This window comes from Apus apus, chromosome 2 (genome assembly GCF_020740795.1).
Source record: "Apus apus isolate bApuApu2 chromosome 2, bApuApu2.pri.cur, whole genome shotgun sequence".
Classification (NCBI taxonomy): domain Eukaryota; kingdom Metazoa; phylum Chordata; class Aves; order Apodiformes; family Apodidae; genus Apus; species Apus apus.
This window is the reverse complement of record NC_067283.1, coordinates 32,149,541-32,221,629: the sequence shown is the minus strand read 5'-3', so window position 1 is coordinate 32,221,629 and position 72,089 is coordinate 32,149,541. Positions and strand designations below refer to the sequence as shown.

Below are 72,089 nucleotides of genomic sequence, written 5' to 3'. Positions count from 1 at the left end.
TTAGAAACTCTTACCTGAAGCCAAAAACATTAAAGCAGAACATAGTTCACTGTTCATTAAGTGGTCAACAAAATACCATTAAAAAATTAATGTCCATGTGGAATTATTATTATAGCCAGAAGCAGAAGCACTGTTTGCTATTGATATGCTTCCCATAACAAGACTGTAAAAACCCAAACATTTAAAAATGTAACAGGTGCTAGAACAGACAGCAGAGTGTGCCTGAATGACCCTCTATGTTTAAAGACTGCAGGTACTAGAAGAGACGTGCTGGACCACTGGGTTCAGTCACAGTAAATCACCTTATGGCATTATTTTCCATAAACATCTTGGAGGTATTGTAAAATTACTTCACAGAAAACTCCTCTTTTCTCATCATGCAGAGTGTGAATTTAAGGTGAACCTTCTCCAGGAACTGTGTTGTGAATGAAGCTGTTGTTAATCAGAGCTTTGCCTTGCATGTTGAAAAAGCTGGAAAAGGCATACTGGAGAGACAAGAGTGGAGGAAGGACAAGGTCAGAGTCATGGCTAAGAAAGTTACTGCTGAAGAACAGTATTTTTTCTGTGATGTTGTTCAAGTTTCAGAAATCAACATCACCTTTTGGACAATGTCTGGAGAACCTAAGAATTAGTTCCATTTATTAGCTTTCGTTATGCCATCTACAAAACACTGTTCTACAGCTGTAAAGTTGAGCTTGTCTTTGGGATTTCCTGCTCTCCAAAGAGTGTATTGCACCAAACACTAAATTTCTGTAGGACTAGTGGAACTTTACTGCCCAGCAGCCATAAAATGTGTTGTTGCATGTGCAGTTTCACTCCAGAGAAGTTATGAGTATCTACCATTTTAAAAAATCCAATTATTTGAAAATCCAGATAAAATTGGTGCTAGTTTCAATAAGCTAAATTTCACTAGCTTTCACAGACATTATTTCCATTCCTTTCCTCTTGTACATGCTGCTCTATGTTGTTTCTCACCTGCTTTTCCTAGGGTCAAAAAAATATAGTAACAAGAAGACAGAAAACTTGCTGGATTACTTGATTCTCAGGAGACTTGTTATATGTATTTGCTACAGCTTTACAGCCCAGAATGGAAAATCTTCATTTATGAGATCTAAGAAAACCTCCCCTCCTGCCAGTTTGGATCCCCATCCCAAGTGCACTGAAATTAATGGAACAAGACCTGTTGATTTCAAACCAGATTTGAGTAGGGGATCTTGCTGTTTGTTTATTGTCTGGGTTTTTTTCTGGTTTTCTGTGTTGTATTCCTAAATAACGCCTTGGAAAAGTATGAGCAATTTTTACCATTTCACTGCTCTCAACATTTCCTCAAATTCTAATGCAGTGGGATGGATAGAAACGCAGATATATATTTTTAGCTTCATTTAATGTTTTCCCTCTGTATTTGAAAGGACCATTTTGTCGAGTCAGTGAATTTGGTACAACAAGGAGACAATTTGTTACCTCCTTCTGGGGTCCCCAAAGACATCAATTAACTCAAAGCACGAGTTCTGACAGCACAAACAGGAAGAGTTAACCCCCCACAGTTATTCTTTCTATTAGTCAATCCACCCTCCTCATTCCCTCCGTCCCTCTTCATTTTCCTTTCTAATGAACAGGGACAGATACCTCTTTCTACTGAGATACTTCCACTACAATGACAATTCGTTGGCTCTCCCCAGGTGATTTACTTTTCAAGCAGTGCCCACTTATTGATCTCTCCAGTGACAAATTTCAACACATGCACAGTCCTGGCAAACATTTCTGGAGATGAATCCTTCCTGCTGTTCAAAGAGGAGGATTATTTTTGTGTCATGTATTTCAATAAACCTTTTCTGGTATGGAGTCACTTTCAATAAACTGTGTAAGAATTCAGCTACCAAAGAGTTATTAAGAAGCACAGCTGAAATTCTTAGCTTTACTACTCCTTAAATGCATTTCTGAAGTTTGTTGACATTCTACCAAAATTTTGCTCTGGAGAAATCTGTTTTTGTTCTTTTTAAAAAAAAATGTATTGCTGTCTGACAGAGTATCTAATGCTTTAGAACTATTTCAGTTAAAAAACTGACAGCAAATATGAAGCACAAAATCACAGAATGCCAGGTTGGAAGGGACCCCAAGGATCATTTGGTCCAGCCTTTCTAGGAACTATTACAGTTCATATGCAGCAACCGAGCAGGTTACCTTGTTGTAGAAGGCAACCAGGTTTTTCAAGCATGATTTGCTCCTGGTAAATCCATGTTGGCTTTTCCTGTTCACGTGCTTCAATTGACGTGTTGCTCCATGACTTTCCCAGGGACTGAAGCGAGACTAATGGGTCTATAATTACCTGGGTCCTCCTTGGAACATTAGCCTTCCTCCAATCCTCAGGGACATCTCCCAGCCTCCATGACTTCTCAAAGAACATGGAGAGCAGCTTTGCAACAACATCAGCCAGCTCTCTCAGCACCCTAGGGTGTGTGGCATCCAGACCCATTGATTTGTACAGGTCAAGCTCCTGTGATAGTTGACACACCAACTCTTCCTTCACTGAATGAATGGCACATCAGTGTCTGCATTAACCTGGACTTTTGTTCCTATGACCTGAGACCCAGCAGCACTGGTAAAGACAGAGGTGAAAAAGGTGTTGAGGATTTCTGCCTTTTCAGCATTGTTGGTGACTAGCTCACCTCTCCTGTTTAATAGTGACCAATATTATCCTTCTGTTTCTGCTTGTTGTTAACATATCTGAAGAACTCTTTCTTGAAGTTTTTGACATTTGACAATGTCAGCTCAAGCTGAGCTTTTGGCTTCCTAACTGCATCTTTGCATACCCTGGCAATGCCCTTGTAATTTTCAACAGGTAATGTTTCACTTTTCCACGTCTGGTACATTTCCCTTTTGGTTCTGAGCAGAACCAGAAGGTCACAGTTAAGCCAGGGGGGTCTCTTGTTCCACCTGCTTCCCTTGCCTTTAGAGGGGGTGAACTGGTTTTGCTTATCTAGAAGAGTATTCTTGAAAAAACCCCAGCACTCACTAGCTCCTAGTTCACAACTAAATGGCAGGTAAGAATCACTTTACAAGGAACCCGTCTGTGATAAAACATTTATCAAAAAAGTCACATTTGATCCCTTCGTTTACATACAGTAAAAGTTCTTGCCAGTTCACTCTAACAAAGTTGCCAAAAAGAGTGCCCTGGGAAGCACATTACTGCAGTTTTAGTAATGATAACTATTAGGACCATGCACTGAAAATACAGTTGAAAATAAAATGTTATTTAGCCTCAGGAAAATATCACCAGTCACATTTTATCTTTTTTCTTTATAATACAGTGGCTAATGATTTTACATAATCAGACACCACAAGCCCTGATAGATACCTTTGTCTCCAGAATGGCACTGAATGCTGCTAATCCCCAATCTCTGTTGCAAATATGTAACCTGAAATACATCCTTTTTCAAAATAGCTGATACACAGCTCTGGGTTTTTTTTAATCAATAAGAAATCTTACACAAATTGTATCTGAAATGTTACTGATGGCATCAGCTCCTCCTTCTCTCAGGAAATCCCAAGCCTATGTTTGATAGCCAGAACCTGCTTCATGGTAACAGCTGCCAGAATGAGGAGTAACCCTGGAATCAAATTATGCAAACTGGATGCAATATATTTTTTTCCTGCTGCTTTCTGCATTATTGTATCTTGTGTTTCCACTGACTGATCATAAGCCATGACCTTCCTAAAACCAAAATTGTTCTTCCCTAGTCAAAAGTATTTAGAAAGTGATGTCTTCTACTGCATCAGCACTTCATGGTATCTGATTCTTAAGAGTCAAATGCTCCTCTCATCTTACTCTTCAGTAGCCTTTTCTGTTCATGCTTGCCCCTTGCTTCAATTCACAGGCTGACCTTCCCCATCATTCCCCCCTGGCATTGGCTCACGACAGGTTCAAAGCTTAGTTTTCATTTTAATTCTCAATACCTAATCTTAAGAGTGACCAGAAACTGTAAAGTCTTCAGCCACAGCATTCCTTAAGTTCATAAAATACAAAAGTTTTATAGCATAAGGGAAACTTGCACAATTCTCCCCACCTATGTAACAGAGCCACTTGGTTTCTATTGCCATGCAGGGCTATTTTAGGAGAAAGGCAATCAGGAGGCTTTCAAAAGACCAAAGGTTTCCACCCAGCGTGTGCCACAGTGGGAGCAGAAAGTCTAAGTGGAGCTGCACTTTCTCCCAAACATATTTTACAACCTGAGCCTCTGCAAATGACACGTGTCCTTTCACACACCCCTTGTCATTACAGCCTGCAAACAGCAGTGGCCACAGCTCACTCCAAATTTCACGTTTTCCAATGAACCAAGTGATAAAATTTCCAAGCTGGGGCCACAATCCATCCAAATGTGATGCCATCCTTGTCCAGAAGCACACATGCCAACCTACCCAGGCCATTCATAAGCAACCACAGGCAACAATCACTGCAAGTAACAGTCACTGAAGTAATTAAAGCAAGCAGGTGAAAAGCACTCAGAGGGGGGAATTGCCTATATTGGAATGTAGTTGGATCCCAAGAAATTCAGTTTGGACACATCTGCGTCTGAATTTTACATGACCTTTGTGGTCTATATCCTTTAGGTGGGAAGGTTCAAGAAGAGATGGAGAGATTGTACTTTCTTCTTCCTGTCACTCCAGGAGCAATGCATGGTTCTTTTCTCTGGTGTTTCATCTTCAGTCCTTCTGACCTCCACTGCAACTAAATGCTGGAAGAATTCAGCAAGCTTCACTGAACTTTAAAATGTTTAACATTTGGATATAGGTTCAGGAGAATTCTGTATTCATCCAGACCCTTTAAATGTACACGGAACACTCTGCCAGCACACATACAGCCAGGTAAGCTTTGCATTGCAACAGTCAAAGTAAATCACAACTACGGAGCTGAGTGAAAACTTCCCTGGAGTGTCCTAGGTAAACAAAGCAAACATTTTATATATTGTCTCTCCTTGTTTAAACAGAATAATGTTTTGGGGTGAAAAACATCCATACATCAAACCATAACAGGCTGTAAGCACTTCCCAGCAACTGAGAGATGTAACACTCAGGAGGATGTGGATAAACAGGAGCAGCACCACAGTGCCTTGTGTGGCTTTCCCCACTGTCTCATGATGACAAATGTTCCCCTGGACCTGCAGTTCAGCTTGTGCCTACAGGAAAAGCACAGGAACAGAGCAGCGGCAGTGCTGTGGGAGAGAGACAAAAATGTAGGAATGGGGAGAGAGTGGGAGGGTGATGGCAAAGGCCCAAGGGATGGTGGGAGAGGGAATGGAAATGGAAATGAGGGAGGGAAGAAAGCAATAGCCAGGAGGTCCACATAAAGCAGGTTGTGAATTACAGGGCTATGCATGGTAAGCCATCTGTCACTTCTCCTCAGGCAAGGATACTGTTTTGGTAGTGAGATGGATAATACTTGGCTGTACTTTTGTTTCCACAGTAAGTGTTTCCCTACTCCAAGAGTGACCAAATTTTAGCTGGGACAAGCCACACTGCCTTTAAATATGCATGGGAGGGTCATATGCTTTGATCAAAGCCATCTACACTACCTAAGCCACAAAGAAGATGTCAAATCACATCACAAGACATCCAAACTGCCTGTCACAGTCCAGTCAGCACATTTATTCTCTGTCCCCAGCCGTCACAGACTCATCACATGGTTGGCCAAGTCTCTGAAAAAGTAATATCTTTTGGTTTGTCAGTCTACCTCCCCCTCCATCTAAGGGCATGACTTTGGTGGAATCTCTGTTCTCATTATCAGATATCTCATGGCTTAGACATTTTTAAACATTTCTCTTCCTTATTTTTTTCTTATTGTTAAGCCAGCTTTCTTTTCTGGTATTTGTATTGCTACAGCTCAGAAGACCCTTAGCCAAGGATGAGAATCCCATTGCTACTGATGTCCTCCAGACCCAACTGAAAAGTAAATTCCTGTCCCCAAAAGCATACAGTGTAGGTATGAAGGTATCCCCTTTTTGGGGAGCATTTGACTGACCATGCAAAGGGCTCTGTACTTGCTTTATTTTTTATGTTGGAAGGAACCTCAGGAGGCCATTTGGTCCAATCACTGCTCAAAGCAAGGCTAATTTTAATGCTAGATGGGGTTTCCTAAAGTTTTGTCTAGCTGAGTTTTTAGTATCTCTTGGAGATATTGGATGGAGATTGCAAAGCCTTTCTGGCTATTCCAGTGCTAAAACAACCTCTCTATGAAGAACTCATATTTCTCAGAGGAATCTCCCTGTTTTAACTTCAGTCCACTGTCTCTTGCCCTTCTGTTGTGCACCTCCAAGAAGAGTCTGGCTTCATTTATTCTGTAACTAACCACAGGAGATGAAGACAGAAAATTAACATCTCCTTAGCCATCTCTTCTCTAGGCTGAAGAACTCAGCTCCCTCAGCCTCCACTTAAATGTCATCTTCTCAATCCAAATGTTTGTTAGTTCCTCAGCTGTCAAATCTTAACGGGATATTTGCACCATTTGCAATTAGGGGGTTCAGTGGATGGCTCATGGGGAGTAACCCTGCCAGAGAGGCAGCAGGCAATCAAACCCTGGGAAGGCCTTAAGAAGCCCACTCTCTGGTGAGGCCAGGGTTTCACTCTTGATGGCTATCACACAGTTTGTTTTAAGAGGAAGGACAATACCTAAGCCTTTTTTTGTTTCTGGCACAATTTTTTTTCCCAGACCTATCTATCACCAAAGTCTATCTTGATTTCCCAGGAAGGGCACTGATTTAAAATCTCTGCATAAAAAATCCAGTTTCACTTGTACTCCTGCTATCCCTACTGTATTTGCAATGGCTTATTCCTCAACACTATTTCATTATTTGATCTTACCCTCAAAATATGCAATACTGCATATAGACAAGTACCTTGGAAAAAATCAATTACTACACATGCATGCACAAACTCAGTAGTTCTTTTGATGATATGCCACGCTGCAGATTATATATACGAGGGCAGATTGAGCTTTTAAGATACAAGAACATAAAAGCACTTAGAGTTCTTCACTGTTTAGCAGACACAGACTAATCTCTTCGTCTCTGACAGTCAGGCTTCAGAGTTCACTGTGTGTGCATACAGATATAGGGTAATGAACAGATATTTATTCTGCACAGAATTCAAAAGCAGAGTGGAAATATCTCCCATTTCTACCATCTGAAATTCCAGGTATCTTGCTGCAGTAGAATAAATTGTTACCCTGTACAACACGGCAGCTATTCTAACTAATATCCTTTGCCAAAAGTGGACTGTGCTGCTTTCATTACATGCCACTTACTGTCTTGGTTATGAAACATGTGCCCTTACCAAGTCCTCTCTTTCTTTAAAGATAATGCAATAGTGCAACAAAATGTTACACCATTCACTGCCTATCTTTGCACCGAGATTGGAAGCTGCTGCTTAGAATTTGAAATATTTCTCTAGCACAATGACTAATTTTGGTCTCCTAATCAAACAAGAGAGTGCATTTTATTATTTAATTTATTCTCACTACTTGAAATGAGCCAGCTGCATAATGTGAACTTTGTTGACTTCCATCTAAATTCTTATCTTTATTAGATCACTAGTATTATTATAACAAATAAACAACTTAATAAATACACAAAACGCTTATCTAAATGTAGTTACTGAGAATTATTGAATCAGATAATTTACCCTTAATTTTCTGAAAAAGATAAAACTATCTCACTTAGGTCACCAGGGAAATTAACTCCTCCACTATCAAATTTTTTGCAAAGCCCACCCCACTGAATGAGTACTTGTACTACCCTTGCTTATCTCCTTGCTATAATTACCTAGAGCAATCATTCAATGACCTTTCTATTAATTCTACTTTCAAAATATAAGATATTTAGAGCATTCATTTTTTCTGTTCACTTTCAGTTGTCCTTTACACAGAAAAAATAACTTAAAATCATATAAATATTTTAGGTTTTCTCAGAACTTTGCTTTCACTACTGCCAATCATAGAGAAGCAAATATGTCTCCTTTACACAGCATAGACAGGCCTAGGGTTTCAGAGTCAGCAGCTCTGACTGCTCCATCTCAGACAGATGAGTCCCATAAAGGTCCCAGAGAGGCTGTTGAGTGACCCTGGTGATGCAAAGCACTGCTGTTCTGCAGGAGGGCTGCATGTCCCCTTCTGAAACCTCCCAACCACATGATATATCTTCTCATAAAGACTTTCAACATCTGCCAAAGTCATTCCCACTTGCATTGCAATGTTCTGGTCTCCGTTTAAAGGGCTTTAGGTTCCTTAAATAATTTGTTTTGGTTTTGAGAACAAAATATCTGCCAAGCCAGCCTGATGTTCACCTTCAGAGTCAGCCCACAAATCAGCAAGACTAAGCTGGCAGCAGTTGTCTCCAGAAATAGTTGTAATTCTCACTACTCAGGAAAGACATTTGAAACTTTTCATGTTGCTGAATAATTGCCTTTAGATATTAGTGCATTTAACTAAATCCTGAAACTACTACACAGCAAATATATTCCTTCGCTCTGGTATATTAAAAATAGAATGATCGTGCACTGATTGCCTAATCAAAGGTATTTCCAAATTTGCATTTCATTTAAAAAAGTTTATAATTCCTAAAGACAATTGATTTTTTTCCAGGAACAAATTAATGCAAATGCAACTATTTGTAAACAAACATGCTTTTACACCAGCCAAGAATGATGAAAGGAAAAGCAGCTGCCACTGAAAGGGGAACAACCACAGACCAGGTAATGTGTGTTTGATTAAAAAATTGGAACCCAATATCTATCAGAGTATGACTTAGGCTTTTTCACCACTTATCAATTCTCACTAATTCACTTTCTACATAATGAAACATAAATAAAATCGAGGAACTCTGAAAGTATATCTAGTTCACCTGCAGCAATATTCAGCTACTATATATATAAACTCCTCAGAGCTCACTTGCAAATCAGATGCTTCCACACTGAGGGTAAACTTCCCTGGAGGTGCTGTTAGCCTAAGCATCTGAAGCACACAGACTTGCCTTCTTTTAAAGACAATGTTAGTATTAATGGTCTTTTAGATTAAAATTAAACAGCAGTTCTCTGCTCAGATTTCTAAGCATTAACCACAGTTAAAACATTCTGATGATCCACCTTAAAACATTAGCACTCAAAATGTCTTTGAGAATGTGAGAAAGGCTTTTCTGGTGTTGCTGTCTTTTCTGTGAGTCACCTCTCACCTTTTGGTTCATCCTGTCAGTGAGTCAATGGAGTTTAATGCCGAAATGGCTGCATTGGCCTGCACAGGAGGGAAGAATCAAGCTCTGTTCCTGAAATCATCTAAAGAATGTATTTTGCTTGAAATTCTGTGTTGTTTAACAAAAGCAGAGTTGTAGTATTCTGGCTTTTAACTGTAGTGAGATTAGTCACAGGTTTGAAGTTAAATTCTTCAGTGAAATTGTGGCCTTAACTAGCTTTACTGATGTGTACATAATTAATTCACTTTGAACTGTCCCATCTTGTTTTATCTACCCTATAAATTAAAATAACAGTAGCAAGAAGAGAAGCTAGTCTTTATATTTGACATCTTCCTCACACCACATATTACAAAACATTCTGCTCAATATCAACAAGTGCAATGTCTCATTTATATGAAGCCCACCTCTCTGAGTATGATCTTCTTTCTGACTATGGCACATGCCTCCTGATGCAACAGGTACCCACAGGTTACCTGCACAGATTGTCACAGCAAATTTTTAATCTATAATGAAAAGAAGTTTTCACTAACTGAAAAGTAATGAAACTTTCTTGCAAGACAAATTTTACACATTAAATCTGTTTCAGGTTTAGATCAATGCTGACAGAGCCACATAAAACAAAAAACTACAAGGGAAGATTCACAAAAATTGATTAGGGCCAAAATCCACCCCAGCACTGTTAAGAGGTTTACTTCAGTAATGTCTTTGGTCATTGACTAGATCAATGAAACTCATTCTTTCAACAGCATCCAATTATCAGTTTACTGTGGAGTGAGCTTTCTAATAAATCAGCATACTTTACATAAAAGTAGACAAAACTGCAGTGAAACTCAATAGCAATATGTGAAAACATTTTGGTTCCAAGGAGTGGAGTCTTGTATCAGACCCAAGGAAAAAAGCATGAACGATTATTTTCTTTTTCAAGTAATGTTTTGAGGCAGTAACTTTCTGTGAGCTACTTTATGGTTAGCAGGATAATAGAGTTTGATTAAGCACTTAGGACAGGTGATCAATATGATTCTGTCATATTTACACAATAAAAAATTGGCATGTACAGTAGGTTCCAAACAACATAAATTCAGGCACAGTATCAGAAAGTCAATGAAGAATCACTTTCCGCAAAGCACAATCCAGAATGTTTTCTTACCAATATTAAATATCTCAGATATATGTTTCTCCATACTCTTGGTAAGTAGGCAGGCAGCAAGCATTTGAGCTTTATGAAGTGCTGTGCATGGTGGCAGGCTTCAGCTCCTCTGTGAGTACTCTTCTTTCTCCTCTGCAAGACTAAGTGTGTGGTGAGGCCCCAAGACTGCTTGCTGTCAGGAATAGACTAGAGACACAGATAAACTAGAGCATTTCACAGCCTGTAATGTTTTTATGTCACAGCACTTCTGTACAGCAAAAGTTTCCTGACTATTTCAGAGTTGGGAAATCAAAACAATTGAAGGACTAGATCCTAGAAGGATCTTATGCAGAGTATTTTTGAAGTCCCAGGTATCTGTCACATAGCTTGAAGGTAATTACAGAAGAGACATCTACAGAAAGCATGCAGCACTGACAGCCAAAGAGCTTATCATCCAGTCTTGGAAGATCAGGATACATCCTGATAAGCTATTGAGAATGTGGGTCACTTAATATTAGATGTTATTTAAAAAAATGTACCAGTGATTCTACCTCAGTCAACGCTGAATGAACATCTCGATAGTGATTACTGGCACACCGGGGTCAGGAATAGGGCAGCTGTGTTCAAATCCACCCCACCAAGACTGAGGAGAGATTTGTGGACTGCAAAAGGCCATTAAGGCCTCCTCTGCTTTTTGCAGAATACATTTGTGCATATCCAGGACTCCTTGGTCCATATTTTTACATCAATAAAGTATATTCCACAGTTATAATCTCCTTGTTCCCTCTGGTGCTCTTAGCCCTTTATTGTGCTCTGAAAGATTCTACAAAAATATAGATAGTGTAAGATAAACTATAGTGCCATTGTAAGTATTTTAGACCACTGCACTCATACCAGGCCTGGTGCTGCAGCTTGGCTGAGTTCATTACAGTGCTTGCATTAAGTAGGAGCATGAACATTGCTATGCACTGAGCAGAGCTCTTCTAAAACACACCCTGCTGCTGCATTGCACTGTTCCTACCTCTCTGAGTTTCATTTGTAGCACAGAGATATGTGGTGAGCTGTGCTGCACACCCCGGGGGCATCTCCTGCAGCATCACAGGAGCTGCAGCACCCGCTTGGAAAGAAAGCTGGAAAATGCCAAACCTGAAACACTTATTTTGTCGAGAGACTGGAGTGAATGCCAATTATTTAAAAACCTAACTGATCAATTAAAATCGATTCTGCTTTGCCTCCTATTGATTACCAGGCTCAATGCAAGGGAGGAAAAATAAATTATTCTCTTCTATCCTTGATTCTGAGGTAAAGTTGTAGAGCTGTAGTATATAGCAGTTCTTTATAAAATCTACACTGGATACAAATTCCCATTGACAGTAGCATGAGCAAAGGTGTGACAACTCCTTCATCCCAAATTTGATTGCACTGAAAAACTCCTCACTAAGTGTACTTTGTTATATAACTACCAGACATGTATATTTGAGCAAAACAAAATCTATGGCTGTAGTAAGTATAAAATAGTTGACTAAAAGTTCTTAGTAAATTCAGATACTGGAGTCAGTGAGTCACTTGTACCTAAGGCTGGTATTTGTGGAGATATGATTTTTATTTTGTGGGTAAATTGAACTTACTTGTTAAGACAGGAATGGTGCACATTCTCTTCAAAAAGCAATAAACTCAGCAAGGTTCCCATCCCCTTTAAGCAGCAGGTGTTTGTGCCCCCATGCATCCCTGTGACAAAACCATTGTTTTAAAGGAAAAAAAGAAATAGTGTGTTAACACAGCGAGGCATAATTCCCAAAAACATGAGAGGGCTCATAAAAGTTCAAAACCCACTTAATAGTTTATCAAAGACAATGCAGTGAGGCCTATTGTGATCAATGACACTACAGTTTTGTTTAAAGACTATAAGGGCAGATGAGTTTCCAGCCTGGGAAATTTCTCACATAAGTTGAAAACCTCTGAACTTGAGCTTGTGGTTACAGGAACAACCCAATAAATGCTCTGAGCCTAGTGTTTCCATTGTGCTCTTAAACACCCAACAGCTGCTGATGCATTTTATCCCTGTGCTACCTCTGAGCCTACAAGTTGCCTTTGGTGCCTCTGATTTGCCAGGTTACTCCAAGAAGAAACCAAGTAGGACTGTCAGATTCCAGCTCTGCTGGCTGCACATGCCACAGCACCTTTAAACAAAGCCCAAATCACATTGTTGGACCCTTCTTGCAGACACATAGAACTTTGCTGAGTTCTAGTGCTTGTGGGACCTGTCTCATAAAACAGCGAAAATAAAAACCTGTCCATAAAGATGCCTTAGCATGGAGGTGAGAAGTAAAGAGGCACCTATGCTCAGAAACAAAGGAAGCTGTGGCTGTGCTGTGCCTCCCCCAGGACACTCTGCAGCTCCTGGAAAGCTGCAGCCCTTGTTCTCAGCTGCCGCAGCATGTCCTGGAAAGGGAGAGATCCATCTCCACCCTGACATTCCAGCCAGCTAAGGTTTAGATGAAAGCTAATACCTTGAGTCCCATCCAGGAATATACTGAAAATCAGAGCAAATATAGAGCACTTTGTCTAAGAATTAGGTTGTCGATGGCACAGTGTTTTTGAAAACTCAGGACATTTATTTTAAATGCCTAAATATAAGCTTGCCTGATTAATTTGGAAAATAATCTTAAAAAATCCTTAGTCTATATTATATTCATACCCAAAATAACAAATTATGGATTTAGGTACTCTCACACACCAGTTTTTTCACATTTTAGCCCTAAACTCTTCCTTCACCTTCAGCTTAAAATGCTTACTAACTCATCTTTTCATATTACAGTCTACATCTTCGTATCTTTTTTTCCTCACAGCTTCAGTTTCTTCATTAAGAAAGTCATTATTTAAAATGCAATATCCTTCTCTCAATTTTGAAGCACAGCTCTGAGATATCCTCAAAACCATACTGTTCTATTGCCTCTCTATACAAGATCCATTTATATACAGATAATTAGATTCCAACACTAAACCATCTTTTACCTTGCCTGTTAGAAGTAAATTTATAACAGACTGATTAAATCTCCCCTACAAGGTACATACAAGCAAACTCAATTGAAATTGATTTGATTTAGTTTAAAACCACCATCAAGATAAAAAAAAAACCAGGAAGATAGAAAATAATGATTTCTGCTGTGTTCTTACAGCTTACTATCTATGAGAAAAGAATTCACAAAAGTTATGAATGTGTATCTAAAGATATACAGACACACAGATATTTAGCTCTCAACTGAAAGAAGTAGAGTCACTTGTTTTTTGTGTTTCGATCACTTACCAGTATGTCTGCCTTATGCAGAACATCATTCACCTGAGACTTCTGCTAACAATCACTTTAACGGATTTCTTGTTAAAAGGTGTAAGAAAATAGCCAGCTGTCACAACTGCCTTATTACTGTATAACTTACAATTCATAATTGCTACTAACAACTTACTGTTATTGCTCATATTTGCATGTATATGGGGGATATTTATGCACTACAGCAGTTTTTATCCAAGCATCCTAAGTAATTTACAAAGTTTAATTAAAAATCACAGTGGCAACATCAAGCACAGGTTTTGTGGGATACAAATTGTTATGTACAGATCTCAAGATGGGAAAACCCTGAAAATAAATAACAATTTTAGCTATTAAGTAATTTGGTAAAAAATAGTTAGTAATAGATATTTGCAATGACCTATTCAGGACATAGTTAGGTGATTGTTAGATGCTAGTTGTAGTATCAATGCCCTGGATTTTTCTGAATTACTACCAGAGGTGACCACAGTTCAAATATTCCTAGTCAAACTGTCTTCATTCTGTGAAGTATTTGGTAGGTTATTTTGCAAATCTTGACCAGTTATCACCTGCTGAAACTCTTCCTGCAGTGAGAGCCTGAAGAATAATTTGAAGAAGCAAAAAGCAGTGGTCATTGAGGGAGGATGTTCTTTGTGCTGTCAGAATAATAACAGTAGCAATTATAATCAGTATATCTGAATTACTGGTGTTAGAATGCAAAGCTAATTCCTAATCTAAGAAGACAGGTAGGAACACAGCAAGACACAAGGTCTGGAGGACAGGATCATACTCAGAATTTTGAAAATGATTCCATTGTTTTTAAAAGACGCTTTCAAGTATTTTGAGGAGGGAAAGAAAAGGTGAGTGTGTAGCTCCGGAGACAGAAGAAAAATAGCTTTCAATATACATGTGAATTGGATGTGCTACAGTTGAGAGGGCTGTGAATGTACCAGTAGCCCTCTGGCTCAGGGCATTACACAATTACATGATTAAATTTATCACCAGTGTTTAACTTTATACACCAAGGAGAAGAAACAACTTCATCTACTTGAAATCAAATGATTACAAACCATAGATCAAGAACTTTGCTATGATACTTACTTCAATACTGCATAAGAAACATCAGTTGTGTAATTAGTCTTAGGCTGTATTTCACATAGATTCCCTGGTGTTTAATAACATGAACATACACCAAAGTAATTTTCTCTGTGGGAATTCTAATACATATCTTTTTCCATTACACAAAGATCTGTTTTGATAAATTTCACTGGAATTTAATATAATTCCTTTGTTATATCCATTTCAAATTGAACAATGAGTTAAAACTTTGGTGAAGGAAGTATCTGAGAATCCTGGTAGATGATCCTGGTAGATCACATTAGCCTCATTACCTTAAGAAAACAGGCTAAAAATACATATGGATGTCTTTCCAAGTATGCTACTGACCAAGTAACACTGCCTATAAAATACATGGCATGTCTTGAAAAAAAATGTAATAGTATGTTAGGATTAGCTTATTCAACTTGGTTGTCTCTGGGTTTTGCTACTGTTTCTACATGAGTACAGGGCATGGCAGGACTGTGTGCCATTTTGGTGCTTTGCTCCAGCACATGAGTGATGGTCCAGTAAAACAGCACAAGAAATTCAGTAACATCTCTGGGCCTTGAATTCAGTTCCTTGCAAGAAATTAACAAATTACACTAACATTTTTTTGTTGATACTTATCAAAGACAACATAGTTAAGCATCTGGAAAATGTTACTGATCTTATTCAGAAATAAATTTGTTATTAAAATTTTGTAGCACCTGGAGAGTTTTACTAATACTCAGCAAGCAAATATGTTTAATGTTTGTTTTCCTAAGGCTGCTTCTATTGCAAAATTAACTTTTATCATCAACTGAAGTCACTCCCCTCCTTAGCTTTTACACCACTTCAATAATTCATATAGTTAGGAATTTATTACCAAAACTTAATGATCATCTTTTTTCCATTGTTACAAAAAAATAATCTAGTGAAGGCAATAGTTGAAAATCCTTTGTAATGATACAGCAAGAACACCTTGATAAAGTCAAATACACTTGTGCCATTAGCTGAGAACGGTGAATTGGTAGAAGCATTACGGGGAAGAAGAAATACAGATTAAATAATTAGTGTCAATTATCCCCAGCAAAATCATTCTATAAACAATTGGTCTCCAGTGCCCTGCTTAATTATGTGAGACTTTCATCGCTTCTTATCAAGTCTGTTTTGATTTATGTTAGACTCTTGCGCATCCCAGAAGTATAATTAATTATTGTCTTGTAAATAAACCCTTGGTAATTAACGGTAGCAGACAACAATACAGTACCTTTAAAAACATATTCCAGTATGGAACTATGAATACTTGAAAACTATTTTAGATTTCAAGGTAGAAAGTATTCACACTGCAGCAGGAGATAAGATAGTTGTAGCTTAAAGGCCAACTCAGAAGCAGTGCTACAATAACTACCATTATATTAAAGATCCATTCTGTGCTATTTACTAGAACCAATGTACACCTTTACAGTCTCGCTTTAGATTGTAACATTTATCTTACTTACGTAATTCTCAACCCCTATATTAAAACAAATTGGAGAATTAATTTTTTCAGGTGCACGCAGCAAACCTAATTTATGCAAAAGAAATACATAACTAAAATAAAATTCTTATTAAATTAGAATTCTGCAAAAGTTCTGGCACAGGTAGTCCTTAGATACAATAACCTCAGCTAATGCCAGAAGAACCATATGAAAACAAGTTAATAGGAGAAGAATGGAAAATCATGCCAATTGCTCAGATAAAACATAACACATTAGCTGAATTATGCTACTTGGATTTGTAGATACTCCTTCTGTAAATCACTTGTTTTTACAATTCCTCTATTTGAGTTTTGTCATACTTGGAAAAATAAATTCAGGATCCTTTGCCTTGTATAGCTTCCCAGAGCTAATGCCAGCAATGGCACAGCAAATAAATAGACACTGAAAATCATCAGCTAATGAAAGCGAGTAGTAAATCTTCTCAAAAATCATCAGGATCGAGATAAATTTTAAAAAATGCTGTACTTTAAAGTGCTAGTACCACTACTATGGCTTTACCAGTGAAGGGAAATATTAAAGGTCTTTATTGGAGAGGTATGGCATGCACAGTATCACCACCACTGTGCCTTAAACCACTTCTATCACTGTTGGAGGTTTTGGAGTAGAACAAAGACTACTAAACCTTAGGTCTTTAAAGACTTAGGAACACTGTCACCTGACCCACAATCCTGGTCACTGATTAACCACTTGCTGTATTTGCATACTTACCCATGTGTCAAGATTTCTCCCTTATGGAGATTAGGTAGGACTGGTCCAAGGATGAATACAGGAAGGAAATGGAGGGAGAGCAACAATGCCTTCTATGGCATTTCCATCACTACAGTTTCAGTTATAGTATAATGGAGTATTAGGCTATTGTATCCTTCTTTAACCAGCTGCCAAAACTGGGTTTGGCTCTGTCATTTCTACAGATCTCCTCCAAGCAGTTGTAGGATGTTGTTGTATTGTTCTTTCGCTGCCTTTTTTCCAGATTAAGCACAACCAACTCCCTCAGCCTCTCCTTGAAAGGCAAGTGCTTTAGGTCACTGACCTTCATAACCCTCTGCTAGCCCCTCTCCAGTTTCTACACATCTCTTCAGAACTGGAGAACCCAAGGGTACAAATATTCTCAGTACAACCTCATCAGTATTCACCATAAGGGGATAACTTGCCTTGATCTACTGCCCTCAGTCCTTGCAATATGGCCCAGTATAGGATTTGTCTCATGTGCAATGAGAGCACACTGTTGGCTCATAGTCTGAGAACTTTTCAGCCAGGCTGGTTCTCCCAACCTGTACAGATACATGAAGTTACTTTGCCACAAGCAGCAGACTCTTCTTGCTGAACTTCATGGATTTTAGGTTGTCTCAGCCCTCAAGTTTCTCAAGGTCACTCTGGACTGAATCGCTACTGCTTAGCATGTTAACTACTCCTCCTAGTTTGCAAAGAGCACATTCTGTTTAATCACTTTTTTTGCTGATGAACACACTGAACTGTGTCAAATCCACTGTCAGCCTCATGGTAGTCTATTGTCAGCTAGTAACTGAACACAAAGCAGTGGAGAAAAAACCTTTGTGTCCAACAGTACAGGCAAGTTTCAAAGCATTTAGCAGTCCCTTACATGAGAAGGCTGTGAGAGATGGCATGAGAACCTTATTAAGTCAAATAACATTGCATCCACCAGTCTTCCCCTGTTACAAAAGTCAGTCATTCTATCATAGCAAGTAATCAGGCTGGTCAAGCATTATTTGGTTGGTATTTGTGCTAGGAGATTCCCCTCAACGGTCTACAAGTTGCCTGGATTGTTTGCACAATACTAAGCTGCCTTCTCAGCAGTTGTCTGGGTGGCTGAAATCCCCCAGGAAGATGAGGGCCTGTGATCAGGAGATTTCTGCTACTAATTTCTAGAAAGCCTCATCTACTCAGTCCTTCAAAGTTAACAGTATGTGAAAAGCTGTCAAATTTTATCTTGTACAGAGATAGAATCATAGAATCGTTTTGGTTGGAAAAGACCTTCAAAATAATTTAATCCAACCATTAACCAAACTATACCAAGTCTGGTGCAGTTTAGCATCTACACATCTTTAAAACACCTGCAGGGATGGTGATTCAACCACCTCCCCAGGCAGCCTAGTCCAGGGTCTGACAACCCTTTCAGGGAAGAAGTTTATTCTAATATCCAACCTAAATTATGGATCTAGATGGATCTAGATGCTGTCCTTCACTGGACTTCACTGGGAATTGATACGGCTGCTCTCTCCCAAGATCAGGACCTAATCTCTTTAATTCTAACTGCCTTGTTCAAACCATGTTCAAATGCAGAAACACTTAAAAAATCAGGGAAAATCTAGACAATGAAGGACACTCCTTGCATTTCTTACATAAAATTACCAGATCAAAAGTATATTTAGACAAGACACAAAACTGCAGCTGTGAAAACTGTGAATGTTCTTTAAAAAAAGCAGAATGATCATAAAAAAGGGACTGATGTAAATGCACATGTTGCGCCAACCCAAGCGTGACAAAGTCTGGGAGAAAACACTTCAGGTGCAGGGCTGATACAAGTTCAGAACACTGGGTTATGCAGAGTTAAAGCAGACAGCAGGCACAATGACATGTTAAATTACCCACATGATGTATAGCTTAATGAACCCCCTTGTGTTGATCATGCTTGGCATTAATCAAGAGCCATGAACAGATTCCCTTATTTTCTCAATGCTGCTCTGATAAACTGCAATTTCATTTAACCTTGGACAGGAACTTTAATAGCTTCCACGGGACAACTGTCAATACTTTACTGGGTATACAGTGATTAAACTGCAACACAAGATGCATGTCATGAATTTTCTTCATTTGAAATTAGAATTTTCATTTTTAACAACTATTTGCATAAAGTATGCTGGAAATATGGAAATACGGATATACGTAAAGGCTTGCGTGATTCTTAGAAACACACCAAGGCAAAGGTTTTCAAAATATAAAAAAATTAACAACACATTAATTAACATATTGAGAGCTTCAAGTAACCTTCTGGTTGGGAAACAAGACAACAAATGACAAGAATTCAAGGAAAGGCAAGACAATATATTCTTAAGTTTGTTCATTATGCATCAGATATTTGACAACATTACAAGTTTCATTAGCCTTTCTGCAATACTTAGAGGTCAGAGGATTAGGATGGAGAGATTTCCAAAGACGGAGAAATGCTTTGTTTCTCAACTTCAGTGGTTTCTGTAGATGCCTTTGGCTGCTTTTCTTCTCTAAAAATAGATGTTCACTTCCCTCTGGGGTTAGTCTGTCTGCCACAAAGGCATCACAGAAGAAGGTCTTAGTAGATCTACTCACTCTGGGTACCTGGAGGTTACTAGACCAGGTGAATGTTGAAGGGGCCAAAACCAAGGAAAAATATGAATTCAATACCTTTCCTAAGCAATCTGTTTTGGTTGTGCCAGGTGCTGTACAAATGTACACACAAAATAGGGAATGGGTAGGAAGCAAACCACAGACAAAGAATGACCCTATCAAGATCTTGCACAGGCTAAGATCAGAGATGGAAAGAGAACCCAAGAATAAGGTGAACAGGGCCAACATAAACACATAATATAGAGGCGGATACTCCAAAACTGCAGGTATAAAGGTAGAGGAAGATAAGGTTTTCAAAACCTCCAGAAGAGAATCATAACTGTAGGGCTAAAAACCTCTCTTGGAGAATTCCCCTTTGAGCCACCTGGCTTAGTTGCAGGTCGAAATGCAAAAGATCCTGCTTCTCATCAAAGACAGAGCAAAGCTACAGGATAAAGCAGCACTGGAAAGAGGTTGGCAAAATTGAAACCTGGAATATGTACAGATTTTGAAGTACTTGTCCTGATTGAAGGAGGACATAGACTGAATTCCAGTTCAAACTCCTCAAACCATATTAAAACACTAGCTATACTGGTGCTAACTCTCAGCCCAAAATTCCAAACCATAATTTGTTGTTATTGAACCAGTGACACACCTATGAGGCATCAGTTACCACTGCTGATTGATGCCAAGGGATCAAATATTTGGGTGTCACTAAGAAGCATATCTCAACAGATCTTACCACAAAATGGCCTGTAGCTCAGTAGGACCTGGAAAGACCAGGGCAGTCACCACAGCCCTGATGCAAACCCATCAGGTGTCCAGGAAGTGCTCTGAGCTACCCATTAGCACATAGGTGAAATTAACACAGGAAAGGAGGGTAACATGAGGTAGTAGCTGAAAAATCCAGTCATAAGAAAGGTAATTGATGTTGTAAATATGAATAAAGTATTTTTTCCTCCTAGCTTGAAACTGACCTCAGGTAATACAATCACAACAGAAAAATACAGTTTATAACTCAGCAGCACTGAAGTCTATTGCAAAGGATCAGTCTTCACAAAAATGGTTTTATTATTTCTACTACTCAATTCTCAAGGTATATCTACAATAAAGACTGAAATGTGGGGCAGAGATAACAAAGCTGGCTTGGGTACTGCTGGCAATCCAACAAGATCACAGAAATGCAATCTTCAGTATGGTCATAGCTCCAAGCGTAGGTCTAAGCACTGTTTGCTTAGTTAACTGCTTTGCTTGGTCTGGCGGCAACTCAGAGTTCTGCTTTCAGAATTCACTATATCCCTAGGAAATCAAAAGCTTATTTGTGGTGTATTGATTTGGGGCCTACATTTCATACATTTTCATACAAGATGAAAACCTGAAATTCTGGTAATGCCTTGTGTAACTGAATTACCCACTCTGGAGAGAGTGACAACTAAGGGCTTAAACTGCATGCTGGGTTAAGGAAGCCAGGGCTGCAGAAAAGGACAGTGCTGTCTTACTGCAGACTTCCATACCCAGTTGCTTTTTCTGTACTGAAGCTGCCTTAAATGCGCTAAGAAAAATATGTTCCTGTAGTTGTTGAAAGGCACTCAGAAAGCTGATGGTATGCTGGTTTTGGTTCCTCCATGGGTTAGGCTTAAAGTTGACCCCTCCCGCACAGAAAAAGTAGTGGTAATTTAATACTGTATTCTATATGCTGAAGAAAGGGCAGCCTGTGAGACTTCTTATAAGAGACTTCTTATGTTTTTTAAAGGATTGTAATGACCTCAACAGCACTTAATATTGAGACACTGCTGAAAAAATGCCCTGCACTTGCACATGAATCACAGAGGCTCAGCCAAGACTCTTCTTCAGCTCTCTTCTCCTCTCTTTTCTTCTCTTTCCTTTGCTTTGCCTTGCTTTTGCCTTTCTTTTGGTTTCATCTTTTTGTTTCTTTTTTTTTTGCATTTTCTTTTTTTCTTTAATGTTTTCTTTTGTCTTTCCTTTCATCTTTCCTCTCCTTTCCTTTCCTTTTCTTTTCCTTCCTTTTCTTTTCTTTTCTTCCTGCCTCAGCTAATACCTTTTTATGTAGAGGGTTGTAGACCACAGTCAAGTTGCTTCTTTACCTTTTACCTTTTACTAAGTAGATTAAGTTCCTTCAGGCTGTCACTGTAAGGAGTGCTTTCCAAGCCTCCAATCATCATTACTGCAGTTTTCTTCTGAACCTGCTCCAATTTTCCATCATCCCTTTAAAAAGTTAATATCTTAATGGGACACAACATTCCTATAGCAATGCTCATGTGCAGATGCAGGTATCAGTGATAGCCATATCTCAGGTGCTTCTCTAATATCAAAGAACATAAGAGAAAAAATGCATATAAAGCTGATTTAGAGAGTTTATTTTAATTGTTACTAAATAAATCTTTTACTGGTAATTTAGCAGCTCGTCACAGTACAGTAAAGTCAAGAATAAATACATAGAAGTTTTAATTTAAAAAGAACAGCATGAAGCTTGAAGGCTGATTTAACAGATACTGCCAAGTTCAATCACCTGATGTTAAGTTGGAAAACATTTCCTTGGTGCCATGAGAAAATACTGTTGGCTACAAAATTAGGGCAGAACTAATGCTGTTAGATTTTCTATATATTCAACAAAGTAACACTCCTGATGCCTAAAATACACATATTTGACAAATCAAGATGGAGAAGTAAACCAAAAGAGCAAGCAATGCACAGAGAAATTTGGAAGGTTTATTACAGCAAACTCCAGGTTAATAAAGGCAAGAGACTCACAGTTGAACTGTACGTCATCTGAATAAGCTACCTTTAAAGAAAAGGGGGCTTTTCATTTTCCTTTTCAAACTGCAGATACCTTCTATATCCCATGACAAATCTAAAGATCTACAATAAATACTGAAGGTGATAGCTGTGAGGCTACAGGAAAATGTTTCTTGTCACAGATAATAAGGGCTCTTTTGAGGCAGATTTTGCGATCTTTGGCTCTGCCCAAGTCTTGCAATTGATTTGGCCGAGATTATAGATTCAAATTCCCTGGTTTATTTTGCCCCATCTTCTTCCAAATGCTTCCTGTAAAGAGGCTGCCTGCTGGTCACAGGTAAATGTCAGCTTATACTGACCCTTCTGCCCTTCCTATGGAGTCTCCAGAGCCACCAACTCTTTACTACAGACTGAGGGAAATGGTGGGGAACACTGAGGGAGCTAGTGGGGAACATTTGCATCCAAAATGATCCTGTCTGCTCCTAATCCAGACAAGCAAGCTACGATTTGCCAGAGTTCTCAATAACAGGGAACTCCTCCTCCCCACCACACTGGTAAAAGAGGTGAGATCAAATTCAATCCTGAAATATGCTGGTTTCATGGCATCAGTATCTGCTTAGCTTTATTTTAGGGGAATTTCCAATAGGTTGACATGCTATTTGTTTTGCCATGTTAATGCTATTACTAGCTTTAAATTTATGTACATAACAAACTTAAGTGTATGACTGATAGAGCAAGATTTTGATTTATTGAGTTATGTCAGCCAAAGTTTAGAATTACGTTTATGCTGAATTCATTTACACTGTTAGAGGAAAGCTTTCTAGAGTAGCAGCAGTACAAGTATTAACTAGGCAGCTACACAAAAATCTAGTAAAAAAGAGAGAAGAGATATCAAAAAAGCTTTTGATATAAATAAATAAAGAAGCTAAACAAGTATTCATTTTTTTAGGTATGCTAGAACTGTGTCTTATTACCAGGTAAAAGTCATTGACTAATTGGAATAGTAAGCAAAATTATTCCTGAAAAATAAAATTCACCTGCAATCCAGTCAACAAATGCAAATTACCAAGTCATTTTTGCAAACATATGTCTGGAATAGTTTTTTTAAAGAAGACATATATAAGTAGGAAAGTGTACAAACTGAAATTACTGAAGTTGGTCTGTTTGTTATTTAACAGCACACTCTGAAGATCAGGTACTTTGATCACTAAAATATTGATTGCATGCATTTATATAGTACCTGTGAGCTGGAAGAACCAGATCTGAAGGTGACTGAAAGACTGTAGGTCTGAACATATCCCTGAAGCCCCAGAGATTAATGGACTATGCTTATAGCTAAATGCAGACAGAGGTGGAACCAGTCTGGGCTTTACTGCTAATTCGAGCTAGAGAAGATCCAACTGCAGGTAATCCATGCAAAACACACCTACCTGCAGAAGCGGGCAAGAGAAAGACAGCAATATATTAAAAACTGAAGCTCTGCTTGAACTAGAGTCTCCATCCCATCCATAAATGATAATACACAGAAAATTGAAGTGTCTATGGCTCTGCTAGCCACTGTGCAAACATACAGCAGTGTGACAGAGGATTCACCAACTCCCCTTACTACCTGTCAAGAAAAATTAGACTAACCTAAAACTTTTGGCTGATTCAAGGTCTCTTGTGGGACAGGGTAGTCTGAAGTACTCTTGAGATCCTCTGATGTATGCTCCAGGACATGGCATTAACAATATATAAGAGCATCAAAAATAACCCCCCAATGAATGGTGCTTTAATTTATTTTTTAACTGAAAGAACTAAATGTGACAGGATTGATTCAGAACTTTTCTGATGTGGTATATGATCAGTCTTAAATTATAGAAACCATCTTGTAGGGTATTTGTATTTCAAATACTTATCTGGAGTTATTTATATTCTTGTCACTTCCCCCACCCCTAGCTAACATGGAGCCAGATTCTATTCTCAGTTAGCCCAATGAAAGTCCACTGAAATCAATGGAATTACTTTGGATTCACTCCAATGCAGCAGAGAACAATAGCACTGAACATCACTATTGTACTTTTGCACCTAAGCTGCTCCTTCAAAATATAAGTGTTTGAGTCATTCCTGCTCTTTAATTTCAATGGACATACATTTGCTTTTTCTTCACTTGGAAATTTAGAGTTAGTAGCAATGTCCAGCCTGTTTACAGGTGCACGTTCTTCCAACGTACTTGGTAAGTAGTCTAAATTGACCTCCCTTTCCCCCTCCCACTACCTGGTTCCAATCACACTCAAATCATGTTACTTATTATTCCTACTATGAAAATCATCAAATACACGAGGTAAAGATTTATTGTATCTCCTTAAGAAATAAATAATTCATTGAATACATTAGATGGAGTATTGTAGACTTTCTGAAAATCAACAAGATAGCTATTTCTTGCAGCTTATATGTTTTAGAATGCTTTTAATCTTGGAGTAGATAATAAGTTATGTTTCTGAAAAAAAAAAAAAAAAGGAGGAAAAGGAGAGGTATGTAAATAAACAATATGACTTTCTCCTCAGAAAAGTATCTGTGTTCAGAAAAGCTTTTTAAAATGCAAATAAAATTAAATGGTTACTTAAAAAAATAAAATGAAATATTTAAAATTCTCTCCTGACAAGGGATTATACTGTTTTCCCTGAAATGAGCTTTACATTAGCATAACAAGATAATACAACCTAGAAGAGAACTACATCTAGTTTGGAACCCATCACAGTTGTTATGAAATCTGGGATAAAGAATAAAGAAAGGGGAGAAGCAGGTATTTTTAATTGTGTTTAAATGACCAGTCAAACAAAATATTAAAATATCCTTCTCATTCTTTCTAGGACTCGAAGTGTTAAGTAGGTGACAGGTTTGAAATGATCAGACTGTGGTTTGGTCAGACATAATAAAAGACCACAATGTTCATTGACTGCTCCAGGTCACTACAAAAATCCAAGCCTTTGGTCTTTGATCTAAAGATAGATGTCATAGTAGAACAAACTTAAATCCTGAGTGAGACAGGAGCCAGCAGTTGTATTTTTTTATTGTAAAGTTCTTACAAATTCTTCAGTTGGGATCAAGTAATCTTGTCTAGGAATCTGGTCAGAATTCAGAATAGGTTTAGTAATGATTATTCATTTGGATCAGATAGAATTTCTGAAAGACAGGGTTTGCATCCAAAGATATGTACAGTCAGTTTAATCTAACATCTGTGTCTTAGGATTTGATTGTTGTAGATGTTGCCATTTCATTATAAATGAGAAAGGTATTCAGTCATGCTGAATGAGGATATTTATATGTAAATATAGGAATTTTTGCTTTGGCAATAACTTCATTTCTGGGATGGAAGTTTATGTGATTCTCCAAATGCTACATTAACCACCAAAAAAAACCTGACAGAAAGGAAAGCCAAAAGACAAGCCTGTTACTCTGTCCCTGAAGATGTTTAATGCCTCACTTCTACCCATCAGCCACTACAAAACCACGTAACGAGACAAAAAAGATTATTCCAGCCAAATTCGCTCCTGGAGTAGGTCCCCTGGAAATCAATACATTTGTTCCCAGAGTGAGCCAGGCCACCTCCGTGCTTTATAGAAGTGGTCACTGGGTTCACTGATACAGAAAACCTTTTGTATTTAGGGGAGGAAAACGTGAAAATACAGAGATGATCACACAAAATATCTATGTTTAAAGTACGTTCATGTTGCACATTTAAGACCTCTCAACTTCAAAACAATCAGAATTAAGCTTGCCTTTGCAACTTTAATTTGAGCTCATTGCACATATGCATGATAATAAGTCTTTAACTGCACAGACACATACATCATTCAGTGCATAGGATGGACGATGCTCCCTGAGTGAGCAGCTGTTCAATATTCTTTTTATTCTTATCACTCAATATGTGGCTCCATGCCTTCCTTACTGCACATCATTCAAACCCTGCACAGAATACTGAATTATTAATATCTTTATGGGTGTTTCTGTAGCATTCTCTGCTAGGGTGTCTGAGTGCTTCCCGAACACTAATTAATTTATTTTTAAACCTGTGAAGTGAGACTGTACTATTAGATGCACTTTACAGATGGGGAACTGAAGTGCTGAGCTGTTATGGCCAAGATTGATGAAAATGTCCACTAATTTGGGGTCCTCAATATGATGTGCTTAGAGTTAGATTTTCCAGGATGCTTAGCATTTTTATGGTACTTCATACATTTAAAGCATAAGTCCCATTGATTTCAGCAGCATCTCTGAGTACTCAGCACTTCTGTCTTGAGTAACAGAAGTTGTGCACTCAGAAAATGAGGAGTACACTGCAAGTGCGTTCCACCTATGAACGATTCGCTTGAATCATGTGAAGAACCTGAGTCTACAATAAGGACAAAATTAGGATAGATGAGAGGTCACTTCTAGCATTACAGTTGCAGAAAAATCCTTTCAGGAACCATAACATTCAGCTGTTTTCACCAAGAGAGTTTGTTTTCTCCATATTCTTGTTTCATTTATGGCAGCTTCTCACTTTTTCATTATATTCCAGCAAATGACAGTCTCTTATGTTAAAGGACCCCATCTTCTTCCCCAAGAACCTCCTGTGCTCATGCCCAGAAAAAAAGCAGAAACAGTGTAGGAAAATAAAAAAAAAAGAAGAGTGACTGTGTATTTTAAGACTGATTCATAACACGAAGGGGAATATTTAAGGCTGGCAAGGAAAACATAATTCTGTCCTTCCCTAATCTCACCATTGAACACACAACCTTGGAAGTTTTTTTGCATGATGATATTTAGTATACGGTTTTTGTAGCCTTTCTGGAGTTTTTAACATACTTTTAACAGGATTTCTGTCCTGTAGAAACACACTGTTGCCCAGGGTGGCTCCTTGGCATGACTGGCATCTTGTGATTCACAACATCACCTTCTACAAGCCAAGATAACATAGGGGCAACAGCAATGGTAGTTACCAAGCTTCATATGAAGCCACCACAGGAGTGCAGGACATCCTGCCAGCAGATTTTACTTGCATTTGCTTTGCAGTTGTAAAATCTTGAGACAAATCTTGAGGACAGTTTATGCTAGTAGTGCCTTTCTCCTTATAGTATAACTCTTGTGATCTTACCTCTCCATTTTTTTAAGGGGTCCATCTAGCCCTATTCAACAAGAATTGTAAAATCATTCTTAAAAATAGCTAAATGATGACTGTTCCCAAAATCAGTTTTGGAATTAACAGGAGTGTAAATCTGAACCATTTCTCTCTTTACACTTTTTGAAAGTTTTAAAATTTGTCTGATGACTGGTATGGAAAATTCCACAGATTTAATGGAAACGCTGACAACATCATAAGAAGGATAAAAATAAGAGTCTTAGAACAGATATTGTTGAACTACCTTAACTTCAGAATTTTGGAGGAGGTGGAGGGTGAACAATGGCCATATATTTTTTCCTGGCTGAGTTCTGACTGTTCCCATTGCCTTATTTTCTTACTTTATTACTCATACCCCTCAAATAATAAATAAATAAATAAGGGGGGGGGGGGGGGGGGGGGGGCGGGGGCAGGGGGGATACTATCTATCTTTTGTGTGATAAGATACTCTTTACCCCTGGCCATGTTTTATATTTGGCTATTTGGTGCTTTTCACCCTAGTTTGTACCCTGGTTTCCTTTGAAGGAACATACAACTTCTGCACTGGGATGCATTTAATACATACAGAGAGGCAGTCTGTGAATAGGCAAGGATTTGGCAGCTATAGCCACTGTACTCTGCTTCTTAGCAGCCTGTTGAAACTCTAATGACTGATCTAAGAATCCAGAAGTATAAGAAAGTCAGAGCGAACAACATTGCTGAGTTTGACCTTCCATTATTTATGGTTTGTCACATCAGCTATCAAAGCTCCAAGCCAGGGGGTGATAAGGAGCTGAATCAGCAGCACAGGCACGACACTGCAACATTCTTGCTTTGTGTGAATAGAGACCCACCATTGTGGTGACCTGTGCAACCACCCACAACACACGGCCCTAAAGGTGGTCCCTGCCTGTTCACTATTTCATGTAAAAAACTCTTTTTGTAAGGTTTGGGATTAACAATAGAGTTGGCATGCAACTGTCGTGGTTTTTTTCTTTTCCTTAAAAGGCCTAGACCCCAAAATAATATTTGATTTAATGAATGTAATGAATCTTTGGATCAAAGGCTCCTATTTTCATAACACATCTATTTTCACACTGTTCAGATTGCAATTTAACCAATAGCTAAATAATGTGGTGCAAAAAAATCCAAACATAGTCTAGAACTTGGGGACAACCGCATCTCCCTCACCTGAGTTGAACTCACCCAAGCAGCAAAACTTCTTGGGGGAGCAAAGACCAGTCTGGAGAGAGCGACTCACTGCCTAACAAACTCCCATCTGAATTTCAGCACACAGAAAAATGGGATGGAGTAAGGTTGGAGCAATCCAGTGGGTGAGTTTTATAGTCTTCAGTATGTTAGATACTTAATGGGATCAAGGAGATGCAAGAGGACACCTACTGGAACAGCCCCCACAGGCTAGTTGTCCAGCTGTGGGACAGTGTGGATGCTAAACAGTCTGAGAAGCCAGTATAAGTGCTCTGTAAACCAAGCCAGGAACTGACGTGAGTCAGCCACCCAAATGTCAGGTATATTGCTCCCTTGTAAGCAGATCACATAACCATGTGTACGTACTTATGTAAGTAATTTACCTAAGCATGTAAACAGCTCTGCATTCTCTGTTACATTAATTTTATAATTTTTATCCTGTCAGGACGTAAATGTGAATGTTATTTTAATGGATCCTAATGTAATCAATAGTAGTGGTGCTCCTCACTTCGACAGTGAGAGCAGTTTTACTGGAAGCTGACAAAGTGACAGTCTTGGTCAGGTCCTTAAAGGCTGCAAATTTGTCTCTGCCTAGCTCACATAATGTAACATATAATGAAAACATACCTTTGAAGGTTGCCAATCCAAAGCACAAACTCCATGTCATAAGTAATAAGGAGTTTAAGTGTGATTCCTTTTCATAAGACAATGACAAATGCTCAGAGTTGATTCAGTGTTTACATACTCATTAAGCTCTTCCTAAGCTTATTAACTTTGCAGATCTGCCTTCCTGGAAAGAGCTGGGGGTGGTAGTCAGTCAAAATATCTCCAAGGTTAGTTACATTGTTGATAACTCTCGCAGTTTTATTCTGAATGTCACAGTATTTGGTTTTTTTCCCACGCTTTGGATACTGGAACAAAATGCTCCTACAAAATGCACAGCTCTCATTGAAAAGGCACACAACAAAACCTAATTATATTCTGCACTGTCTCAAAAAAAAAAAAAAAAAAAAAGGAGGCTTAAATGAGTGTACACTCCAAACTCATAAACCAGAAGGAAAATGCAAAATACTAAATTTGTGTAATCTCATGAGAAGGCCGAGCAGAACTGGCAATGGTTTATTTGCCTTCTGTTATAAAACCTAGAGAAACTCCTATACACAGTGATCTGAAATAAAATTACTGGGATTATTTCTACTGGAAAATGAAATTTACAGGCCAGGGTTGACTTAGCTTATTTAATAAATAAGACAGGTAACAGGACTGTCTTTTCTGAGGAATGAGAGAACACCAACAAGTAATCCAGTTACCTGTTGATTTCTCCAGCAGACACAAGCAGGAAGATATTAATCTTTCAGAAGTCTAGCGAGTCCCTTTCCTTCCTTTAAGCTACTGTCCTTTTGACTAAAAACTTCCCTCCTGTTCTGGGTACCAGATTCCAACACTATGCAGACAGAGGAGCAGAAGCCTATATACCTGAAGAGGCACCAAATCAAATGCTGTCTCCAAAAACCAGGGGAGTTAGGTGAAGAAAAGTGCATCACTCCACATGGGGCAGAGACAACTTGGATATGTGCGTGGAAAGAAACAGAGGAAAGGGAAGGCATTGTTTCAGTTCCTGACCCAGACAGTCTGGACGAAAAGAGGGAGCTCATCTTCCAAATTCTCTTCTTCAGTGCAGGAGATTTTCCTATTTCTGGTTGTTTTTTTCTGAATTCTGCAATAGAGGCTACGGACCCAAGCCGGTTCTTCTATCTGTAAATAGTGAGCACAGATAACAATTCTTTATTTGGCCTTTCCATGCAAGCTTTGATACCACTTTTTGCAACTGGTGGTGACACACTGAAGTCTCTCCTAAATATTATCTGATACAGTCCAGCAAGGCCTCATTTTTCTAGCACTTGCTAACAGTAAAGTCCCTGAGATTAGACTGGCATTTCTGTGGAAAATATAATTAATTTATTTTCACTTAGAAAACCTTATAAGGACCAAGACAAGCTTACTTAGAAACTGCCTCTTTTCTGCTGCCAATCTTCTGTGCCTAAGATGAGTAGATAGTAAGTAGAACTCTTAAATCTAAGTAACAGTGCAACTGAGCTGCTGAGCTGTTCTTTCAGTGGCAGCACAGATGTAAGCCAAACAAAAATCACCATGTAACCACAGCCTAACTGTCACCATGAACGTAACAGGCAGCCTGACAGCCAGACTTCAGGTTGTGGATTCCCCTGGACAGCAGAGCTGGGTTTCAAAATGCCTAAATCCCTCTGAGCATTTTCTACTTCACGCTGCTTTTTCCAAGTCTCAGGACTGTGAAGCTGAAACTGCAAAGCTGAAAACTGCAGGCTACAGAGCTGTATGCCTAACAGAATTGCCAATGGATAGGACTCTGAGGTTGATTGCAGTAGCTCTTAATTGTGACTATAAGGAAACCAACCCACAATCTACTATTGACTACTAGTTTGTCTACTATTGGAAGAGGATAGTATAACTAATTCAATAAATTACTTGAATTTTTATTCTGTTTTTCTGCTTTTGACTAATTTGCTTGATATTAAAGCAAATGTGGTGAGGTTATGTGGTTAAACATTTATTTTATGTGGTAACATACTCTTCCCAGCTTCCTCTGTCTCCTCCTCTTTCTCCCCCTCCCCTTCCCTCTCTCCTCTACCCCATACATTATATCAAAAACTGCCATTTTTTCAGCTTGCAAGGAATAAACTCATTTACATCCCTCATTTTCATCTTCATCCAGCTCTCAGCAGTTGTAGTATAACTCCCAGCCCGTAAGAACAAATATCGTTCTGCTTACGTTCATGTGTACATCTGCAATTTACATGTCCATGTGCCACATGCCTAGGTATAAATTACTGATAACCACTTTAATTTAAATCAAAATGTGTTTAATTAACAAACGCAGATTTGGACTAAAATAAATGTTTTTTAAATGTCTTAATTAAAAAACAAAACAACCCAGATAGTAGGATCAAAATTCCAAAGACCTTTTCAATTGCAAGTACTACTATTCGAGCAGCGGGAAACCAATACAATTACATGCAAGGGCTTGTAGAGACTTGCTTAATGCATGATGAACATGCTGACCAAACACTCAGTCCTCCTACCTCTCTATCCCAGAAGTATCTGAAAGGAAGAGGACAGCTGTAGTCTTCCTGATTTTGGGCCATCGCAGAGAATGGGATGACAGATGTTGAGCTATTCTTTCAGTGCAGGCGGGAACTCCTCTCTGTCAAACAAAGAAGATTGACAGTCTCAGAGCCCAGTTTATTTGTATAAAAAAGCCAGCTGCTTCTTTAATACTTGAAAGCAGTATTACTAACATAGCAGAAAGTAGATGAACAAATTAATAACTACTAACATGAAGTTATCTGTTGAATGATTCTGCAGAAACAGTAATTCCACAAAAAAGTAGCACAGACTTAACGTCATTTTTCCCCACGGAATTGAATGTGTCTTTACTACTGAACATACCAGGTCCCTATATCTGTACTTGAAGCTGTCCCCAAGTTTTGTGTGACATAAAATTAATACTAATGATTACTATATATGAAACACTGACTGCATCCTACATTTAAAAAAAAATATAAAAATTTAAGGTTTCTGTGTCGTGGACAATTTTTTTCAATGTTAGCAATTTCTAATTTACCAATGAGTCCACTTTAACCATTTCAAAAAATCGACTTAGCCGCTCGATTTCTCTTTTATCTACTTCTAATACAGCGTGCTATAAATTGACATCTAAAGAGTAGTTCTTAAAAGCACTACTCAATTTTTCATTAGCCAAGATCATCTAAGGAAAAAACAGTTCATCCCATAAAACAAAGTCAACTTGGAATGGCACTATCTGGAAAACAGAGACAGCACACCGACACACTACGGGCCAGTTGCAAACATTTACCAACCATGAAAACTGCCAGCTCCTCTAATTAACTGTCATCGCACCGATGACAGTCACTGTTCACACCCGAGCACGGGGACGCCAGGGATTTACTGTCATCTACCTGTATAAGCCCTGCTGGCGTGATTTCGAAAACCTAAAGATCTGGGTTTGCTGTTGATGAAAATGCCAGGATCTCTCCCAACCCGCCACCGACACCGGGGCCCGGAGGAGCCCGCGCCATTCCCAGCGGCGGCCTCGCCTTCCCGCCGCCCGCGGCTCCTTCCAGACCCGGGCCGGCGGCGGGGCCCCCGCACACACACCGGCCCCCGCAGCCAAACGGCGCCGCCGCCCCTCGGGCTCGACGGCAGCTCCCTGCTCCTCCCCGCCGCCTCAGGGAGCCGCCGTCCCGCCCGGGCAGGGCCGCGTGTGCGCGGGGCGGGCTGGGCCCCTCACCCCGCTCACCCCGCCCGCCCCGCCCGCCGCTGCCGCCGCCCCCACCCGCCTCCCGGCAAGCGGCGGCAGCCGGAGCGCGGCGGGGAGCGCGGCCCTGCCCTCGCTCAGCTCCGCTGGGCCGGGCGGCAGCGGCAGCTGCCCCAGCCCCCTGCGCGGCCGCCTGGGAGGGCGGCGGTCCCGCCGAGAGGGCGGAGCGGGGCGGGAGCGGGCGGAGGGGTGGGACCGGGGGGCGGAGGGGGGCTGGGCAGGGTGGGCCGCGCCCGCCCGCCCGCCCGCGCCTTTTGTGCTGCGCCCTCCCCGCCTGTCAGCGCGGAGGGCGAGGGTGATTGAGGGGGAGGGCAGCGGCTGGGGGTGGTGACTGTGCGTGCGAGGGTGTGCACGGACCGTCGCGGGGGTCCGTGTGCCTCCGGCGCGGGGTGCCCGCTTGTCCCTCCCGGGGAGCGGAGGCGCGAGGGGCTTTGGCAGCAGGTGGTTGTGGAGGGGCTGGAAGCACGGGTGTGTTCGGACTGTACATACAGGTTCGCTCGGTCTGTACATACAGGTGTGTTGTGCCTTTGCGTGCAGGTTCATTTGGCCTGTGCGTGGGTCGGTGTAACTCCCGAGCAGCAGGACGGGGGTCAGGCAGAAGGTCATGGCTGCGGTCTGGCAGGGAAACCCAAGCTCTCTGCCGGAGCTGGGAAGTCCCTCTGGCAAGTGTCAGGGTGTTTTTTCATTGCATGCCCAGGCGCAGCCATCTTCAGCCTGGCCCTAGTGTTTGTCTCACTGTTGATTCCAGCTCAGGGACAACCCTCTCTCCCGCTGTGGCAAAAGTCTCTAATTATGCCATTGTGTTTTACCCAACTCTGTGAAGCAGGCAACTGAAGTGAACATCGGCTGAGACTTTGCTCTGTGTTTGAAGAATTTTCCATCAACACAATAATGAGTGACCTTTCAGAAGAATTACGTTTTACTACCAGCTATGTTCTCCTTATAGGGAATCACTCTGGCTTTTTTTATCTCTTGTTCAGAACAGTTGTTAGCCCCCGGACTGCCATCGCCACCCCTGCAACTTCAAGAGGTTGCACTTCACGCCATGTCCAGTAGAGCTCTTCCTCTTCGCTGCCAGACCGACGTTTTTCTCCAGTTGGCCATGAGAGAAACGCTGCATCCAAAGACCAGCCGAAGTCGGTCAGAGCTTCCTGCCGGTTTAAACCAAACCTACCTGTCCACAGTTGCCATAGATGTATACAGAGTATACATAGATGTGTACAGTATATCAAGTCTCTTGATAGATGCTGCAAGAAGTAGGGCAGTGATTCCTACCCAAAGAGAAACAACCCCATGTGTTGTGTCCTGGTGGAGACTGACCCTTCTGCGAATTTTTCTGGGCATCTCAGACTACATGACCAAAAAAAAAAATAAAATAAAAAAAATAAATCAAAATTGACCCAGTCACCTGGACAGCCACAACATGTTAGACTGCTTTGACATGAAAACTCAAAATCTTCTCCTGCTCATTGTATATCTTCTGAAACCTCTTCTTAGTTCTTAATGGGAACTATTAGGGTTGTTCGCCTTCATCAGTTCACACATGTGAGGAGCAAAGAGCTGTTTGTGTTCAACAAGGGTAAACCCAGTTAAACATACATCCACTGAGCAGATAAGTGAGTAGATTGAGATTAAGAACATGGTAAATGTCCTGAAAAATTGTGTACAGGATGACATACCAGCTGGGAGAAAACCACTTTGTCAACATTGGCTGGGTTCCCCTCAAGCACAATCCCAGTGGTGACTTGCTTGTTCCCCAAGTAACTGAAAAAAAGCCTTAACCTGTTGATGAAAATACTTCCATTCTACAGGTTACAGATGTAGTGCTGTGAACCCACACCAAGCTGGAGTGAAAAAATTGAGTCCCCCGGGTTTTTTAGGAATTGACAGGCACCTGGTTTATTCCTGAAGATGTGAGCGGAGCTCTCCTTCAGTGGAAAGAAAAAACCTGTCACGGCTTAGGAGGTGTTGCCAGCCTTTATCTTCGAGAGTAACTGGATTTATGATGTGGAGGCCAGCGGGAAGAATTTGCCAAGGTGGTCTGGTACTCCCGGGAAGGGGGAAAGGTTCCGTCCCGCCCTGTACAAAAGTAACAGAGACCAAGAGGGACAGAAAATGGGGGGGGGGGGAACGCCCTCCCCCCACCTGGCCGGGTTCAGCCAGCCCCGGCCGGGGGCACCCGAGGACTATCCAGGGGAAAAGGTACCTGTTCTATGCCGGTCTAGCAGGTATGGGGGAGGCTGGAAAGCCCTTACTTCTCACACGTCCCATCTGTGTTCGCCTGGGCCATTGCGTCTTCTAAATATATATATATGTTTACCTCTGGACTCCGCTGAACCGCCTTTAAAGGTGCTTACCCAGAGAGACGGCAGTACGGCAGCACTTTGTTGCAACATAATACACTGGGGTAAAAAAAAAGGAGCTCGCTATTGTGGTTAATAAACATAGGGAAGGCACATGTCTGACCTTTCATTTTCACAATTAATTGTTCCAGCAGAAGCAAAATGAGTCTTAATTGTACACAGCTTCCTAGAGGATCAGCTGTGTATGCCCCTCCGAGCTGCAAAGTTATCATGAAGGCTTTTATTTTCCACTAGGAAAAAGAAGGGAGATCGATATGTCCCTCCCCCTCCCTCTTCTCCCCCGAAGAGTAAGAACATTGAAATATAGTCCTATTTAAGCAACCTGCAGCCCTTCCTTCGGTTCTGTAAGACGAACTTTCCTCATGCGTTTTCAGAGCTGTTCAGCACCTACAATAAGGAAATACTTCATAATGCGCAGTCAAATCCCGTTGCAGAGATCAAGAGTCAACCCAAACTAGCACCTTAACCCTGCGCTCTGAATTTGACTGTTAAATCACGTCGGTAGCAGTGGGTGACCAAGGTTAGGAGTGGGACTTCCCAAGCCCTGCTCTGGTATCCAAATGGTGGGCTCCCTGTGGGCTAGTCATCGTGTCCTCATGCAGGAGTCTCGGCATCCAAAGCCGTACTCGGCCAATGAGCTTCTTTGGTCAGTGGCTGGGGACATCACCCACGGGGAGCGGAGGGACGGGGCGCAGGGGGAGTGCGCGCCCCTGATACCCCATCCGAGCCGGGATGTCGGGGATCGGCCCGAGCCGCGGGATGGACCAGATTTCTCTCACAGTATTAACAGTCCCGCCGGCCCCTGGGTGCTGGAGCCCGCGGGAGACTGAAGTTTTACTTCTTTCAGAACGGCCGGAAAAGTCCTTCCTTTTGTTTGGCCGCGGTTGATGATTAATAACCCCCCGGCACCGATCCTGCCCCGGCATCTTCCTCCGTCGGAGCCGCGGGGCTCAGCCCTCGGAGGTGGAGAGGGATCGTGTCGCAGATGAGATCTCGCCCGGAAAGTGTCACCGTCTTAAACGCACAACTTACTGATACCGATTTTTAATCTCTAAGTCACAAAGGGGCACATTCTGTGCTCCTTAATAGAGCACAACGCCCATTGACTTCTATCCAGTTGACTTCAATGGGAGTTTCGCTCCACTAAGAACTGCAGAATTTGGCCTAAACTGACCGCAATAATTTTGCTGCCGGTAATGAAGCTTCAAAGCCGTCTCTAATTAGCCGACGAGCAAGAATCGTTAAACATGCTGTACAATTCAGTGTATGCTACGTGGGGGCTGGGGAACAAGCTGAGCAGTCCCGCTCAGCCCTGGAGAAGCTTAGGAACCGAGTTCAGATAGAGTTGCTCTTCTGCGGGGACAGCTCGGGGACAAGGATATCTGACGAACACCTTCATACATAGCTGCTTTAGCGTGCGAACAGGAGAAAAGAAAGCACTGGAAAGTTATGAAACGTTTTATCATACACTCGGCTTTTTCCCCCTTCAAAGATGCATTAAAAAGAATTACAGTATGACCTGCTGCTTCTGTCTATCAAAGATAAACCTATTTGGTCCTGTTCTCCCGTAACCCGGAGCACTCCTAACGAGTTATGCTAAATCCCGAAATGCCTCCGAGCAGAGAGCAACTGTATTTTGGGCTGGGATGAGTTTCACCACGATCTGGCACCTTCACACCTCGCAGTTTTCTCAGTACGCGGGGGTGGAGAGGGAAACACGATAGAAACAAACTCAAACCGCTTTAGCTAAATTCAGATGTAGGGGCACTTCCACTACAGGATGCGCGTGTAGGTTTTGGGCGCAATCTCCTTCCTCAATTCTGGAGCTGCAGATCCAGCAGCGTGAATAAATCTCTCGGGAAGATTGTTATTTAATAGCCTTATTATTAGGGGCTTATACACGTCCGTTTAAATGCCCGCAGACTGTCTATTACCCGTAAATGTTAATTTGGAAAAGAGCATTTTCCTCTTGAGATAAAATATTCAACCAATGCCAAAGGTGCAAAGGCTTTCGATTCTTCAAGGCAGCAAGAAAAAAAAAAATTAAATAGCATAAATTTCTACGGCGATTCCATAACATGTCGCAGAAGTAATCCACATGAAAAACTGCCCGAAATCTCTAGGCATGCATAGCACATTAGTAATCTACTTTTTTAAAAAATGGGCTTGGAAGTTTTAGTCAGTATTCTAGGCAAAATATGCTCAACAGATGATAGTGGAGATGCAGCCAGAAAACAACTCCAGCTATTTAAACTGCCAAATGAGACATAAAGCCGCATTGTAAAAATCATCTGGAAAACAGGTTTTCCTATTGAAGTCGCTATGTGTTAATTACTGTGATCTGGAAGAGCTCTGTGTCTAAACGCCTGGAAGCCGACTTTCACCCCGCATATGTAAATGAAGAAAAGTGCTGAATCTAAGCCAGAGGGTTCATGTTCGGATTCATTTCCGTGCATGCCTAGACATTAATATGTGTTCATGTAGGGTTCGTACAGTACGAGGTGTTATTTCCTTATAAAGAAACACCAGGTCTCGCTTTCCATTCTCCTTACAAAATTATTCGCATTATTTATGCTACATTGAGCGATCTAATTTCTTCGTGATAGTCAGCTAATTGCTCTGGCAGGTAATTAGAAGCGGTTTACAACGCAAAGGGCTTTTGCGGTGCCCCTCGGATTATTAAGTTGCTCTGTAAATTATACCATATTTGCCAAAGAGAAGGAGGGGGAAGGGGATGACGATCTTTTGAGAAGTTCTTCTGCCATCAGAGCAGAAGCACGTCCCCGTCCCCCCCAACACTTAAAAAAATAGGAGGAGGGTGCTCTTCCAGGGCTCGGAGTCGAGTTATTCTCAAGCACGCGATCTGAAGCCCATTTTGTTCGTGCTCACTGGTCCAGAATAACTTGGCCATAATGGCCGGGAATGGGCCAGGTCTGCTGCAAGCTTCCTGCGCTCTGGCAGCATCCAGCAGGCATGTGGGAAAAGAATGGCTTAAATGGGGACATCTGTTCAGTGTTGCTCATCTCGCTCTTGCGGCCAGGTCGGGTTAAGAGAATAACCTGTTTCCCACCTTGCTTCCTTCCCGCTGCTCGCCTGCCTCCTCTCCCTCTCCCATCAAGTTAATAAGGATGCTTGCGGCCGGGGAGGGGGGGGGTGAGAGGGGGGTACGACGGGGACCGCAGGGGGGTGACCTAATTGCTCTGCCATATAGGCAAATAACGACAGGGAAAGGTGGCAGCTGCATTGTAAGAGGAACAGTAAATACATCAATATTAGGGTCTCTCAAGTCACATCGCAGGAGTTCTGCATTCAAGAGAAGGCTGTGGTGCACCCTGAGTGCACGAACTGACCTGGACAAAACCCTCCTCGTTTATTGCTCCGAAGGTACGTCTTTCCCGCAGGACCAGGGATTCGTCCACTTCGAAAACGCCAGCAAGCAAAGATTTATTATTATTATTATTATTCCAGATTGACAGTTTTCTGCAGATGACGGAACATACAAATAAATAGATATATATATACATGTGTGGAAAGCTTTGCTTTTCCTCTGTGTTCTCTGCAGGCCATGAATTTGGGTGCTGTAGGATTTGTATATGCAAGTGTCTATCACATCCACACATTTATATACGCGCTCACACGCGCGCTCATATATATCTGTATCTATACATTTATATGCTTACATAAAATGCATGTATTTCGGGCCATGGCACAGCCTCCGGCAGCCTACCTGATGGGAACGTCCTGTCTTGTACACCGATTTTTCAAACGTTTACCGTATCTTGTCACCGGTTTGTAAAGCTTGTACAATGATTTGAACACATGTGTGGTTAAACTATTGGACCCAGAGCAGCTCCTAGATTATTTGTAATTAAACACAATTCCCAAAGTAACATTTATCTTCCCGAAACTGCGATTGCAATTGTCAGCCGTCTGGAGGAGACGCGGGGTAATCTGGAAGCATTACCTCCTCTCTTAACGGAGCAGAGTGAAAAGAAATCAATACCGCTGAAGAGAAGAATTTAGTAGTTTTTAACTGTAAGTGGTGCCTGGGAGAAAGTGATATATAACAGGAAAAACAGAAAGCAGCTTAAACAAATCTATTCTAGGAGGGACCGAAGCTACCGGCTCTGCAGCCAGCAACGAGGGCTCCGAGCTCTGCCCCTCCCGGGTGCCGGAGCGCCCAGCCGGGAGCTTCATCTCCCCTCCGGTGCCTCCCGGTACTTACATGACCGCCTAGGAACCGCCGATGGGTGCACAGGACAACATAACGGGGGGAGGGGGAGAGCAGGGGAAAAAAAAAGGAGAAGGAGGAGATGCGGATCGGCTCTGAGCGCACACTAGCAATGTAAACAGGATGGGTGTGAAGGCGCTTCTTCCTCTCCCTCTCTCTCTCTCTCTCTCTCTCTTTCTCGCTCTCCCTTCCCAGGCAGGCACACACCGGCAAGTGCACGGCGTCTTCTCGGGCTAATCTAATCACAGGGACCTTTCCGAGGCGCAGCCAGGTTGAAATTTTTTTTTTTTTTTTTTTTTTTTTTTACAGAGGCACAGATAAATAAATAAATAAATAAATGACGAAAGACCTTGATGTGAACCCCCTTCTCCAGCTGCTAGCAGGCAGGTCGGCTTGTGCCTTCCCCAAAAAGGCTCAGCGAAGAGCCGAACATCTGTGCCGGGCATCTCCCCTCTGCCTGCGCGGGGGGAGCAGCCAGGCAGCGCATCGCTGCGCACTGACCCGCGGCCGGGATGGGAAAGGCAGGGCTGGCACAGGGACGCCCGGCCGGGTTAGCAAGTACCTGGAACAGACACGTTTGCACTAATGAAAGAAATAAGGTCTATAACCTGCATAGCAATAGGCGCAGGCGCCCGCGCACACGCACTGCCTGCTCTCGCCGGGCTGCACCGGGTGCCCGACTGCGAGCCCCGGCCAACGAAACTACCCGCTGGGGCAGTGAGAGAAATGGCCCAGGTAAACCACAGCAAAGCAGAGGTCCGAATGGAAGTTAAAGAACGACATTAATCATCCCCTTTGCTCAGTGACCGCCAGGCACCGCGGTCCTTTCTGGCCGGTGGCTGTTTTGTTTCATTTACACCCTGTTTCCTCTACCTGTCCGAGCCGCTCGGAGCCCTGCTGCGCCTGGAGAGTTGCTTGTCAGCCTTCGCTGAATGTTTCAGGAGACAGCTTCCGGGTGAAGGTGGGGTACACCTCCCGGCCCCACGATCCTGGAGGTGGCGGATGCGGCGCGATGAGGCAAACCCGGGGGGAACGCGGCGGCTTCCAGCGCCGGGGGAAGGCGAGGGCAAGTACCCCGTTCAGTGGCTTTTCCCCGAGCAGCCCATTGGAGCGGAGCTGGGAGCCGCTGGACATAGGGTAGCCAAGATTTCCTCCTCACTGAGCCCTTGCAGAGGGGCGGAGGGGAGCCATGGAGCCGGGAAGGCGTGCGGTGGGTCAGGATCTAAAGTGTGTGCCCGTAAAGGGTGGCATGAAATGCGTTCCCTCGGTATTACTGACATTCAGCATACTGCGTGGGCAGCAGTCAGTTTCATCTTTCCAGCTATGCCTCTTCAAATACCATAGACCTCTGTTTCCTCAAAGAAAAATCTCCCCCCTCACACACCCCCCAGCAGAGCTGTCTGCAGAGAGACAAGAACCCCTGGTACAGCGGTCTATCCATCTCTCTGCTCGCTGGCCGCCGCGGGGGGGGACCGGGGTCTATTAGTAGGAAAATCCCCCCCGCCCCCTGGAAAGGTTAGGGAGCGCTATCCTCGTGGCTCAAGTTCCGAGATTGCTAATGTACATTGTAGACACAAGATGTTAGGTAGACTTGAGCAAGTTGTTCCCAGGATGTAAATTAGGTCCCAAAAGCTGTTGTCCAAATCGAAGAAACAGAGAAATTAATCTGGGAGACTATCCATCATAGCCTGTAATAAAGGGAGCGACATGGATGAGACAGATGATATGATTAAGGAGCTGTGGTCGTTTTAATTAACTTTTTGCTGTCCTGTAATGATCAAACTGGTCAACAGACCCGGTCAATAAGCATGTTAATATCAAACAAATAAAACCAGGGATGATTAAAAACCTCCTGGTTTATTAAATTTGAAATTCAAATGAAATTTATGCTGCAGATGCATACAGAATGCTAATAGATTTTAGCTTTATTGAGAGTGGATCCCACAGGTTTTCAAGAAACAGCGTGAACATTTATCTACTCCCGTACATTAAACTTCAAATGGGAGGAAAAAAAGAAAAAAAAAAAGAAAAAAAAAAAAGAAAAAAAGAAAAAAAAAGTTTTAATTAATTTCGGGAAAACCTCTTCTTGCTACTCCCCCATACGCCCCCACCTGCATATTATGTTGATGTACTGCACCCTTAAGTGCAGTGGTCAATAACGCAAATGCAAACAAAATTGTAAGCTTCCTTAAATCCTTTGCCCAGCAGGCAATGTATACAAAGGAGGAAGGTCACAGATGATTCCGTGGCGAATTCAGAAAAGATCAGCTCACCGCTCTCAAAGTTCAGAAGCTGCTGCTTTTCCAGTTTCAGGAAAATTATCAGAGTACCAGAAAGATGCCGCTGACAGGACTTTTGTGATTTCTGTTCTGTTCTGATGTATTTGCCTTTTTTCCTCCCTCTCTGTTGAGTTCCCTTATAAAGAATCCCACGACTATTTTTACAACGAGTTTTTAATAATTTCCAAGACTGTGCTTTTAAAGGAAAAGCGCACTGAAAATCAAGGACTTTCGGCCCCAAACCACAAGAGTCAGGGCAAGCATTGGAACAAACGAATACGAAAAAGATCAAGAAAGGACACGTTTCCTCTGGGCAGACAAGTGCAGACAAAATACGGATGCGAATAGGAGACCCACCCGGCTAGACTGTCCTAAACAGAGATATATCATTAAAGCCTTCTCCTTCCCCAGTGGATGGCAAAGTCTCTCAGACTTTCCGGGGCTGAAAGGAATGCGTGTCGATCTTTTTACCTAACCTGGCACACCACAAAATGGGATTTTCTGTTCTTGTAAAATATAATGCTCACGATGCTTGTTTTGCTCTTAAGCTTTCAGATCTATGTCTTAATAGTTACTCCCCACTTCCAGCAGATAAAGAAAGGAGAGATAAAAAGTTAATACGCATTCATACAAGGGAGTATCTCCGGGAAATGTTCTTCCCCTCTTCGTGGGTGACGGTATTGATTAAATTAAACCCGAAATTTAAACAAGTGAGCCTTAGGTCTGTAAAATGAATATCATTATAGAAGGAGACCAAAGCAATGAACTTAATTCTTTTTTATTTGTTAAACGGAGTTCCCTCCTTCCCCCACCCCTTCCTCCTTCTGGGCTGGCCTGTCACGCCTTCTCAACAGGCTAAAATCATTCAGAGCAGCCCGCGGAGAGAAACGCGACATTTATAGTAACCGTCAGCCTTCAGAGAAAGAAAGCAGTTCATTAATTTACTTCACTCTTACTTCAAAGTATGATAATGTACGTTACCCCTTTGATCAATAGATATGATGTACAGTCAATATCCCCACGACACGGAAACGGGTCAAAACCGAGGCCGAGAGAAAGAGAAGAACAGCCCCCAGGAAGCAAAGGTCCCTGAGGACGTTGCTGCCGAAAACCCGCGGGGCTGAGAGCACCTGGGCGAGCCGGGCCGCGCGGGGGTGGCCACAGCAGGTGCCCACCCGGGGACTGCCTGCGCTGCCTCTGCCCTTCCCCGCAGCCGCCAGGGACTTACGGAGGGAGCGAAGCCCCCACCCCTGACCTCCGGCTGCTCCGGGAGGAAGTGGCGAGGACCGCCCGGCAGCCAGCCTCGGCTGTGCCGGTGCCATTCGGGTGGGCTCCGGCGGGGACCTCCAGCCGGGGCACAGCTCCTGGGGGCCTTTGTGCCACCCCGCCGCCAAGAATCATGCCTGAAACTGCGAATCTGAGGTGGGAACAGGGTATGTGTGTGGGGGGCGACAGCAGCCAGCAGTCGCCTGAAGTGTTCCGCCCTCCCCCTTACTGCAACAAGGACCGAAATAAACGGGGAGAAGGAGGATTCGGGGTGGAGGTGACCCCGCTGAGAAATACGATGCTCGCCCTTCGTTGCCATAATAACAGTAAAGCAGAAGTAATGATGATATAAAAATCCAAACAAATGCAAAATCCTCCGCGGAAAAAAACAAACAAACAAACATCAAAAAAACCCAACAAAACAAACCCACACAAACAAAAACCCCATAAAATTTAAAAGAACCTGTTGTTAAATTATGCGCACGGGGGCGACGGAAAGGGGCAGACGGGAGGAACCAGCCCGACCAGGGGCGAGGGGCACTTGCGGACCGGGACCAGTACCGGGACCGTGGTCCACTCTTCTCGACGACGTGACTGCGTGAGGTCATCAGCGCCGTCGAGCCCCGGGACTCGACGGCACCGATGACCTCACGCAGTCACGTCGTCGAGAGAGGCGGCGGAGCCGGGGATTGGCTGGCGGCGGCTCAGCGGCACTTCAAAGCCGGCGAGGGAGCTACAATTGTGGTGGAATGGGCGGAACTGATCATTGTATTGCACACCTCTAAAAAAAACACTGCCTCTGATTTATCAATATAAAAAAGATCCTCTGAGAGGAGGGCACTTTTGTGTGATGGCAACTTCACTTCTAGGGGTGAGTCTAAGGATTTTTTCTCTTGCTGGTTTAATTAGTTTCTTTTTATTGTCGATTGGAGGGGGTTAAAATAACCCCTGTCTTGACCGGGGCTATCAGTCTCCTCTATTCAGTCTTTTTTTTTTCTTCTTTCTTTTTTTTTTGTTCTTTTCTTTTCTTTCTTTTTTTCTTTTTTTTTTTTTAACTTAAGTACAAGTGAGTTTAGGAGAAAAGAAGGAGCGAGAGGGGGAAAAGGGGGCAGAGTCACTTTTCAGTGAGCAGGAAAAGGTTTTAAGGGCATTTGTAGAAACAACCTACAGCGCCTGGGCTGTGCTGTTCCTGTGCCTCGGAGAAGTGGCCTTTCTTCTTTACATGTGACTGCTGGAAGGAAAAAACCAAACCAAACCAAACCAAACCCAGCACTATCGTTTTTCTTGTGCAATTTTTAATTTACAACAGATTGTGGCTTTTTATTTCCCTTTAAAATAACACAGCCCGCCGTGTCCAGCAGGTACGTTGAACTTGTGTATATATACATATGTACATATGTTAAATTTTTGTATATATTTAATTATGGTTGATACGTAAATGAGGCTTTTTATTTAAGGAAGCTGCTTTTTTTTTTTTTTAATAATTTTATAATCCTGCAATTCTACATTTAAGAAAACGGTTTTACTGGTCTGAGGGACGGGGACCGGCCAGGTCCCGGGGAAAGGGAACAGGCTTAAACGTAGCTGCCGTACCGGGGGCATCTTTAAAGCTACGGTAAAAGACGCAACTTTTCCCCCCTCTCTTTTTCTCCCTCTTTTTTAACCCTTCCCGAGTTTCTCCGTGGGAGGAGGGCTGGATGGTGCAAAAAGCCCCCGGAAGGCGCCTGGAGGCAGAGCCACGCTGCCTGCTCCAGGGAAAGGAGCCTCCCGCGGGAGTCGCGAAACTTTGCTCCCAGGGCCGGGCGGCGGAGGGGAGCGGGGCCGGGCGGTGGAGCGGAGCGGGGCCGGGCGCGGGGCGGCGGGCAGCGGAGGGGCCGCTCCGTCCCTGACGCCCGCGGGGGGGCCTCTCCCCTCTGTGCCCTCAGGAGGAACCGCGGGTAGGCTCCACGCCGCTGGCCATGCTTGCCGCGACCTGCAACAAGATCGGCAGCCCCAGCCCCTCGCCGTCCGCCCTCTCGGACAGCGCGTCCTCCTTCGGCAAAGGCTTCCATCCCTGGAAACGCTCCTCCTCTTCGTCCTCGGCGGGCAGCTGCGGCGCCGTGGGCTCTGGCCTGCCGGGCTTCGGCGTGGCGGGCGCGGCGCGGAACGGCTCCTCGGCGGCGGCGGCGGCGGCAGCAGCGGCGGCGGCGGCGGCCGCTCTAGTCTCGGACTCTTTCAGCTGCGGCGGCTCGCCGGGCTCCAGCGCTTTCTCCCTCACCTCCAGCAGCGCGGCGGCCGCCAGCTCGCCCTTCGCCAACGACTACTCCGTCTTCCAGGCGCCGGGTAGCGGCGGCGGCGGCGGCGGAGGCGGCGGCGGTGGGGCGGCGGGACAGGAGGCGGCGGCGCACCAGCCCGTCTTCATCTCCAAGGTGCACACGTCGGTGGAAGGGCTCCAGGGCATTTACCCGCGGGTGGGCATGGCGCACCCCTACGAATCCTGGTTCAAGCCCTCGCACCCGGGGCTGGGCGCCGGCGAGGTGGGTTCGGCGGGCGCCTCCAGCTGGTGGGACGTGGGGGCCGGCTGGATCGACGTGCAGAGCCCCAACGGGGCGGCCTCGCTGCCTGGCTCGCTTCATCCAGCTGCCGGCGGGCTCCAGACCTCGCTCCACTCGCCGCTGGGCGGCTACAACTCGGATTACTCGGGCCTGGGCCACTCAGCCTTCAGCAGCGGCGCCTCCTCGCACCTCCTCAACCCTGCCGGGCAGCACCTCATGGACGGATTTAAGCCGGTGCTACCCGGCTCCTACCCGGACTCGGCCCCCTCGCCGCTGGCCGGCGCCGGTGGCTCCATGCTGGGCGGCGGCCCCGCCGCACCTCTGGCCGCCTCTCCGCGCTCCTCCGCCCGCCGCTACTCGGGTCGTGCCACCTGCGACTGCCCCAACTGCCAGGAAGCCGAGCGGCTGGGGCCAGCCGGGGCCAGCCTGCGGCGCAAGGGGCTGCACAGCTGCCACATCCCCGGCTGCGGCAAGGTCTATGGCAAGACCTCGCACCTGAAGGCGCACCTGCGCTGGCACACGGGCGAGCGGCCCTTCGTCTGCAACTGGCTCTTCTGCGGCAAGCGCTTCACCCGCTCCGACGAACTGCAGCGGCATCTGCGGACCCACACGGGCGAGAAGCGCTTCGCCTGCCCCGTCTGCAACAAGCGCTTCATGCGCAGCGACCATCTCAGCAAGCACGTCAAGACCCACAGCGGCCCCGGCGGCGCCGGCGGCCCGGGCGGCGGCGGTCCCGGCGGCGGCCCCGGCCCCGGAGGCAAGAAGGGCAGCGACACCGACAGCGAGCACAGCGCGGCCGGCAGCCCGTCCTGCCACTCCCCGGAGCTGCTGCCGCCCCCCGAACCCGGCCACCGCAACGGCATGGAGTGACCAGCGGAGGCGCGGGGCTGCCGCGCCCCCCGGGGCCCGCCGCCCTTCCGGGCGCGCAGCCCCGCGGCGGGGACGCGGACACGGTAAGTAACCGGCGCAGCGCCGCAGGGACCTCGCTCAGTCCCCGCGGCCGTCCCGCTGCGTGTCCGGAGCCCCGCACGGGGTTGTCGGTGCAGTCGGGCCGCGCAAGCCCAGCGACAGGGGCAGCAGAGCGGCTCAGCAAGGGGCGAGGGCCGCGGCCCCCCGTGGGGCAGCCATGCGGCCGCCTCCCCTTCGCCTTCAGACTCCCCCCTTCTCCCCCCGTCTCGAATTGCCTTTAGAGCAGGAAAAAATCCACGTTCCCTCTCGCATTCCTACTGGAAAGCGCCTCGCACCCCGTCGCCGCGCCGCTAGCGCCGGTAGAGCGGCGGAGCCCCGGGAGCGGCGGGCGGGCCGGCGCTGCCCTGCGGCTAGGGCTCCGACGGCACCGGCCGCGGTCGTTATCCCCGCACAGCGCCCAGCTGAGACTTAGAACCGCCTTCATCTCGTTAGCTGCTCCAAACCCCTCTGCTCCCTGGGGCCGGAGTGGCGGTGCGCTTCCCCTTCCCTCCTCACTTTTTAATTTTATTTTTAACACACCGTTTACCCCCCCGAGTCAAAATTTCATTACGTTTGTCAGCGCATTTGTGTAATTCCCGTTTGGGTAGGCATTGCGAAATACCCTGAAAATAATTACGTTGCAGATAGTATATTTTTAAACTCCAAACAAATGAAGAAGCACCGTGGGTTTCGAGCGAAGCTGTAGTTCCGATGCCAAAAAGGGAGGCCGGGGGGAGGTAGGAAAATAAAATATTTGTAAAATACAACTGAACCTATAGGTTTGTACAACTGGGGAATCGTTCTAGATTAGCTAACAATTAAATATAACTCCACCAATGTATCGGTGTGAGGTGCAGTTGTCCAGGAGACGATTTTGTATAGTATTTTTCTTGTAAATTACTTCCAGTAAATATTTGAAAATATATTGAAGTACACTTGACCTTTTTTTTTTTTTTAATTTTTGTTTCCTGTCACAAGAAAATGTTATTGTTGCAGTCCTGGTTCACTGCATTCTTTTTCTGGACTCATTCCTTGAAGTGTACATCAAACCACACTTCAGGATATAGGTTTTGCTTGAATATTAATTTAGATAGGCATACAACTGTAATTAAGCAAACAATATTTGATAAATGTTGAATGACATTTAATTTAATGGAGCATGTACTTATTTGCATTTGCTGGCAGTTCAGGTATAGTTACAGTGAGAGTTCTCCTATATTTCATGAAGTGGGTTTGCCACGACCCATGTGTTAAATAAACTGTCCAAGTGAAACTGAACTAACGTTGGCCTATGTGTATTTCCTGAAAATAATATTGATAAATGTTAATAAACACTCCTGACACTACATTAGTAGTTTGCAATGCTGCAAACTAATTGTCTCATTGTAATGTTGAAATAATTTGGATATTTCACATTGAAATGGAAAGCCCTCCGCTGGAACATTTTAGATTTGCATTTTAAATGCATGAAATGTAATTGATTTTTATCTGTAATATTTCAAATGGTATTAATAAAATCCAGATAAAACATTCTACCTTAGGTCAGCCAGTTGTTTTTCTTCTTTTTAATTCCACCGTTAAAGGCAATTATTTACTTTGAACTCAGGTATCGGTCGTTCTCTAGAGTTTCAGAGAAAAGTGAAAATACAACAATTTCCATCCCTTTGTAAATTGTAACACCTCTTGAGAACAGCTTTGACGAGTTAAAACGAGTAAGTTGGCATTCTACTTGCTACTTTTCATAATGCATTAGTAGGGGAAGCTAAAGGAAAGGCATTAACACATTTAAATAGTAATTAGAAATTTTTTTAACTAGCGATGAGGCGCCTCTCGCAAAACCGACAGTTCATGAGGAACTGCTTTTCATAGACCTAGTCCTCGGACTTTATTTATCACATCGCACCAAATCCATTCTGGGGAGATTTAATACTGAAATGCTAAGGGTCATTATTGCTTTAAGAGGCAAAAGAAAAAGTGGTCCGCCGCTTTTATTCCGAGGTGACGTGTTTGTGGCAGGGGGCGATGCTAATTGCCGTGGTAAGCAGTCACTTCTGCCAGTCTCGGGGGTGGGAAACTTCGCGGTTGTGTGTGAAAACCCTTCTCGTCCGGGAGTGTTTTCCCCGCAGGACCGGGAGCAGAGGCAGTTTCAAGGGCTGCCGCGTGCGGCCAACCAGCTTGTCCAGCGCGACCGCCCTTGCTGTGTCCTTAGAATCTCCGTAGTTGTCCCTGAACAACAATAAAAACACTATTGCAAGGGTTGCCTAAAACCTGGTGTCATTTGCTGATAGAAAAGCAGTTACGGCGTTTGCTCAGCATTTTGGCAAGACAACCCCAACCCGCTAACACTTTCTCTTAACAATTTTTTTTTTTTTTTTTTTTTTTTTTTCTGAGAAGACATAGGGGAAGTGTTGTTCCTGCTTGGAAATCTGGCCTCTTGGATTACACAGGGTGGTGATGCTCACTTTCAGGGTACTGAAAAATCAGGGCTAGGGCAAGGAATCTACATAGCAGAAAGATCTTTTTTTGTATAAGTGTGAAGCAAGCTATTAGCAATAACCTAAACAGCAGGTATTCAAGCGCAGAGCAAAAGAGTGCAAGCAAGTCAACTCCAGGTACATTGGAGATTTCAGTTTTGTACATGGTGTAGGGATAAGAAGGGGTTTTTAATGTGGACAGGAAACAGGAGTTGCTCTGGTTGAATTTTACTAAACTACATTCCGAATTCGCTTCATTACAGATGCAACCATCAGAGGCCTGCAAAGTTCCCTGCTGAATCAAAGCAACAGTTTGTGCTGTCTTTTTTTCTCTCTGTCTCTCTTTTTTTAATCTTTCTTTTTTTTTTTTTTTTTTTCTTTTATGCCATGTAAATGGAGTAGCACAGCAGCACCAGAATTCCCCAGTGGGAGTGGGAGGCGGCAGCATTTATGTTACCTGGAGGTTTCAGTTCTGATGGAATGGCTTGAGAACCAAGTGGGTAACTTCTCGTACTGCTTCCCCAATGTCCCCCTGAAAAGAAAGTGCTACCAAAATGGCACTAGCTGGGAGCCTGGTGGTTTGTTTGGGGCACTGGTTGCTCCATCTTGGGGCAGTCTGGCAGTGGGATAGAGCCAGTGAAAAAAATCATTCTTCCCCCAGGAAGAAGTGTGTGTTCCTGCTGCTTGAGATCTGCTGGCTTTAATCCAGGCTGTGTGAGAACACGCATATTTTTTCTTATACCAGCAAAATGCAGCACTTCAAGGCTGAATAGATTCTTTTTGTAGTTGATTTACTTTTACTAAAACCTTCCAGATAAGGCCATTGAGTTGTTTGATAGGAGCCAGGAACTTGTCTCTGCGTTGTGCAGATCAAGGTACAGTTAAAATAGTTTGCTGACCCACAGGTCAAACTGGTGTCCATCAACTTACCTTCCAACTGCCTTTGGATGATTGTGGCCATTCCCGTTTGCTCTCTGACCTTTTAAGTCTCTCCCCTTCAAGCTCGTAGCAATGTCTATCGAATTTTGTGTCCTGCTTTTCCTATTATTCTGGCTTTTCATTGTTATTTTCCAGTTTAAATCTTCAACAGAGCAGTGACGGGAGATGTGCGCAGCTGAAGCGATTTAAAACACCACTTCATTTCTGCCTGTCCTACTGCCTTTCCCACTACCTTCGGCCTGTGCTTGCCTAGACTAAGCAGCAATCAAAAGGTGTTGGCTTCTCAGTTGCTTCCAGTCTAGGAATGTGAAAGTAGAAAGCAAGAAATGAAATCTCAAATGCTTTATTTGTAGATGTGATGGCTAATCCAGCCATCAACACCTTCACAGCTGTAAAGGTGGCAGAGTAAGAATACTTGATGCAGTCCAACAAATCTTTCAGTACAAGGGGTTGTAAGTATGCACTTGCCAAAACCTGCCACACTTCAGTTACATTCTGTGAAGTGACATCTGCTTTAGTTTCGCAATTAAAGAGCCAGGGAGAGGTGTAAAGAAATGAGAAGTGTGGTTGCTCACACTTTAACCAGGTTGATGATAAAAGGACAAAACTCTTTTGCTGTGTCAGAATAGCTTCATTTTTCTTAGCATAAATGAGGGTCTACTTTATCATCTTGTTCCGTTACACTTTGCTTTATTATCCTAAAGATATTTAAAAAAAAATAATACTTGAACTAGATTATCTTGAAGGCTCCTTCCAACCCAAACCATTCTATGATTCTATGGTTCTATGAAAAATTCCTCAGCATTCAATGGAGCAAATCACATTCCACGATATTTGCCTTAAAATTTAGAACACAATTTTTTATTATTTGTTTTTTACTAATGTGTGTGCGGCATCTTTTCTAGCTAGCTGGCTGTTTTGTGCTAAACCGTAGGGGGAAATTGTTACACATCAGGAAGTTGTGCATTGAGAAAAACTGCGCCATTTAGGACAATTACAGCTTTTCCAGCTCTACGGGTTTTCTAACTGCAGCTTGGTATTGTTCATTTTTTTATTATTATTATTATTTTTAAAAGGGATTAGGAAAATGGGAGATAACAGGAAGCAATACTGCACAGGAGCTTTAGTGGGGCATTGTAAATACAGAGTAACTCCATTTTACACTTGCAGATTTCGAAACAAACTAAGACGCCGCATTACTCCTTGAGCGGCGAACAATTTTGCAAGGGTCATACGTACTCTGTCCGTCAGGCCCGTTGAGAGGCTGGATAATGAACCCCACTCCTGGAGAGCGCCTTCGATCTTGGCATTTGGAGATGTCTGGTTTTCGGGCTGAGCGATATTGCTCTGCAAAGCGCTAAAAGCAGTCACGGAGCACCGCAACTTCCAGGTGCACGTCGGTCGCCCTCGGGGGGCGATGCTGCGGGGCAGCCCTCGCTCTCCGCCGGGGCCCCAGGGCTTCCCTCCCTTCGGGCCGGGAGCGGTGAAGGGAGAGTTGTGGGCTGGTAATACTGGAACTCCTCAAATAGTGACACAGAAACTTCGTCCCTGGTTAGGGAGCGATGGGCTCCTTTTGAACAAGTTTTGCTCTGGGGAAGATTTAATGCTGTGCAAGTTTCCTTTTGGGGGGACGGGGCAATTTTTTTTTATTTTTTTTTCCGGCAGTACGCTGCGCTTTACGCCTGACCACATCTCTTGAGGCAGGAGGGGTGTATGTGTCTGCTTATATACTGAGTGCAACCCCCAGCTGCCCCAGCGTTACAAGCGCGCCTTCCGCTGGCTATAGAGCCACTCGCCCATCCCCGGTGCTGCTGGGCGCCGGGTTTTCCTTCGCATCGCTGCGGGGCTGCTTCTTTCGGAAGAACGGAGCTGCCTCCCTATCCTTCCCTTTTTACTGCCCAGCTCCTCGCCTGGACTTTCTCCCCACCTGTGCACGGATGCTCCTTTCGTGGGGGGGAGGGGGAGCAGCTGTATCTTCATCCCTCCCCTCCCCTTTTTTTGCCCCGACTATGGCACAGACACACAGGGGTGCGAGTCCGGCGCGTCCGGTCCTGCCGCGGGCTCGCAGCGCCACCCGGTGTGTGCGCCCCGTCGGTGGCTGGTCCCGCCGACCGACCCTTCCCCGCACCCCCTACTCCTGGAGCTGCCCCTGGGAAAGGGGAAGCGGGGCAAACAGTCGCTGGCTCCGCGGATGAGCCGTGTGATACCGGCGGGGGAGGCCGTGAGGCGCGAAATCCGCACTTCCCGGCCTCCCCCGCCGTCATCACACGGGTGCTTGTACCGATCGCCGGTGTGTATGTGGATACCTGCCTTGGAAAAGCGAAAGCAGCCACTAGGGCTGGATTTGGAATCTATTTTAGGGGTTTCGTCCCAACATTATTTGAAAACTGCCGGGACGGGGAGCTGACAGGGAGATAAGGGCTCTTGACTGTGTTGCTGAACTCATTCATGGCGTTTAAAGCAACGTTGGAGGCAGCTTTTTTTGCGAGGTATATCGGTGAGACCTCAATCCCAAAGAAACGCTTCAAAATCTATTTTGTAAACTTAGCTTCTCAAGGTAACTCGGGTGTTCCTCTACACCGACTCGGGAGTGCGAAAGGCAGAAAGTGTATTCCTGCCCATTAAATTTGCTCCACATTAAATGAACACTGCTCCCGAGCTAGCAGTCTTCTTAGAAAGCTAAGCTCTCCTCTCCACACCGGAGAAAGGTGGCCTCTCAAAGGGAAGGCGGCCGGCAGGGAAAATACCTTCAGCCGGCAAATGTTATCCGAGTAAGTCGCCTGCTTCCCTGCCTCCGATTGCAAAGAGCAGACGATCAGATTTTGAACTACTCAGAGGAAGAAATTTTAACTTTCAGAACTGCAGGGGCTTTCCTGTCTTCACTGCTGCCTGTCTTACGCAGACCTCGCATTTTTTTAAGCCCTCAGTCTCCTCCTCTCCTCCAGTCTTCGGAGTTTTGTTTTTTTTTTTGTCATGCTCGTACCTGAAGAGCAGACATGGATGCCTGGCTACAGGGATGAGGATTTTCATCTCCATTAAAGTAATCAACCTGGTGTAAAGATGTTGCCTATCTTTGCAAACCTTCCCTATTGTAAAAAATAGACAAACAAACCATCACCGACCAACCAACGAACTGGAAACAAATCAAACCAAACAAAACCCCCCAACAACAACAAAAACCAACAACAACAAAAAAAACCCACCACAAACCAAAACCAGAACCAAAACAACCAAAACCCCCTCAATTCCCCCAGCAAACAATTGCATTCTCGGAGTCGCCAGGTGAGTCCTTTGCTCCTCGCTGCTAGCAGGGGAAAGCAGGAGATCCGCAGCTATTTGCCGGTACCCACTGCTCGTTTTTCCTGATAGATAAAAATCTTCTAAAGTGGAAATGCTGAACAGCAAAGCGTGCTAGATTGGGTAAGAAATTAGCTGAGCAACGCAAACAGGCTGTCTCAGGGAGGAAATCCCTAACTGGCAAGAAATTGCTACCTGAAATATCAGTAAGAGCCAGTATCACTGTCTACTGTCTGTGTTTGCTTTGCTTTGGATGTTCTAAGCATTACCACACTAAGAATGGGGCTTAATTTGCTTATCCATATACATATGAAAGGACAAACCCAAACGGGAAAACACTTGCCAAATACCATTTTCAATTGCTTACTGTGCTGAATGCAGTGGCACACTGCTAACTCTGTACAGCCAGCTTTTGTGTTAGGACAAACACAGGTCTCATCTGTAAGAGGTGTCCAGAGCAGGATTTCTTCCCTGCAGAGCACTGGTGTCACTCGCACACACGGTAATGCAGCCCTTGTTCGGCAGCCAGGGAGTTTATCAGTCTCATGCACCAAGCCTAAGATTTCCAGCAGTTTTCTGTTTTAATGCCCACTTTGACAGTGGGTCACATCTACTTTCAATTAAACTCTACAGCCTGTGGGAACAGCTGCAAACTAAATTTACCTCCCATTTTGCCAAGCACAGATATTTTAGAAGAATGAACAAATTGAAAACACATGCAAGCATTAGAAAAAAGTTGTCAAAGCTCTGTGAAATCTGAAGTTCTTGGATCCTAACAAATTTACTCTTGCAGAGTAAATTTGAAAAAGTAGGTGCAATACATTTGTTTTTAATTTTGTGTGATCCTTTGTGTCCTTTGTGTATGTAAGAGTTCATATTGTTTTATAGGCATTCAATCACAACTTGGCCAGCATTTATATTTATGTCAAGCCCTGTGGCAGACATTAGGTTTTTCTGACTATATGAGTCAGACAAGAAAGATGACAGACTTCTAATTATTTAGCCAAGGTGCTAAGTTTCCACATTTCTACCTTCTTGTCTCTTGGCAGGTAAATATTCCAAGGAACAGTGTCATGGCATAGCAGAGAGTGGGTGCAAAAAATCTGTTACAAATATCTCCAAGTTGAAATACAGATAAGCAGAAAAATGAATCTTCCTCCTTTGGTATTTTTGTTCTTGAATGTACAGTAGGCAAATATATTCCCTGTTTTCAGTAAATAACCTTATTGCAGATATTGGAGCAACTTTGTGGCCTGAAAGAGGTAATACACATTATATAGGATCGACTACCTGCTTTCAATACCTTTCAGTTAAACCTTAATAAAAGATGAAAGCCAAGAAAAGCTAAGAATAAAGTATAGTTAATGGTCTGTGTTGACATTTTTTTAATTATATAATTTTTAATGGTGGTATTTATCTGTTTTGTTTTGATTTTGCAATTTGGCAGCAGAACAACAAGTTTGTTTCATAATATAATTGCTGGCTTGCTATCAACATGCTTATAGGAGAATTAAAGGTAGTTTTTTTAGAAAAAACAAAACTCAAGAAAACATTCACATCATCACCTCTTTTTGTGTAAACAGTGAGAAAGGAGTGAGAAAGAGATCAATGAGCTAAAGATGAACAAAAATATTATTTTCAGCCTTTTGTGAAATGCTTGTTGAATTGCACTTGCTGATCTTGAGCTGAGCACAAGTTTTACCTGCTGCAGTATGTTAAAGAAGAGATGTGCAGATTTTGTCATTTGGTAGCAGAGAAAAATGCCCTTGGGAAGTCAGGCTTAATTCAAGAAAGTTGTGTTACAAATACATTCATACAATTGATTGTGTTTCTACAGGCAGGGAGGGGATCAGAAGGGAATAGCTGAATGTAATAGATACAATTTTGCCACATAGTTTAGCCACACCTCCCCAGTTAGTAGTAGTTGTCATGATCTCGCTAAAGCTGGTGTCCTTCCCTGGCTGTTTTTTTGTCAGCTGCCATCTCTAGCCCGACTGCAGTAACTTCTCTGATACAATATGCGTTTAGTTTCATTCTCATTTTAACACTGATTTTACTGGGACTTTGCCTGGGTGAAGACTGAGCTGAAATGTCAGTAAGACGTAAAGGGGTGACAGGAGGTGAGGACAGGTAAGTAAAGCAAGGATCTTGATTACAGCCAGATCTCAGGGTTGATTTGGCTGTGGTGCTTCCCATGCCAGGATGGGCTTCTCTAGGTTGGCATTTCAGTTTTCTGAGGCATAACCTATACCAGCAGCCAAGTTTTTTTCCCTTCCCACTGCTGCCAAAAGGTAAGAGCCAATGAAGATAATAGGAATAGGAAATAGGACACAGACACTTGGCTGCTGTCAAATCCAGCAAACGCTATACAAGTCCCTGTGTGCCTAAGTATGCATTTCTGTACATGCCCCCAAGCTCCTTACAGCTGGCCATTTTGGTGTCTTACCCTGCTAGGTCCCTTATGAGGTTTATTCTGTTGATGTTTTTCACAGATTCCCCATGTACATGATCAGGGTTTAACTCCCTACACAATGTACAGGCAACTGCTTTTAATGAATGTTGAGAGAGAAACGACACATCACTGTACCTCCATTTCCTGTGAAATCACCACTTGCTTGAGATTCTACCAAGGTAGGATTTCCCAGTAGGCAGAGCAGAGATACCCAGGCTGAGAAGAGAGCAATATTTCAGTCATATTGCCCTCAGGTGTTACTTAACTGTTAAATGCACACAGGCAAAACTAAGCATTTGTTCCAGAGATCAAATGATGCTTGGTTTCTCCTGGATTCATGCCAATCAAGAGAGATCTGTATCTTCACAGAGATGTGAACTCTGATGAAACCTTCTTCTGCAATGGGAACATTTCAAAAACTGCAGTGCTGGACAGATACTCTAATGTGTAACATGATGTGAGCTTGGCTTTCTCTTCAATTGGGATACAGTAATAAACTCCATGACCTAGCTGACTATTTTCTCAACTTTTAGGAAGCTGATTGCCCCTCAAACCAGCCAACAGATACAAGAGTTTTTTTGAGGAGAGACACAGAGCCTGACTGGCAGTTTGATCATATGAGACTGGTAACCAGAATCTCATGAACTCAGAATAATCTTTATATTTTTTGCTTGGTACAATAATATGTATGACTACAAACTACTTGGTTTCTTGATGTTGCATTTACATTTTACAAATATATTTTCTGTTATATAAAACTGATCTGTGTAACTGAGGTAGGAGGATGGATTATTCTAGTAAATGAAATTCAGAAGGGAATTATAGCACACTTATCGCAGACTCATAAACTACTTAATTAACAAAATACTTTAATGCAGAACCTGATACAAAAAGACTTGCAAACTAAACTCACTGAACTGCACATTACTTGTCTTAAAAGGTATTGCCTTGCAACCTAGTTTCTGCAAGTAGAATAATTCTGGAATATTTTTTGTTTGATAAAGTTAAGTCAGTGATTTTCCCTGAGCAGATAAGACCTTAAGTTTCACTTTTAACCGATGGGAAGGCATCTCACATGCTTCAAATCCCACCGCCAGGACCAGTCACTTTCCTCCTTGTGGGAAGCTGGGAGTATAAAACCTCTATTGTGATGATATTCTGTATCACAGGACTATAGCAATATGGGAAGCAGTATATTTAGAATGGATTTAGGGCTGTTTAAAAGATACTTTTTCCCACTAAGGGTAAGCAGCAGCTCTGATCCTCCTTCAAGTCATCAAGTCAAAATGCAGCAGCTGTAATGGTTAAGTACATATTTAAGTGGAAGAGAAAATGAAATGTGTCTGAGCTATACTGCAGTTCAAATAAACTACAAGAACATCTGGGTTACTTTCAAAATTTAACAGGAAAGTTATGTATCTAAGCATATAACATTTCTAATCTATGGAACACTACTGAGAAGAGGGAGTTATGACCTTCACAACAAATCCAAACGGTCAGAGGGTTCGTTAAACTAGCAAGAGCAAGGGGATGCTGGTGAACAAAACCCTGCAGCAGGTGAGAGAAGACATGGAAACTGTGCTGATGGGCACCCTGATGGGCACTGCAGTTGTCCCTCCAGGCATAAAGCAGCTTTCCTTAGCCAAGTATGTGACATGCCCAGGGAGGGAGAGAAGTCTCAGCCACACGTGCTTGTTGTGTAATTGTCAAATATGCCTGTGGTACAATTTTATCAGAGGCAATTATTGCTGCTGCCTTCCTCTCCTAGGCTGAATTGCAGCTATCAAATCTCAGTTAGTTTGTCTGAAGAAAGATCACGGCAGTGATGTCTTTTCACTGAAAAAGATTGTTTCCCACTCTGTTGTCATTAAAGCAAAACATAAGTAGCCAAATGCTGTCTTCACCAAGCTCTGAACTTATTAGATAGCCTGGTAATTTCCGTGAGAAGAAAAAACTCATTTTACTTTGTTTGCAAAACTATTCTGAGAAGGTTTTCACATTTTCACAGTGACAAAAATATCAACATTTACTTTTGGAAAATAAAATTAAATCACAGATGCTGAAGTAGTTGGCTAAAGGCCGTAAGTGAAGTCTATAATAATATACTGAATTTATCTTTCCTATGTTCTGACACACAACGAAGGTCTTATTAGCAAAAACCTACGTACTAATTGCATCAATTTTTAGCATGACAGCAGTGCATGAAGACTTCAGTCAACATTGAAGGTCTTGTGCTGGCTGTTGAGGTGAATACTTGTCCTGCCTACTGAAAGGTAAAATGTGTATTTTTATGAAATGACAGATGGACTACCCCTTTTTGGCAAAGTTCGGTTGGAAGTAACACTATTGCAGCAAGTGTCCACTTGAGGATTTGTAAAAAAAACACACACCTTTTATATAGGCCTAATTGCAGTTTGTTCCCTAACGCATCTGAAAACAGTCAAAACAAGTGTGCAGGACAAGCAGGTGCTGGGCTTGGGTGAGCCACAGTATCTGCTTGCAGGACAAGTGGCTGTCCCATCTGGAGGTTCCCAGCTGTTACTTGGTTTGGGCTTTTTTTTTTTCCAGTTTTCAAAATACAAATCAGATATTTTCAGCTAGACCACCAGTTCACCAAACTGTCTTACACAGTCTTACACAAGAAAAAATATTCAACATTATGCAAAGAGGCAGCCAAATGCTTCTGACAGTCTCAGCTTACACCTGCAGAGAAAGAACAATTCCCAGAGCAAACTGATGTTTGAAGAGAAGACCTGACACGTCAGTATTCCCAAAGAAGACACTTAAGGTAACTGAAATTCAGAAAAAGACAAATCTTACTGTCAAACAACACACAGTAAGATTAAATATTATGAGCTTAGATTTTAAGAAATACAAAGATGAAACATTACAAGCTTATATTTAAGAAATACAATATGTCTATTGAAAGGTGAGACTCTAGCCTGTCTCTCAATAGTCTTCCCTTTCTTCACACCTGACCTCCTTCCCATTTCACTCTTGAAAGAACAGTCTGGTTTGCATTTGTGTGGCAGGAAAGAAAAGGGGCAAGTGACTTGGAAGAATGTATGAAGATGGTCCAAACAGTCGAAGATAAGTCATAATAAAAATAAAAAATTCCGGTGATGTCTGCCTCCAATGTGTAAGGGCAGAGAATTTTTATTTCAATGTTGTGGACATCTAGTGATAATTAAAATGATCCTAATAAAAACCAACCAACCAACCAAACAAAACAACCCATAAACAAAACCAAAAAAGACACACTACATTTCTAGCCAAGATATACAGATTATCTGTTTTATTCAGCTTGCTATTTAGTGATAGCATTAAAAGACTACTCTGGTGAAACTAGATTGAAGGAAGATGCAGAAACAAATAAGTACTACTTAGTGAAGAACCACGGGAATGCCTGAACAACTGGATGCTGAGTAAGAAAGAATGTAAGAACACTTCTAGCTTGTGAAAGAGAAGAAGTAGTGGATACACCTGAAGCATTTGTATGGAAAAAAGAAAGCTAAAAGGGAAATATTCTTGCAGTCCTTGGAGTTTCATAATTTACAAGCTTCGTGGAAATGAGACAAGTTTAGACATCAGGTTGAAAAACATTAGCTGTGATGATAACCGGTCATTGGAATTAAAATGAGCAATTACTGGAATAATCACTAAAACTCTACAGTAAAGCTCTTGCTGATGGTAACTCTTTAATGGCTTGTATTTTTTAAAGAAAAGAGAATGATATCTAGGCAGGAATTAGTTTAAAAAACTCCCTGATAAGTGCTGTGGGGGTAATCACAGCAGTCCTCTAGAAGGAGTTTACTATCTCTGGATCTATGGAGATAAGCCATCAAGCCATTAGCTACAAAATGGCAAAATGATTTGACTGCTGGAGGCATAGGACACTCCAATCTCTATTTAACATTTAAAAGTCTTTGAGAGCATAAAAAGGCTGAGCCTGAACTCATGGTTCTGTACTGGTGAGGCCCACAATGAGATATCACTGGGTAATTAGATTTAAGTAGGTTATTAATTTACTCTTAGATGTTTGCATAATAAAATTTAAATTTGTTTAATTTATTCTTTGTGCACTTGGTGAAAATTCAAAGTCTGAGAAAAATCAGATTTTGGTCAGTTTTGCTGATTAATTAATTTAATCAATAAAATATTTTTAAAAAATTCAAATGCTTATTTCTGCAGAGCTTAATTGTAGTGTTGGTGAAGGATCATGTTTAGCCTTCTTTTTGAACATGATTTATGGCTCACTGAAATTTATAGGGGCCATTCATTAAGTATAATGAGCTTTGAAATGGGACCCATGTGAAACAGGCTACTCAGATGAGAACAGATTCAATAATCTTTGGATTTTTAAACTGTATAGCTTGAACTTGAATTGTTTGCACTCACATCAAAGTGTGCTGACTTAGAAGAGAGGTAATTGTAACAGTTTAATGCACCTGCCAACTAACTTTTACTTATTGCTTCTCTAAGCATCCCTCCTGCTAACAGATGCATAAATGAAATTCTCTAAGTGTTGGCCCTGGTTGTGTTATATTAAATATTTTCCTTAATAACCATTAAAGAGGGAAAAAAGAGTATGCTTATTACATTTCCAGCAAATGTCAAGTTGAGAAAGACTGGGTGCTGGAAAACAGGACTAGAATTCAAAATTACCATGACTAAGTGGATAAACTGACTGAAAAAATAGAGTGATATTCAACAGGGACATGCTCCAGGAACTAAACTCAGAGAGGAATAACCAGTTGCACAAGTACAGGTTGCAGGCTAACCATGGTAACTGACAAGGTGGCATTTTTATGAAAAGGAAGATATGGGTTTATGGTTGAATGAAATCTTAAAACAAGCCAACGATGTCATGCTGTCGCAAAACACACTCCTAAGATAAACTAGGCAGGAATAGAGGTTACAAGACATGGCAAATAATCCTGCTGTGCTCAGCACTGGGAACAACTCAGCTAAGGTATGCCACCTGGCTTTGGACCAAAGACTTTGTGAAGGGTGTGTGCCAGCTGGAAAATGCCCAGCAGAAAACAATGATGGGGATCAACAGAGATGATTTAGGCTTGATGTCAGCGCAAGACAGTACTTTCAACTTTAAGGAGAGTAAAGCAGACATTGCTGGTGGTCAAGCATTGTCAGCCTGAACTAGAAATCTAGAAACTAGAAATCTCAAAGAGCTATTTGAATAAGCATATTTCATGAAGGAAAGATCCTGCCTTGAGGATATACAGTGTGACCTTCTTGGGTCTTACAGCCCTCTGGTTCAGGAAGCCTGATGCTGGGTGACTTGCTCTGGCCAAGACAGAAGAGTTTTCTAACTCACACCTGTGAGTTAGTGACTGGTTTTAAATTTGTCTAAGATCATGCTAAAAGGAGAGGATATAAAAACTTGAATCCATGGACCTGTTTTTTGTGCAAAAAATCACCTGCTCTCTTAATTTCCTGATGTAAGGGGTGGCCTGTTGTTTTAGCCCCACTGTGGCTGTCAACCTGGGAATCCTGCTGTTGCCCAACTGTCAGCAATTGCTTTTATTGCCACACTTTCTGGAAGGCTTCACAGTTCTTGGTGACTTTTTCTTTTTTCTTTCCATTTTCTTTTGCAAAGAGTACTGCAGCTCCACTGGTTAAAGAAGATAAACCTTTTGGTTTATTTTTTAGTTTGACTCAATCTGATTTGAGCAGATGCTCTATTTTGAGCTTAAGAGTTTACTTCTTTTGATCTAGTTACAGTATATGAGGAGTGAATGTAAGTTAAAAATACATTGATCATCCTCTTTCCACAGAAGGGTCTTAGCTTATTGCTTGACTGCCATTATCTTGAGTAACACAATTTCATGACTATAAAGCTCACTATGTTCAGCAGTTCTTTGTCAGCTTAGACTTGATGGTTGAGATGAATATCAGTCTTGAGCCACACCATTAAAGACTGTTGCATATTCTTATATATTTCAGGCAGAATTTGGGGAAATTTTATTCAATAGTTTTTCATTGTATATGAGATAAAACATGTAAGATTCAGCTTGAATGTGTTTGACTCAGGCTTCTTGAATAATTTTTGGCTTAAGGAAAATCATCTTGATAAAGTTTCTGCATTCTTTACTAATTTCAAATGCTAATATTATGTAATTATCTTCACTGTTCTGTTTTAAAGAAATATGAATCAACGGAACTTCCTTCTATTTTATGCATTTTACTTTGATAACTATATGTCTATCCTTAACTGAGAAAGCTGAAGGTCTGATTTAGGCACTTGGATCTAATAAACCCTTTCAGTGAGACTGGTCTGTGTCTGTTCTAGGCTTTTCACAACACAGTGGGAATCAGTTATGGTTCAGTAAATGCTTTTAGAAGATACGTCTGTCCAAAACTCAGAAGTGGGCCATGTCTGGCAAATGGTGTTTAGAAGCACCTCAGGTATCATTACTTATGTATTTCAGTTAAGCTTATTCTTAATTTTAAAAGATGCACAGATTATTTAGCCATAACATTTTTAGAGATATTTGGTGTTTTGACAAATTTGAAAATATGTTTTTATTTGATTGAGTCATAATTAGACTGATTAATAAGAAAGTATTTACCACTGCCACTTCCTCCCCTTGTAACTTCAATAATACCATGTGTCACACAACAAATGAAAATCAAAACCCCTACCTTTTTTCAGACCATTGGTAAGGTCATCATCTTTATTGAACTAAGGGTGAATCTCTTAGAGCTATGAAGGATTCAACACCACAAGATGCTGAGACTTAACACTTATGCAGCCTATTTTTCAGGTTATTTATCCATTTTTTCAAGAATGTATGTTTTATCAACACTTCTTGATCTCTTGATATATGCTTGGCAGCTGTAGGATTATGTGCATCTCTGAGGGAGTCAATAGTCTTCTATTACGATTTGAGATTTCCTATTTTAGGCATCTGACTTTGCAGGATACTTCACCACAACAAGTGAACTGAGATTTCTTCCAGAAAATAAGCAGGAGGAAACTCTTAAAAAAACCCATGAAACTTTGATGCTATATACTGAAAATTGATTGATAAAAATGTTAAAAAACTTCTTTTCCTATTGTCCTTTAAAGGAGTCCAATTTAGCATTGAGGTTGTGCACCTACACTTGCTCCAGGTTTCCACAACGTATTCCAACCATAATTTATTTTCAAATGTGAAAAAGAAAATACAGACACTTTGCTATTCACATGCTTCAAGCTACTCTGCAAAAAGAGTAATTGAAATATAGGCAGCAAACATTTAGGGAGTCCAGGGATAGACAATTCATGACCAGAACACAAATCTCTGAAAGGGATCTGTAGCAGTTTAAATTGGGGCTGGAAATGGCTAAAGGACTAAATACTGACTTAAATTTGTCCTGAACTGAGCTAAGAGCCAACTCAGAACAAGCTATTTTACAAATTTTAATTTGTTTAATTTGAGCTTCTAGATCAGGTCCATCACTATAGTCTTTAGCACCAAGACTTCAGTTTAATGATTTAAGCTACCTCTTACAAAAATTAACATAAAAAAATAGAACAACAATTTAAGATTATACAGCTAATTAATCATATCTGTCATTGTTAGCTCCAAGGGAGTCTGCTCAATTGCTTATTTTATGGAGTATGAAAAGAGGGAGTAAGCACTTGAGTGAAAAGGTGAAAAATTATCTGCAGCCCACATTCATATTCAGCTCGATATAAAAAGTGTGCATTTGTTCTCTGAAAGCAAGAATACTGCTCAGGTTAAAAAAATCCTAGTCCTAACTAGGACTTCTGTATTAGAAAAAAAAAAAGGCTGTAAAACCCCTTTAATACTCACTGCCTTTTTTTTTTTTCCTTCTTTTTTTTTTTTTTTTTTTCCTCTGGAGAGCGCATTTCTAAAGAAGACCTCAAGCTACTGATGTTTTATGGCAGTGATCATGCATTTACTAAATTAAAATATGCTTCATGTCTTGCCATCACGGCTGGTGAATTCTTGTTATTTTTTCATTGGTAACAACAAGAATAACTGTGCTCTGTGCTGATAATGGTCAGTAAGTGATTGCTATGCAGGCCCTTCCATTCTGGACACAGACAACAGCTTGTTTCACCCCCTGCAGAAAAATAAGAAAATTTATAATGTGTCTGCATAGTCAGGCAAGGAGTGAGCTGGGTTTGAAAGCCTCTGAAAGGCAGCTCGGGATATGCAAATTTTGGTAAAGTAAGACCAGTAAGATCTGTTTCTGCAAGTTTGCAAGTATCAGTGTGTAACATCTCTGTCACTGACCAGGTAAGTAAAGCGTGCTTTTGTAAGTCTGCTTTGCTAGATAGAATGTGTCCATTCGGGAACTTGGTGTAATGTCTCTCACATGTAATAACTCTTTGCCAACAAAAACTGGCACTTAGTTAACAATAACATCATGGGAGTTGAGTCTAATGGGTCAAATTTGTCAAGTTTGGTTCAAATGGTCAATGTCTAATCCCAATAAAACTGAGGTCTACAGAGCACTGAGAGGGCATGAAATGATACCAAACACATCAATAACAGTTCTTTATAGGTTAAGATATATTGTAAAGTGACAGATAGGCCTCCCTTTCCCTTAAGGTTAAGCAGCTGTGTCATCTCTATGCTGCAAATTAATCAATTATTTCTTATTAATATCAGGTCTGAATTTCCCTATTACAAGAAAAACCTGAAGGGATTGTCTAGCTGGAGAAATTTACTGCCAGAACTATAACTGCCATCATGGAGACACTTACTCCTTCCATCCCCATGGGGAATTACAGCAGTATAGTTAAGCTGGTAAATTTTCTTATTTAGACAGGCCCAGACACTTCAGGAAACACTGCTAAATTAAATATTTCTCCTGGGGGAGTAGTATATATACATACTTTTATCAGTTTTTGGTCATACCTACAGACACAGCAAACAAGTTTAAGAGACAACTACCTGCAGTTGTGTTATGCTAAAAGGAGTTTTTTTTCCTGCCATAGTCTATCAGGACTCATTCATCCTGTAAACCTCAGCCCTGAGTTGAGCAGCATGTCTTTCAGTGATCCTGGCCCAAATTCTCTGGGGCAAAAGAGCCCTTAGAGGAACATCTACAAATCTTTTCCCTCCAAGGAAACCCAGGTCTGTACTCGGAATAGTGCAGTAAAGTTGTTAGAAGTGCAAGATACAATATGGGTAGTTATGTACTGGAAATTATTTTATGTCTTCTGCAGGAGTAGGGCTAGTGTCTGGTAGCAATCTCATATTCCCGTTTTTGTAGTTTATCTGGGTGTTGGAGAAATAATTGTGTATTTTTTTACACCATGTAAGTACTGCTGGAGCAACATTTGACCAGCAGGAGAAGATGTATTAAAATGACTTTTTGTATCCCACTTACTCCTAAATATATTGTTAGGGGTGACAACTGATGTCATTGAAAGCCATAGGATTTTTTTTATTTAGACTCTCCTATAAATTATAAGAAGGCAAAAGGGGTGTACATAGGCCCACGTGTCATCAGGAACTATGAATAAACTGCTACTCAATGTGAACTTAGAGCATGGGTATCTTGACTAGAACAGGACTGTCCACTCAGAAGTAGTCTTTCAAATATCACAGCTGGGCCCCACACTAATGCACACCTTGGTCTCAGCCACTTGCTCTTACGAAGACCAGAAATCTTTGGGTAGATGCTTACAATTGAAATAAATCTTCTCAATGCTAAGGAAACTCGGGACAGTCTATCCTTCCGTGCTGGTGTTACAGGCTTTTGCTGGATTTTAAGGGCTTTTGGCATGCACCAGTTTAACCATACTGTTAAGATTTTAATATCTGTCTTAGTTCAAACAAACAAAGCCAAAATACTTGTGAACACCACAAGATCTCAACAATCTGCCCTCTATGTATTCTGAAAAAAATGAGTTTGTACAATATGACTTGTAACCAAGACTTATCCAAATAACTGTAATGTCACTAGATAGTGGATGTGTCCAAAGAAATTCTAAAACATCAAAAAATACTACTTTGAAAGAAGGTAGTGAAGTAACTGTTTGCATGAAAATAGCAGCTAACAGGCTTCAACAAGGTCTATGATGGTTTAAAAAAATTCCTGAGCACTTAGTTTCATCACTTCATAACAACATCTTGGGCTTTGGTTTGCTTTTATGAGGATGGCTATAATTTCTCTCCATTAAAGGAAATTGGTAGAGGAGAGAAAAGACAGTCAAGAATTACCAAATTGGGAAACATTTCCTGGTTGTGTAAGACAATTTAGACATCTGAAAAAGTTAAACACACAGAAGTAGAACCAAGTAGAAACTAAGGATTAAAGGAAATTTAGTTTTTAAAAATATAAGCATTTAAAAACCAAAAGGGAAGCACCAACTAATGCACAAAACTATTTTCAAACTAAAGTAAGCACAGAACTTGCACCAAGACCCTGCATTTGTGCTGCAAAGTATTAGTTGACCAAGTTTCTGAGCAAGCAGCCAAGTTAATAACCCAACATAGCTGTGTACAGTAGGGTAACATAAGAAGCTTGAGGACCACTTGTCTGTTTTATACTTCCAGTGTGGCAAGGACACAAGGTTGAATTTCCAGCTGAAGTATTATACTGAATCAAATCATCCTTGTCGGTCTTAATCTTTCCCTTTTTCTTGTATATTGCTAAGGGACTACATGTTTTTATACAAGTTGACATTTATCTTTTCTGCGGACTTTGCCGTGAAAAATCATAGGTTTTTAACTTTTCCTTGGAGGAAACAGAGAAAGCTAGATGTTGAACAGCAGCTGTTCCTGTTGACTGCTATAGAGTCTGTCTCTAGGTGCCAAGCAGATCTGGTGTGACAACTGGTTTTCCTTGTTGTGTAACAGCAATAGGAAATGCCAGCGCAGTCTTGGTACATCCCCCAATGAAGTGGGACGGTGACAAGGACAGGAGGGTACACTGAATGAGAGGATGTGACCAAAGTAAGGTCTTGAAGGAGGTTTTAATCATTCTTCCTGAGAAAAAAGCTGAAAGTAGCATTTAATTTCCACATACATCAACTGGAATTATTCCTCATTAAAGCTGGACTGGTAGTGACATGATGACAGTTTATCTGTCTTATCTGATGCAAACTGGAATCTCTCAATTGGCAAAGGGAGCCATGCTGGAGCAGAGAAAAACAGCAGCTTTCTTCCTTTTAGTTTGTGACTTGCTGATACTCATTTTTAGGCTGTACAAGGAAAAATGCATAATGTTTTCTTACAGATTAGCAATATTAAACTTCTCAAGGCTAGTAATAAGTAGCAATAGTAGTCACTCTCCCTCAAGACTGGACAATAGTTCTCTTGCTACCACTGTGGCACTAGTTAAATCATCATGAAATCATCAGCACAGCAAAGTGTAGTTTTAACACTTGTTCTTCTGTAGGACAACAGAAGAGAAGTGCATTTACCTCATCCACAGGTGCCCACAAATGCTAATATGTCCCTTTTCAGTTTTAAGGGACAAGCTCTCTAGGATACAGACATCTGAGTGAGATTGATCTACACAGAAATGTCACAGAACTCTAAACTTCCATCAAATGTGTTGAGACATAATCAATGATGCTTACCTGCTACTTATGTTCTGAAAACTAACAGATCCGTTTAGACATTTGCCTTAAAATTCTCGTGTCAGATTAAGAATATATTACATACATATGTTTTTAGATGGCTCTGCCATACTTGAATCCCCTGAAGTATTACACTCACCAAAAGACTTCTGCAATGTCCTTGAAATGCTGGTGTGGGTGTAATGGTGACTAACTACTCTGAATAACCCTTATTAGCTGTTCTTCAGTGTTATTCTACTATAAGAAGTCTTTAATTTTAGGTCTGAAGCTGTATGCTTAACACTTCCAGGAAAACCATTTGTTCAATGTTTGCATGGAAAAGAATGGCAGAAGTTTACCATATATGTCTCTACGTAGGGGAATCTGTGATGTCCTTCCTGAGCTAACCAATTAAAAACCACTCAGATACAGTGTATTTATACAACTGTGTCAGCCTCTGGGTTCTAGAACACTTATGATTTAAATACCACAGTACTAATTTTTGCGTTGGGTGCCCATCTTCTAGGATCACCTCTAAAACACTGTAACTCTGCTGTCTTTCTATATCATGTAGTATTTTGGGGCCTTCTAGTCACCAATAAAACTGCAGTGTGAGGGAGGGTAGTATAACCTGAGTATAATTAAAACATCCTCTTCAGTTCAGTCACGTTCTGAACTTTCTTTTTATAGGTCATGAACATGCTGGGAAAAAGACCACATTTTCTAGTTATCAAAGGCCACAATAAGATACAGTTAATATTTATTTATTTATTTATTTATTTAGACTAGGTTGTTCTAGCTTTGTGTTGCTGATTTCTGTAACAAAAATAGCTTTTTGTGTCATGCATACACACACACAAAATATTATTGGAAGATACCATTTTCATTACCAGACTCTTAATAACAAAGTTAATGGCATCTCCAGCAAAATGGGTTTTTAGTCCTGCTTGATAGTAGATTTTGAAGTAGTCCTTATTTAATCTGATTTTTTCTATAGTTAAAGAATCAATGTGAAAACTGCTAATTTTCAGTAATGGAAGGCAAACACAGTATAGCTTTAAAATAATTATCAATTGTAATGCAGTTACTTTTGGGAATGAAATAAAAAGGGAGATAGAGAAATAAGCAAGAGATCCTGCAGTAATGCAAGAGAAATAAATAAAAGGAGCTCTCCTTCATGGTTTCTGACTGTGTATCGAGTATCTTTTCTCTCTTAGACTCCTCTGCAGATTGTCTTTTGTCAGTGACTGAAACAACAGTGATGACTTTTTGCTGAACTAACCAGGTATGAAGTAAGAAGACATTAAGTCCAGTTTCTGAGACCATGGCCTCTAAAGCAGACTAGCAGAACAGCACTGTTTTGAGATAATGACTGAAGTTTCAGAACAAATTTAATGTTTGATTGTGTGCAGTACAAAATCAACCTCTTCCACTAAAAATAGAGCTGAGCAGTTAAGACTAGAAAAAACCACTAATGCTTAATATTTATTTTTATTCTCTAAACTCTTCAAATGAGGCAAAGCAGAGAAATGAGTCTTCCACAAGACAAGCAGTTTCCTTATTTTCCAGCTAAAATGCCACTTTTTTCTTTTGTGTCCTGATTAAAGTTTAGTGGAAACTTAGTGTCCTGTTTTTTTAAAAGGGAAGCATTAAACAATCTGGCTAAAATTTGCCTTCAAAGAGAATTCAGACTAAGGGTTGGAGTTACACTGGTACCAGCAGAGGTCTTGGCAAAGCTGCCTCATCTTTGGTTGAAAAAAGGAGGAACGAAGTTATTTCTTAACCTAATTCTCCTTTTAAAACGTTACCAACACCAGTGGACTGATTCCCAAGGCAAATTAGAACAAAAAAATGTATTAGATAAGATTTAATTTTAATAGTCAGCTACTAAAAATGCATCCCTGTTCACCAACAGCATCTCTCTTGCCTGGTGCTCTATCCACTGATGTAATTCTCTTCCCTGGCTCTGGGTGGTCATATTACTCCAATATACATCTCTGTCTGGAACAACTCTGTTTAGCACTTAAACATTTTTAATATGGCAGTCTTCTCTGCCAAACACACCCCCTCTTGGGGAGCTATTTAAAATTTTTTATCATCTGCCCTTCAGATCTGTCTCACCTACCTTGCCAATATCTTCCCAGATATTACTAGCATATATGATTAGGCACAACAAGAGTAAATACAGTTTGTTGCCAGCAGAATCAGACAGGATCCAAAAATGTGTCATCCTTGGAAAAAGTTTGGATCAAAATGCAGAGTGTGCTTAGACTTTTCATTTTTAAGTAGTAAAAAAAAAAAAAAAATCTACATATTTTACTAATTACCACAAAAAGCAATGTGGTAAGGGGATAACTGAACAGAAGGGATGCCGGAAGAGGGAATAAATAAGCACTGACAAGCTGAGAAACTTTTTTTAGGTGATTTCAATTTAACTATGAAATTCTTAGCAAGGCACGCTTCATATTCTCATGAAAAAGATTCACACCCTTTTCTCCAGGCTCCAATTTATTCATGTGCTTGATACACTATGTGCTTTCTGTGCTCCTGGGATGATCTTGCATTTTGGGTGTGCGAATATACAAGGCACACAGTTGTGGTGAGTGTAAGGGTTCTAACCAGTCTTCATGCTGCAAAGATCAATCAGGCCACATGTATCAGGATGTGAATGTCCTTAGAGGCAGAAATCAGATATCAGTGACTTGGTAATTTTCCAGGCTCTCAATCTTCTAATAAAATGTTGTGGTAGGTCCTTGGCAAGGTCTACCAGATCTGGCTGAAACAGACACCTGGGCCCAATTGAAAATTAGAGGAAACTTCTTAAGAGAACAGCTATCCATGTTGTAAGTTCTCCATGGCACGTCTCGGCATTTGTCACGAAAGACTGCCACTGAAATAGGGCCTAAAGTGTTTTGAGAGAGCCTTTGGTGTTTTAAAGAATACAGATATAAACCAGAATTTATTTCCTTCTACTCAGAGGGCAATTTATCTCTGTGACAGTGAAATATTCTCCAGGATATGAAGAGAGGTGTAAATCTGCACACTCATAATAAACACATTTATGTTTATTAATTTATAAGACTTGCTTGAAAACACCCTTCATGGTCAGTCTCAAATAAACAATTCGATACACCCTCAACTGGAATTCTGCAGTCCAGGGGAAATATAGAAAATCCAGATTGAATCCTTAACAGGACCCACCTATCTCAGCTCTGTTCTAATTATTTCTGCAATACCCACTATTTTTATATATATACATAAATCGTAAAAACTGAACATCATCTCCATTTGGAGAGGCAGGGAGTTCTGTAAATGACACAGCTTCACTTGTAGATGTGGCCCATATATGTGGAAAGATCCTGTGCACAGGAAGTTGCACCATGCACAGACTGCATGTCTAAGTGGAAATACATATAATATTGCCTACTGCTACATCTTTCCTACTGCTCTCACCAGGGGAATTGTATAAGAAGAGATGAACTATTATCACCCAGGTGTGTTTACAAGCAAATGAGTGGTGGGTGAAAACTTGTAAATATATTTTTTAAATACAGAACATTCACCACTACAGGCCTGCCCTGGTGAGACCTCATCTGCAGTCTTGCCTCAGGCTCTGGAGTCCTCAGAGGTGCAAAAGACAATGCATACAAGTTCAGTGCTTCCAGTAACGACTGAGATAGTTCAGGCTGATAAGACCTAATTGCCTGAATCTTTTCTGACACAGTCTCTGTGTATTTTCTTTACTCCTTTTTTCTGAAGTGCTCTTCTGCTAATGAAATGTGTGTGCTTCATAGCTTCAGTTGCTACCTTTAGTGAAACAGGAAATAAAATCACCGGTGAAAAATTGTCAATCATCCTTTCCAACGACATCTTGCATTGATGCATCTTGTTAGCAAAGATTTGGAGTATTTTGGTAGCTGCTATACCAGTACAGGGAAAGAAGTGTCCTGATCTTTGAGGTTATAGGCCAGGCAAGGAAAGGAGCGTGCCTCTTTGCAGAGCACTCCAGCAATACACCCTGGCTTTTCTCTCTCCATAAGATGTAAGCTCCAGCTCTAGCTGTGATATGTGTGAGAAGGAAATCAATTGTGCAAGGTTTCTGGCCAGCCTCCAAAACTTATGTGAGTTATCTCTGTGTTTGCTGACTGTGTTTTGCTTGTTCCCTCTAACTGTCCAATAAATCCTTGTGGTTTTGGTGAGGTTGAATATGCTCTTAATAGAAAAAAATGTGTTCCCTCCCCACCCCCCTGCCTGCATGTGGATATTATCAAGTTTGTGTAAGTTTTACATGTAAAACACGATAGTTAAGGGGTCATTTTTGTTATGGTGCTGATATTGTGCATGCATCACTGTGGCAGCTCCAACAGCTGCAGTTATAGGACTCGACTATGACAAATATGGTAAAGATGAAGAGGAAGGGTGTTGTGTAGAAAACAGATCTTATCAAGGTCACAACACAGATTGCAGTACCTTTAAATCCTGAAGACCTGGAGTGGTATTGGCTTGCCTTTCCTAATTCCTGCAAATCCCTGTTCATCCTGGCTGGCCACAACACTTGGTGCCATATCTTTAACGTTCCTGTGACAGTGAGCACAGATGCTATAGGGATGATCAGCAGTTATCCATATATAAAAGAGATAATGACAGAAAAAACAAAGATAGAGATATTTTATGTTACAGCTCCAAG

General features: G+C 42.0%; 1 protein-coding gene across 1 annotated transcript; it reads left to right on the top strand.

Moving 5' to 3' along the window:
• The first annotated feature begins 43,852 nt into the window (after positions 1–43,852).
• On the top strand, positions 43,853–46,614 carry SP8 (Sp8 transcription factor). The gene is made up of 2 exons (XM_051611447.1): positions 43,853–44,081; positions 45,136–46,614. Exons 1-2 carry the CDS (start codon positions 44,061–44,063, stop codon positions 46,612–46,614), a joined length of 1,500 nt encoding a protein of 499 aa, XP_051467407.1. The 5' UTR covers positions 43,853–44,060.
• The last annotated feature ends 25,475 nt before the right edge of the window (positions 46,615–72,089 follow it).

Coding starts and splice junctions, on each gene's coding strand:
- SP8 (XM_051611447.1), top strand. CDS start 44,061: ATGGCAACTTCACTTCTAGGG. Junction 44,082..45,135: donor TGGCAACTTCACTTCTAGGG/GTGAGTCTAAGG, acceptor CTGTGCCCTCAG/GAGGAACCGCGGGTAGGCTC.